Source organism: Mercenaria mercenaria, unplaced genomic scaffold (assembly GCF_021730395.1).
Source record: "Mercenaria mercenaria strain notata unplaced genomic scaffold, MADL_Memer_1 contig_3755, whole genome shotgun sequence".
Classification (NCBI taxonomy): domain Eukaryota; kingdom Metazoa; phylum Mollusca; class Bivalvia; order Venerida; family Veneridae; genus Mercenaria; species Mercenaria mercenaria.
The window spans coordinates 1-72,089 of NW_026461925.1; the positions used below are offsets into that span (position 1 = coordinate 1).

Genomic DNA, 72,089 nt, shown 5'->3' on the forward strand with positions numbered 1-72,089 from the left:
GATCTGTATGAAAGTTAGTCTGAATATTTATCTTGATGATATCTAAGTCAAGTTCGAAACTGGGTCAAATGCAGTCAAAAACTAGGTCAGTAGGTCTAAAAATAGAAAAACCTTGTGACCGCCCTAGAGGCCATATTTTCCAATAGATCTTCATGAAAATTGGTCATAATGTTATCTTGATAATGTCTAGGTCAGGTTGGTTCGAAATTGGATCACGTCCCTTTAAAAACTAGGTCAGTAGGTCTAAAAATAGAAAAACCTTTTGACCTCTCTAGAGTCCATACTTTTCAATGGATCTTCATGAAAATTGGTCAGAATGTTAACTTTAATAATATTTAGTTCAAGTTCGAAACTGGGTTACGTACTTTTAGAAACTAGATAAGTAGGTCAAATAATAGAAAAACCTTGTGACCTCTCTAGAGGCGACATTTTTCATGGGATCTGTATCAAAGTTGGTCTAAATATTTATCTTGATGATATTTAGGTCAAGTTCGAAACTGGGTCAAATGCGGTCAAAAACTAGGTCAGTAGGTCTACATCGTCCGTGTGTCTGTGCGTAAACGTTTGCTTGTGAACACTCTAGTTTAAGATCCAGCCTTGAAATTTGGATGACATGAATAGTTTTGCACACCAATCTTTAAACTGTCTTTCAGTGACCATAAATGTGACCTACAGATCTACTTTCTAATATTTTAGCATCAGTTTGCCATTTGAAACATGTGGTTCAATATACTCAGGTGAGCGATTCAGGGTCATCATGACCCTCTTGTTTATCGTACCTCTTTTCAATATAATTTATTCTGTATTCATAAATAAAAGCTGTCGTTGACGATTTTTATCGATTAGTATATATCCTGAGCATTTAAGGAATATCAGTTAAGGAATATAAAAGCCAATCCGTGTGAAAAACCGTTCTTACAGAATTCTAAACATTATACGCAAAATAATCATATCAATTAAATTAATCTATATCGGCTAGCAGGCTATAGAGCAAACGACAGTATTTCCCGTAACAGCTTTCGAGTCCTTACGAATAACGGGGGGAAAAGCCGAAATATTTGAAGAAATGTTCACTGTACTCTCTAAAATGCAAAAAGGACCAAGCAACCATTATAAACTTTAAAACAAATAACACATACATGTAACAAAAATTGAATAGATTACTATCTACATTTTTAAAAGTACCGTTTTTTTTTCCGATTATTTGCGGAAAATATCTCATTAATTTTTATCTGTTATATTTAAAAGTGTCAAATTATTTGTCCCGTTTTCTACAGAGTCTCTATGAACTGTGGTGGGTCCATCTAAAGTAAAAAAGGACTAACCAAGTATTAGAATATTTTTTAAAGTATTCATAATATCCGAAAAAAATTAAACTTTAATTTGTAGGGTGACGAATTTTTTTATTTCCAAATAGGTCTTTTACCATTTAAGTTTAAGTAATTTTATCCTTCTTTGTTTATATACTATAGGCAAATTTATCGATTTTCCGATAAATCCATGTTACTTAAAGTTCGTAATGATTAAGATTTTATTGTTTATTAATGTCTCATCAAAGTACACAAATCAATATTAAAGACATGATAAAATTCTATATATACATGTACTTTACTACTCTTTAGTAGAGTTATAAGAGACTACTAAAAACATAATACTATCACAGTTTTCAATAATTACTACACATTTAAAATAATAGTGATTCAAATTAAAATTCACTTAACATACGGTATATATGCATATATGTATACATCATTACATGCATGCATACAGACTTATGTATTTATACATTTCCTCGGAATTACAATAAAAAGAGGGATTTGATGTGTAATAACTATTACACCAAATGTACTACATGTTACTGAGTTACTGATAGTGTGGCCAAAGCTATATTATATAATAGGATTTAAAATTATACATTTACTACAGGCAGAAAAAAATAGTACCGAGTTTATCCATTCATTTGCCAAATGGCATTAATTTAGAAAGGATATCTAACTACTCAACCACTCCTATATACTGGTCATTCACATTTTAAAACAGGAGCATGCATCTTGCAGGTGCAGACGTCTCTGTTAGATATAGATATTATCCTATACCTGAATATTAAAAGTCCAAAAGGGGCCATAATTCAATCAGAGCAATGTAGAGTTACAGTATTTGCTGTGCAGAGTCAGTTTATAATAGTGAATAACCGTTCCAAGTTTAAAACAATAGCTTTGGCAAAATGGAGAAAAGTTTACCTAGAGGCAAAACTTGACCAAGAAATTTTAACAAGTGTTGCAAGTTTTCAACATACAATGTATTTAAAAAAAGTAGCATTGATAGATTAAGAGAAAACTTAAAACATAAAATTTAAGACCCATGAATAAAACTAAAAAAAGACGTTACATCTAAATCCTAGGTTTCCTAATTAACATACCAGTACCTATCATTATCAGGGACCTATTATAATATATGTATACATGTACATCAACTACAAGGATAAAACATTCCAGTTTTCTACAATATTATAAAGACTTGTTTCTACAGTACAAAACAGCTTATTAGTGGTGAGATAACATTATCTATACACAGTGAGTTTCTTAATTGCAAAATATCATAGCAGGCTTTGGCACAGCATCTAATTAACATATTGTTGGAGAACAAAGTAACCATTTTTTCAGCATCAGACTGCAAGTTAAAATTTGTTACCTTTTGGCACTTAGCAAACAGATTAAGAGAAAAATGTTTGTGAATAACGATTGAACGATTAATTTTTTAATCACATAAAACCTTGATATATTCAAGTATTATGTAGACACTGTTTATCCGTTGCAAATGGGTAGTCTCAAACGAAGAGGGAAAAGTAGACTCTTCTCAAAAGTTAAATGAAGAACAATATCTTGCCAAGCCTTTTTTCTCCAAAGGGATTTATTCAAATGAACACAATCAACCCACTGTTCTACAACAAGAACAAATACTTCTCCAAAATACAATCACTCTAAAACGGTTTAATTTGTTCACAGATAAAAATAGGTCATAAAACTTAAATCACATTCCAAATAAAACAAAACTTTTGACAAGTCAGTCACTTGCAATTCAAGAAAAACTTTAAGATATTTGACGATTCTAACAATGACTACATGTATATGAGAAGTACTTGAAAATGGAGGAATGCAGCACTTAATTGTATTAATTTGGTGTATGTGAGGACTGTCATTAATAAGGTAGTTAAGTCTACTAATTCTTTCCTTTTGAACAAAGAGAAAACCATTTCAGAAGACTTAGTATAAATGATGTGCTGGAAATATTTGTAAAAATTGAGTTTCTTTCATTTCTGAGTCGCGGTTAGGAAACTTCACATGCTGATGTTCTACTATGTAGTTTCTAGATGTAATAAAATAATTCAATGCAGATGGTGTTCAGCTGGCTAGATATGAATAACGATATATTTCCAGGGATAAAACGGCCATAGGAAATATTAGGTGATGGACACTTTTATTTCGGAAATGCTACGAACTATTGTCTTTTCTGTGTGTGTTTGCTTTACTTGATTTGAGATGTTTTGTTTATGTGAGAAACAAAAACTGTTCAATTTGTTCCAACGTGTACGTTGGTAGCCGAAATTGAACTGAAAACGCACACCATAGCCACAGCGCCACCACTAACTGTATAGCGCCACCACTGATGAGATAGCGTCACCACTTTTAAAAATACTGGCATACTTCTTTTAAGGGACATTTCATTACTGCTAATGTTTGCCTGTGTATATTCTGATCATTTGTATGCGTGTGTCTAAGCATCAAATTACAGCTCGAATACAGACATATATCAAAATTTACAGCTGTGAGAATCAGGAGAAATGCTCCTGAAACCAAAACTTGTATAACATTTTAATGAAATAACAGTCATCTTGCAGTGAAAATGTTCTGAAAGGGCACTACATTCTCCGATTTTTGAAATTTATTTCATCAGTTGGCATATAGGACAGAATGTAAACATTGAAACTAGTGATATCTGCACCACAGAAATGTCGATACCTCTTTTCCTTATCACAACTTTCTGGTAGTGGCGCTAGGGTTTAGTAGCCGTGAAGCAGCAAAAGCAATATTGAAAATAAAAGCGTACTTTCAAGTCTGTTACCATGTTGATTACAACTTACGTTACTCTACACAGTTTACACAGCCTCGGTAGCCTGGTGGTAGAACACCCGCTTCGATTGCGGGAGGTCGTGGGTTCGAACCCCGGCCACGCCATATCAAAGGCGTATAAATAGTATTATTAGCTTTCCCGCTTGGCGCTTAGAGGATAGAGCTAGGACTGGTCAGCCCGGTGCCAGTATGATGTTACTAGGTAGGGTATTATGTCATGTGTCTGATATTCCAGTGAGGCAGCACAATAGAGTTGGGCATTGTGCCCACTGCTTAAAGCAGACACCTTTTTTATGACTGAAAAATTGTTTAAAAGGACGCTCAACCAAAACCTAAACACACGCACGCACGCACATACGCACACACATATATACACACACTCACTCACACATACACATGCATACACTATTCAGTGGCAATTCTCCTCACATTAACACCCTGCATTTAAACCGAAAAGCGGTTCCTCCTCTTGTCCAAAATTCACATTAAAAGGATGAAACCTGTCAAAAATCGCATAGGTCTTATAATAAGTCAAAAATCACATGGGTCTTAAAGTAAAGAGACAGTTTTGTTACAAGTTATCACGATGACTTTAAAATTTCTAATAGATTTTTGTTTGTTTTGGGTTTAACGCCGTTTTTCAACAGTATTTCAGTCATGTAACGGCGGGCATTTAACCTGACCAGTGTTCCTGGATTCTGTACCAGTACAAACCTGTTCTTCGCAAGTAACTTCCCCACATAAATTATCAGAGGTGGAGGACGAATGATTTCAGACACAATGTCGTTTATCAAATTGTCACGGAGAACATACGTCCCGTCCGAGGATCGAACTCGCGACCCCGCGATCCGTATACCAACGCTCTCCCTACTGAGTTAAGCGGGCGGGCGAAATTTCTAGTAGATGTAAATTTTTGCCAAATATTTAGACAATTCTTTCGCATTTCAAATCGATCTGCATATATAACAAGTATAACCATTTCTGAGTGGTACTACATTTTTGAAAGAAGGTCTTAAATTTGTTACAGAAAGTCAAAAAACGCAACTCACATTTTTCATTGTTTACATTTTCTTGTATAGTTCTGGTAACTTGCATGAAAGTGAGGTAGCCGTGATATAGCAAAACTATGTTTAACATATCAAAACAATACGATGAGGATATACGCGTGTTGAATAATTTCACGAGGGCGTAGCCAAAGTGAATTATACACGATGTATACGCCAGTCTCATGTCTTTTATATAAAAACGTAGATTGAATAGTAAAGCACTACTTCAGGGTGCATATATGGCGCCAAATAAAGTATGTGATGTCACCGCGTAATTGTGTTTTAGATCAGCGACCACCAATTCAAAAATATGCATATATCTTTTAACTAGGAATAAGGTATTTGTATACCAGTGAATTAGGTAATGTCCATCTGTTCTGATTGGTCAGTGAAACAAACAAACACAAGAAATGATTCTTTGTTTACAAAATCAAAATTTAAACTGCATTTACAGCGTTTTATTGTACATTACGCTTTAAACAGGAGGTCATTTCAGTCATGCGAAAATACTAAAATTATCACTATTCATACGTATGTTTTTTGTTCGTTATTGTCGTGAATTTAAGATAGTTCTTGAAAAAAAAAACATATGATATAGAGTTACATGGTTCGTGTAATGAAAGACCGTGCACACGCCATAATTGTCATAATGGAAATCTTTTTGAAATCAATTGGCGGTCTCTTACAACAACAAAGTTCAAATACGGGGTGTAACAATTTAGGAGTGTGTAGACGACCAAGTTAGCCTCTTGAAATGGAGTAATAAAAATTAACTGTTTTGGTGTATTTAATTTTACATCCAACAGTGGTCTTGATTGCCAAAGAACGGTCCGATACTCCGTTCAATAAATATTATATAGAAAGGTGGAACAGTACAATATCCTTAAAACACATATAATACTAAACAGCAAATATTCACAGCCTTACTAAGACTCAAATGTAAGGACATCTAACACCAAAGGCGGACACTACAACATCGCTTATACTTGAAGAAATGCAGATAGACAGCTTATGTGTGCCCTTATAGTATACCCGAATACATTATGCAAAATTAAACATTATAGTGATAATGACAATGAGTATAAACGACCAGAACTTCCCCTTTTACATTACATAATTTGTAACTTCTATGCAAATAGACTTTACACAAAATCCAGTGTTACTACATCCGGAAGGCAATATGTAATTGTTAACTCTACATGGCTTAAAGTGTTCGTGCAAAAAAAAAAACATGTTCAGAGAGATGCGCTACTAGGCGTTTTTATAACTCATACTCGACCAATCTTATATTTTATCAATTTTTCGGGAAGCATATCAGGTTGTACATTCGAGTCTAACGTTTTTTCATAACACAAATGTACATCTTAATCTTTCTCTCGGTGTTTGCATTCTCTGTTGTATAATTCACGAAAATAGCATTAAATTCTTAACTAAATACAATAACATTTACTAATGAGAGAACAGATCGGCGTCAAAATGATCTTAACGAATTTACGAGGCGTTTCCTATTTCATGTAAAATTTTTGAGAATGCACAGACTGGAGAAACTTTCAGAGCTTGGTGTAATGCAACGAAAACAGTACTGATTTGAATAATTGTATAAAAGTGTTTATATGGCTGTTCTCTAGAAATTACAGTTACGCACATAAACACTTATTATTTCATGCGAACTTGTGAAATACAGGGAAATATTTTTCTATCTCACTTACTGTGCCGAACTTTTCTTTTCAGAAAAAAGATCGACTTTGAATATGTTTTTGTTGCCTTGATGTTGAATTTTCACTGCCTGTTTCAGTTGTTTACTATTGCTTAGTAGATCATACTGGCGACAGAACATTTAGTTGGTTGCTGTATTAGTTAATTATCAAAAGACACCAACTCAACTTTTCGTAATATTACAGCATTTTCATCGAAGAAGTTTCCAGGACCAGATTTGCTTCCGTCGTCAGTTATGTTCTTCTTTATTCTATGCAGTTCCTAGATCGGTATTTCCTACTATTTCTATTATATGAAATCTGTAAAAAAATCCTTTGGAAGCATAAAATACTGCCAGGCAAAATAATAGCAGACTCAGTTTGATGAAGACTGCTCATGAAAGGTAGTGGAAAGTGCAACACCCCTCACAACCCTTAGGCTAGCACTATCTTAAGCGGAATTCTGTTACCCGGACTCAAAGGGACCACAGGTCCAGAAAATATAACAACACTGAATTCAATTACGGAGAGACTTTTTACGGCCGTCACACGGCATTTAAAGATTGCTGTTGTGACAAGTAATAAAACCTGTCATAAGATCCTTTCAAATTAAAAGCATAGAATGCAACCAAGCAAAATAATAGCAGATTTGATTGATCAAATCTGTTCGTGAGAAGTAGTGGAAAGAGTAACACTCCTCAGACCCCTAACTTAAAATAATATTAAATTCTTCAGCTTGATATATCGAGGCCGTTTGGTTATTCATCAATTGCTTTCGTTTTCGTGTTGTTGTATTTTTCTGAATTTGTCAAAAAAGCAAGCTTCTGGTGTAATTCGACGAAATGACGGCATTGCCACCAAAAGTTATAAAAATGCATACGGTATATCACCAGTGGTCGATATCTACTGACCGCGAATTGAATTTTTCTATATCAGATATTTAAATGCAATTTTGATTTCACGGACGTAATTACCAACAGTCGATATCGCTGCATATGTGTCCGAGGTAATTTCAATGGATGTTTAAACTTAGCCTGTAGCTAAACTCTGTAGCCTAAATAAATACGACTTTTGTGTTGAGGTATCGGTCTTATTTGAATCTAAAAGAATAAAACAAAAAGAAAACAAAAACATTTGTGATCTTCACAAATTAGCAAAACATTTCAGAATGATATTGAAAAATAGAAAGATATTGTCACCTGTAAGACAGCCAATTCAATGTTTTCACGAAGGCGGAGAAAACAAATGTCCTCTAGTCTAGTCTCTCATTCACTTTACTCCTGTCGTAAATTACAGCAAGTAGCGTGACATGATACTTGTAAAAGTTAAAGGTTGCAGAAATGTTTACAACGCGGTTCGTATTAATATTATTAAAATCTATTAGTGTGTGTAAAAGATATTCATTTCACCGGAGTATTTATATTGGTATATAATACATGATTTTTTTTCTGGTGTAGGTATTGAAACGTGTACGTTTTGCCTGCTCCACCTTGGCACTATAATTGTCCTGCTGACAATTACCATGTTCGTCTATAGTAGTTGATACAAAAATTCTTTAGCTGTTACTAGGAAATGCCTATGGAGCATTCTCTCCAGATTTACCGGAATATAAATGGCCGAATACAAAATAAAAACGTTCATGTATATTTTGTCTAAACTTTGTCTATTTCTAATTAAAATCTGGATTATAAAAGTAGTTGTAAATGGTATTTTACTGACAACTAACTGTCGCCATACGCCACCAAAATCGTCATTAAAATTCGGACAGAGGCGTGAAGTTGTCAACCTGGATCTCTTCTAGAGATCTACAATCTCCTCAGGAGATCTAACTTGCATATATATTACTTGATCGAGTTCCAGTTGCGCTAAAAGGTTCCTCAAGCTGCAATAACTACCATGGTAACGCATTTATTAACAGAATGAACTACAAAACAATTCCTATTAAAATATAAATTTTGAAAAGGTGGAGGATGATATGCGATTTCATTCTTGTATTTTAATATAGGAAATATGTTTTGGTATGCAAAACCTGAGGCTGAACCAACTTTGTTAGAGAATCCATGGAGACAAACAAAGGGTGAATGGAATGACAAGGTATTGACAATTAAATGTAATTTGAATAATGCCAAATAAATAGAGTTATTATAAGAGTCCCTTGACTTGCAATACCGTGCTCGACTCGACCCTTGATCCTACGAAGAGCTTGCGCTGAGTGTGATTCAGCATAGCAAAATCCATGAGAACCGAATTTATCATTGCAGATGAAGGTACTGCTTTATCGCCCTTTTACCAAATTTGTCCTACCTTCGTGCGAAATAAAGGGCGAAATCTAGGGGTAGAGGTAGAATGAAGTTTGCTTTGTAAAGTCAGTGAAGAAATAGGATTTTAAAACTGCTGGACTTCTTTTTGAACTTTTTTCAAAACGACGCCATCTTTTGTTTTAGAACAAGTACTAAGGACATATTATATGCAAAGATTTATATCAATGAGTTTTCAATAGGCACGCGAGACCACACCTTATGTCTTTGCAGTTACCACAAAAAGTTGTTTATAACGGAATCGCTTAAGGAAGTGGAAAGGAATGTTACTGACCGAATTAGAGTTTTTCCTTTTTATCTTATGTATGATTTTTTGTAATAGTTTTCTATTATGAATCCAACTCTCGAGGGATACGTAAAAAAACAGTTTTCAGTCTTATTTACCTACATCGATTGTCATAGTCCATTTTGATAATAGAACAATAGAAATAGATACATGTATATGTATATAATAAAGCGGACATTAAAGCAGTACCTTGATCTGTAATGATGCATTCAGATATCGTGGATTTTGCCGGGCCGGATCACACTTAGCTCAAGCGCCTTATATATTTCAGTCTCAGCTGAGTTTGAGTTTGAAATTTTAGAATCAATTTTACCAACTTCTAAGTTAAACTCAACTGAGACTGTCCATCTGTACTGAGTAGTCACTTGAAAATATTTATTAACTTAAAATTTAGTTTTAAACATGCTATGTAGAAATAAATAACAAGTAAAGTTTCATTCTCAAACTCAGCTGAGACTGAAAATGTTTCGTGAACATGGGGCCTGGCCTGGCCTGGCCTGGCCTGGCAAAATCCATACGAGCCGGATACAACATTGCAGTTCAAGGTATATAATAGGGTTATTTTCTTGCATACCAGACGGGGATTTCTGGTATCTTTACCGGTGCTGGAAAAATCCATCTTACACCCCGGGGTGGGTGTAAGATGACTCTCGCGCTGTAAATGACGTATAACGAACTACATATATGTAGAAGATTTATGTAATAAATTATAAATTTATATTTTGTTTTAAAAACGGAATAAAAATTCAATACCTTGACAGTTCCTATTGGTCCCTGATAGTATATTTCTCGATTCAAATCACGTTATTTTATCAAAAATTCATAACGTTACGCTGTAACTGATAAAACCAAACCGGAACTGAACATTGTTGTTTGTTTTGAAGCGTCATGACGTCTTTCCTGTTTACGGACGTTGGTTTCCCGCGCTTTGTTTTTATACACTGCCATAAGAAATAGTTCTAAAAAGAAAGCCGTTCGATTGATTTTATTTTTATTATTATTTCTTGAAATCGGTATGCAAGAAAAAGATTCTGACACTGGTTATAGGTGCAGATGGAAATACCCGGCTCTCGGGTAACTGTTTAGGCGGTAACTCGGCTGGGAGCCTAGTTACCGCCTAAACAGTTACCCTCGAGGGCGGATATTCCCATCTACACCTACAACCAGTGAAAGAATCTTATAATAACAGTAGATCGATCTGGGATGCTGTATTCGGCTCGAGTGGATTTTTCCAGATCGGATCTTACGCGGCACACAAGCGCTGAGTGTGATCCGACCTTGCAATCAAAATCAAAGATCTAGCTACTGTTATAATGACCCTTTTATTACATACCTCTACCTTTTTCTTTGTTTTGTTTTAGTGAACGAAATCTTCGATGTTTATCAATATTTAAATGGAATAAAGTGACGTTTTTATGTGTGCTATTCATAGCTATTGAAAGAACTGTGTCAGGTTATGCATATTAATGAAAGTAGTCCGGCATGTACAATACGGAAGGTACCATACGGAATTTAAAAGGTACAATACGGAATTTTTGCATGCCTATTCATATTTAACTGTGAAATACAAGCCGATTTTTACAGAATTTATATAGGTATATAATAAAGCTTAATATTTCACCTAAAAATTGGTGTTTGTGTTGTATACGTCAATACTTCTATGATTTGACGTGGAATTGACTACATCTTGAAAAATATTAATTGCATACCTAAAAACTATTTATTCGATACAGTATCAAAAATATGTACGGTTTTGCAGCAAATTTTACTATATTTTATATGATAATGTTATATATATATTTGCTACAAATAGACATTTGCGAAGTAAGACGAAGTCGACTGCGGACACCCAGGACGATTCGATATAAGTGGGAGGCCAAAAGCGTCTAACATGTACCCCTATAAAGAGTAATAAAATACTATTTTAGAAATTACAGACTCTGAGACCAGATCAAAACTGTTTGGTACAATTAAACTGATTTAAAACTTAGAAAATGTTATTTTCTAACAAAATGTAATCATTTTGTAATGTAATTAATATTTATGATTATGAAAATTAGTTTATTAACATAAAAATGCTGTTATTAAAAGACCAATGCCTTATCTCCATTTTGATACTTTTATCGTTTTATCACCAAATCTGACCAAGATATGTCTGATTTTCATCTATATGGTTATCCTTTCCAAAAATGAGCGGTTGCCATGGAAACAATAGAATCATATAAAGTGCAAAAGAGTTTTTTGATGAAACTATTTTTTATTTTGAAAGAGTTGGTTCTGCAAAACAATTTGGTACCTATGAAAAATATAGGGGTTTTAGGTGCATGGTAGATTCTTCTGGCCCCCGTACTAATATATTTTAAGGTGACCATCTCAACGTAATTAATATAATGTGCAGTAAGAAGAAAACGCCTTTAATTGTGATAGGTCAGGATTACTATGCCACTACTTTGCTGTGGGATATACATTTGGTGTGTCTCTTCGTGCATCCGTCTGTCGGCCAGAGAAAATTTGTATTAAACATATCTCGAAAAGAATTTGACTTACCTTCATTACACTTTACTTAAATGTTGTTCAACATTATAAGCTATACATAGGAGACAATGTGAGCATGTTAGCTAGCGTGCTCGTCAAGCGTCCATCGTCGTTGGCGGACGTAAATAGTTGCTCTTTGAACTCCTCAGAGATCATATATCTGGTAATCGAATTGCAACTTGGTCAGGATGTCAGTCTTGACAATATGTCGGACGAGTTTCAAACTGGGTCAAAAGTTGCCAACTATGTCGCTAGATGTTTGACAAAGAAACCTAGTTTTTAATCCGAGACAATGCATTGCTTAAACTGATCCAGACCTCATGAAGACAAACATATACATGGAAACCGCATCTTAAACATATTCGCACGGCATGTGATGCCATGGAGTAATTGGTGTCATCATGTCTTGTCTTTTAAACTTGGTCCCGATTTTTTCTTATTCATTAATGGAATGAATGTCATACTAGTATTGTTTTGTTTTACACAATTGTAAAACCCGAAACCGAAGAACATAATTCCGATAACGGCCGTAGATATGTGTACGGGGTTTCGGGTTTTACAAGTGTGTAAAACAAAAAAAAAATGACATTTATTACTTTTTTTTTCTTTTTATAGTCATTGTTTCCAAATTAAGTCAAATTATTTCAAATCTCTGTACTGGCAGTATAAATAAAAAGTGAAAAAAGTAGTCCAAACTCGGCAGCACCATAAAAGTTATCCGAATAAATTTATTTTACACAGTTGGAAAAAAAAACAATCTCTTTTATAAAATACCCTAGTTATTCGAAACCTCTCTACTCCAAAAATTGAACAAACATTTGAGATATGTATTATCTAATTAAAATCTACCCTTCTAATCCGAACCTTAACGTTAATTTCGTTAACAAAAAATAATTTATCTGGATTTGTCATTTGTTTCTTTTCAGTACTGCGGAGAAATAATTCAAGAATTAAAGGAATTTGAGGTGGGAGATAAGATAACTAAAGCTCAGTGTTTGCTTCTCGGTCCAGTTATTTCGGGGAAATCGAGTTTTGTCAACTCGGTTATTAGTATTTGCAAAAAGAGGTACTCGAATTCAGCATACACCGCAGGAAGGCGATGGACATCTGTTACTAGAGAGGTACCTTTTTTTTATAAACAATATAATAGTAAATTTTTCATATTCTCGTGACAGTTCTTTTGTTGCAAAGTATGATGATATACAGACATTAAAAGCAAAGGATGATATCGCATCCTGGTAATATTACTAAGGTGATAATCGGGAAGATTATATTATGATTTCAACATAATTTTGCGAGTAGATTATAGCATTCTGGTCCTGATACTTAAAATAAGCTAATCGGACGGATTAAAACATCATTTGAGATTTTCGATATGGGGTGCCATATGGGGATACAGTCGAAACAGGATATCTTTACTAATGCTATGTCTAGTTTAAAGGTTTGACATACATAGCACACATAACAGCTGGAAGATAAGATTGTTCAATCATGCAATGAATTTTTGAAATGAAGTCAGAGTTTTATATTTTCTTAACATTTAGCCTGATAGCAGCAACTGATTCTGTCTTTGCGACCATTGCAGACAATGATGAGCTAGCACATCATTGCAAGCTCATCTTGGTCTTCACTGTTCGCTATTCAGACATTAAATTGTCTCTGAACATCACTTCGAATAATAGGTGGTACTGCCGAAATTGAAAGATTGACTAGTCCATTTTAGAAATATTATGGACTAAATGTTAAGCATTTAGACATTGAAAGCAATTCCCTTGGAGATTTTAACTTATGTAGTAAACAGCATTGTATCAAACAGGTTGTATTTTTGGAGACAGGCATTTATAGCAAATATTGACAACGCTAATCCTTTCGACTGGAAATGGACAAGAGAACTGGCACTTGACTTCAGTTATAAAGCTGCTATCAGTTGAAGAAAATTCATCAATGTTACTACTAAGAATACAGACACAGGCAGATATAAAATTATCTAGCAAATTTGATGTGTACTCAGACATAACATTTTGAAGATCTTGTGCTAGAGATTGAAATACTGGCAAACCTATTAAATAATAATATAATGATAATACAATTCTGATAGTTTCTATCTAGAAAATACAAAATAAAACAATAACAATTTAGTGCCTGACATATCATTTTTCTGATGTTCTATAAGAACAGCATCATTGCAAGCTCATCTTGGTCTTCACTGTTCGCTATTCAGACATTAAATTGTCTCTGAACATCCCTTCGAATAATAGGTGGTACTGCCAAAATTGTTTTAAGCTAATTGAAGTTAGTGAACCGCGTGTCTCCTCCATGATATGGATTCAGCATACCTCAAAATAGTTACATACAAAGTTTGGTGCTTTTTTCACAAAAGGAAACATCTTTTCCCTTTAACCTATACGGTAGTACAACTTAAATGGGTTAAGGCGAAAAAACAGAACCGCAGCGTCATCCCCCTTTCAATTTTAAAATGATGACAGCCCTTCAGACTACATTTATATCTTTATTTTATGATTTTAAAGTGAAATACTGGAATACATCAGTGAAATAGAATTGATATTTAAAGCAGTTAAAATGTCAATTTTATTTTTCACTAGTTCGGAACTGCACTCGAATGCGAAAGAATAGGAATTTTGAAATAATCGAAACTTCTGTCCAAATTTATCTATAGCTCGAACATTTTATCTTGTCCAAACAAACCAAACACATGCGAATGATTTTCAAAAAGAAATAAGCAACTTATTTTCGTATTAATTTATTACTAAAACAACTGATCAACTTAATCATGAAGAGGTACAAAATTAATGAGAATTCATAGTTCTGTCTACTGTGGATCACTCACATTCAAGGAGGTGGAGCAACTGCCAAAATACAGTGACTACTCACATCAAATTATGTTTCTCTGTAACTTACAGACCTGGTATAGCAAAAGAAGATGTAATTTTATGACATTGTGTTTTTTTTCTCTTCTTTAATGAAGAAATTAACTATTTTTTCGGATTCATGCAAAATGAACGACAGAATATGTTCGGCAAATCCATGAATCGCGCTCATTTGCCGATTCTATTCCGTCGTTCATTCCGCATGAACTCAGAAAAAAAATCATTTTTTGCATTGACATGATATTTCCTTTCCATTTGTAAACAAGGTTATATTATAAATTGTACATATTTTGTTGCATTTAACATTAAAGTCAGCCTGCCGGCCATTCTATTTACCAGACGGAACAACTACAATGTCATCTTAGGAACGGTCTCCCTGACGTACATGGACATCGTCATAACAGCGGCGCGTTATCGCCAATACCTGTCAATTAAACGGAAATATACAAATGGCGTGGTTTAGTCTACTTAAGACGCATATGTTGTCGATTTAACATCAGTAAAACAAATCAAACAGATATTCTTTAAATATTTCAGTCAATGTAATGAAAACCGTTTATAAGTGTCATATTATTTTGTATTTTAGTACTTTTCCTTTGACTGTGAGGATGAAATTGGGAAAAAATTCTGCCTCTGTGACACGGCTGGAATGATGGAAAAAGAAGAACATGGCTTTAACGTCGAAAATATTGTTTTTCTGATAGAAGGAAACGTAGAAGACGGCTACAAAGTAAGTTGTTGAGAATTATTGATATGTATTGCGTGGAGAATAAAGCATAACAAAACAAAATATTCAACGTAGATAAGTTTATGCTTTCCAGACTTTCCTTTATAAGAATGCTCATATAGCGTTTTGAACCCTGGTAGAGTTTCAAAATGTAAAAGTCTCTACAGACACAACAAAAATATCAACTTTTAATCAATGGGAATTATGCAAGCATGCTCTAGGATTCCTAAATGGACCCGAAATACACTAGGGGACTTAATGCATGTTTTTTCACTAACGTTGACAAAAAACGCGGAGTGTCTTTCCGATAAGAAACAATAATATAAAGTTTGCTTTTAAAAGGAAAATGTTTGGCTATTTGAAAGCTGACATCCTTCATTAAAAATACCTCTTTTAAACACTTTTGACTTTGGCCACAACGTAAGCGGAGATATTGGCGGCAATTTTTTCTCTGAGATACACAATTTGCAGATTACATCATTTCATGGTTGTGCTTACTATGACAGGTATAAATGTCTATAAATTCGTTACAATAGTAACTAAAATTATAACGGAATATGTGGAGTCAGAAATGAAACGTTAATTTTCAATAAAATCTTAATATATGTAATTCATTTATATTTTGTTATCATTAGAGAGGTCTATCAAGACCTCACCATAGTGTTGGTTTTCAAACTAGGAGGATTTAGACTAATCTATTATTTTACGCTGTTATATTTCACTTTCAAGCGCAAGTTATGTTGAGCCAGTCTAAAATGGCCCAATGCACTTGCGCACTTGTAAGTAATATTTGGAATCCTCAAAGACGACAATAAGAAATTTAAAAATTTTAAAGTTTGAAATAAAGAAATATAGTGTAAAACTATTGTTACAAATGTTAGAAACGGTTCAGTTATTGATAGCAAAATATATAGATAGATATTTACTATTCTTTGTTCGCGGTATTCAAAGACATGACTATGCATTGAATCACGTTAAGATATATTTCGTTCAATGAAATAAATATTTTGTTTAAGTGACGTTTCGTTTACCCTTAGACTTGTCCCCTTCGAACTTCGAAAAAGTAATATAATTATAGTGGGAAGCTATTTTGATTGGGAACCATTATAGGACAGAGAACACGATTAGTTTACCCTGTTCGTTTGGGCCACAGAAGATCTGCCAGAATAAGAAGAGCTCTTCCGAGATGTTCGATTGTGCACTAGAACAAATAAAATGTTTAGAATTTCTTTTTCAAATAGCACATTAACATTAAAAATCTCTGAAAGAAGTACATTTAAAAAAGGAATGATACATTTTTTCACTTCCGGAAGACGTCCGTTCGAATGAGACTTGTAACGTAACACAACACGAGTCTGAACGTTTTCGATGTTTATTTACACAGTAGAATAGTTCGTACATAACTTTCATAATTCTTTTTGTAACTTCTTAAGTCTTAACAAGTGTCATATTTAAAACCTAACTTAATATCTACGAGACCATTTCCTAGGTCTCGGTCCGGAAAACCGGCCTAAACCTGGTCTGCCTTAGACCCTTTCTGACTCAGATATCTAAAACAGCAATATATAGCAATTCTCTAACATCAGTTGACAATTTGACGTATAAAACGTGTGGGTTTGATATAATAAACAATTACATAAATGCATCAACAATATATCAACTTGACAGGTGTGTAGCTAGTGTACTGTCTATAACCTTATATAACAATTTAAACAAATAAAATAATCTTTGATTATTTTACAGACTTTTTTCCAAGCTTGTCTAAAGCTTCTCGGTAGCTATTCTCTTAGGCCAAAGGAGGTTGATCATATCCAATATCCTGAAGATGCCTTATTGATTTTGAAATCATTAGGTCGTGATTACAGTGACCTGGACCAGGAAAGAAGTTTCCAGACTATAACCAAAAAAAGCTTGGGCATAGGATCTTTAAACCTGATACGAAGGTTTGCTATCACCGACAGAATGATGACCCCTAATAGATCACAGTGATCTGCATTGGGGAAACTGCTTTTGTGATATAGCACAACCTATCGAATAACGAGAGACATCTGTGTCCCTGATATAACTTTAATAGGAGCAACACTGGACCTCTCCTATGTTGCTTTTTTAAAAGAAGCCTTCTTGTATTATTTGTTGTTAGTGAAACACCCTCGAATAATTAATAGACTGTCATAAAACGCAAATGCCCGTTGGTCCGAAGCATGTATGTGTGACCAATAAGTGGACTCCTTACATCCTGCCGCTTGGATACATTCTGCCTCTCGGCTTCTTGTAGTAGACACGACTACATTCGGGAAGGCAAAATAACAAGCTATAAGCAAAACTATGAACTAAATTCTCATTTGTTATATAAACATGGTATTCATTTTGTCGATTTAAGAGTTTTAGATGAGAAATACACTATTAAAATCTGATAGTGTATTATTTCCGTTCAAAACCATAATTATCATAGTATACATGATAAGGGTAAGGTGTAACATGTATACAGTAAAGGCACATTCTTTCTGGTCTGATGCCTGTGAATTTCACATCGATAAAAGTATCGAATCCATGATAGCTTTCTGCAGCAGAGGCACCACTTTTACCGTCATTTGGTTTTCTTCGTAATTCGGGTCAACCATTTTGTTTTGTTGACGTGCAAATATAATATCGGTGAAAGGACTTTGTCATAATAATTTTACGGAGTTGGAACTAGCGTACTTTTGTAGGTGTTCGCGCTATTATAACTTAAAACGCGTAAAAAGTGATAAATGAATTAGTGTTACTTAATGTCAATAAATTTCCATGAAATGCGCAGGAATGTCTGAATTGTATTATACGTGGATGTCATTTATTTTGAATTATCCGTTTGACGGGTCGTAATACGTTAACTTTAAGTTTTGCCGCGGAACGCGCATTTGTGAAAAGATGTTTTAACAGCACGTGAGCGCGAGAATTTCTCTGCAATCTTTATCTGCACTTTTTATCTCCTTCTGAAATATCTGTAAAAATCCTTTTGATGCAAAAGAATGCATCCAAAAAGAATAATAGCAGACTCGGTTTGGTTGAGTCTATTCATGACAGGTAATGAAATGTTCAACACCTCTCACGCCCCCTAGCACCGGCTTAAGCGGAACTCTATTACAAATATGTTAAATGAACTCTATGATCCCAAAGGACCAGAAAATATAACATCACTAAATCCAAGTACGAGGCCGTATGGCACTTAAAGATTGCTGTTGTGATAGTGAATAAAATCTGTAAGATGATCATTTGGAAGTAAAGATTGCAACAAAGAAGAGTAAGAACAGACTCGCTTTAATTGAGTCTGTTCGTAAGGGGTAATGAAATGTGCAATACTCTCACGCCCCGTAGCACGGGTTAAAGCGGAACTCTATTATACATATTGTTACGGTCCGGCTATGTTTCAATTCAATTTATGTACGTATCTGTGGTAACGTGTCAACGGCTGCTGGACTCGTTTAGTTGATCTTTTAATAAGGTAGTTCTGCACGTTTGATAGACCGGAAGTGATGACATAACGTTATTTATCCGGAAAACGTAGAATAAAGCCTGAATTCGGTGTACGGAAATGAAAATCAGTTTATGAATTAAAGGCAACCTGTGAATAAATTTATTAAATTGTATTAGTCTCTATATTTCTAAAGTTAAAATATGATATTAAAACATCTGACACGTTAAATAATTCAAAATAATGTCTAAAATTTAGCTTCAAATAGGCGGTTTACTTTAATCATGGCCAAATATCTCAGAATTAAGCACAGGAACCTATACATTTTATTTCATTATATTATAGGCCATATATTTATTAACCACTGTGAGAAGTTTCATTAAAATCTACATTGTGAAAAATTTTCTATTCTCGAAAATGTTATGAAAGTTGCTATTTTCCCATAGACTCCCATTATGAAAAAATTGCGTGAGGTCCAAAATTTTCAGATCAGTCTAGCAAAAAATCAAGCACACGACCCTATCCTTTTTATTTGCTGAATTTTCTAGGTATATTCTGAACTTTTGAAAAATCAGAGTTTAATCAAATTCTACATAGTAGAAAAAAATTCGATCCAAACGTGCAGAACTACCTTAAGACGGACTAATATTCGATAACAATAATTACAGATGTTCAATTATCTGTCATGCGAGCTCGTAGAGGTGATCTTTTACCTAGACGGACAAAGGCTTGATCACAAAATTATAGAACACTCAAAGTACAAGCATCTGTAGCTTCTGTAATATTGATGTAGGTATGCTGGGGAGTAGCAGATAAATGCTTAGGCTACTTAAGTGAGGCCGTACTCCGTTATTTATAGAAAGAAGAGCAATACCGTTAAAATTTTACTGATTTTAATAGATGCCTATACTCTTGCTTAACGGCTTGATAATTTCTAACATGTCGAAAATATGTTTATGTAGATCTATAATTTATGCTTCGAAACGGCACACACTTCTGACGTTAAAATTCCTCCGTAGAAATATACGGCTTTCTTTACAAAGATCTTGTTTGAGTCAGTGACCAGTATTAACTACGAAAATAATTAGAAAATAGATCATCTACGTTTCGAAAAATACGTATCAAATTCTAAATATTGAAGACTAGTTATGTAGTGTTCTTGCTTAATTCCAAAGATGTAACTGGAAAGTCAAACTGGTTTAAGTATCATTTAATTTCTCCGCCGTTACATGACTGAAATACTGTTGAAAACGGCGTTAAACCCAAAACAAACAAAATCATTTAATTTCGTTAATTACAGTTCTTTAGCCGTAACGTATGCTAGAAAGTTGATTGTAAAACTGACTGCAGTCCAGCATTTCCAGCCCTATTTATACTAAATCTAAGGAAACGAACAAGAACCTGTTCGGAAAATGTTCAACGGTTCGTTTTGGTTGACGTCTAGCGTTCGACGTTCGAAAATCACTCGATTTACGTTCGGAAACGATCAATGTTTGTACGGACGAACGCTGTCGACCAACCGAAACAACCAGAGAAAATACGATTTCAAGCTAAAACTGAATGGAACTTGGATAGAAAATTACAGTTACATACAGAAATAGCTTTCTTAAAATGATTAATACCATTGGGTTTCCGCCAAAATAAATCTTTTGCCGAAACAAAGTGATTTACAGTAATGTACCCGATATACTGGAAGCAGTTGCTAATGACAACGGAAGTTATAAAATTCCATCATGCATCAATGATCATGGCTGACGTAAACATGATAGATACATGTGAACTAGCAATAAATAAATTACAGTTACATACAGAAATAGCTTTCTTAAAATGATTAATACCATTGGGTTTCCGCCAAAATAAATCTTTTGCCGAAACAAAGTGATTTACAGTAATGTACCCGATATACTGGAAGCAGTTGCTAATGACAACGGAAGTTATAAAATTCCATCATGCATCAATGATCATGGCTGACGTAAACATGATAGATACATGTGAACTAGCAATAAATGCAGCTTTATTGCAAAGTGTGCGCCGTTTACGAGTTAAAACACTGGTAATTATCTAAATTAGTAGCATATTTCATAACCCTAGTTGCTTATAGCGTGGCATTAAAGTTTGTTGGCATAATAACCATCAGTTGCATCACAACAACAACAATAACATCATGTAACGATACGAATGGTAGGGTATATCATTACCTCCCCCCCCCCCCCCCCCCCCCCCCGCCCCTCTCTTATAAAGGCAAAGCTCCTGCTGCCTTACCTACATACTTTAAAGTTAAATTGGATATGTTATTCTGGACTAGAACGTTTAAAACAGAGTAAACAACAATTTACACCAAATCCTTAAGTACCCGTTAAAAGTTTTCTGTAACAACAATAGCCTCATAACACACATGTCATTTCCTCTAAAAATTCGAAATTCAATACGCAACACACAGTTCAATCAGTTCCACTTCCGACTTCCGAGTTCGCATACACACTGTATGAAGGTTATTAAATGACCGCGAAATCTCCTTAAAGTCAGCGTTTATTTATTCGCTGTTTAAATTGACTGATATATCACTGTTCAAATTCATTTAAGATTTCTGGTTAAACTAACACCTTTTGACAGTCTGAATTCAAATATTTTCAGAAGTTTCATACTGAATTCTATTCTAAGAAACCTGATAACAGTTTGTTGTAAGTGTTGCGCGACAGTCCAATTTAAAGTTTTTTTCACGACACTTTTTAAGGGCTTTACGTTTTCTTTGCCGTTTGTCATTTTACTGTCCGTGGCTCGATCTTGAGTCTGTTGTGCTCGCTTCAACATAGCAATTTTTCTCTCAATTCTGGAGCGCTCGCCAACAACTCTATCAAGGGTCTTGTCCTGACATCTTTGCGCGTGTGATCCTATATATAGCGTCCACTATACGCTTGGTGTCATCATTTATCGCTGCAACAATGGCATTCAGAACAGCGTTCATGACTTTCGTCTCCTACTCTTCTTAGGTGCAGGTCCATCTGCAGAGCTTCCCCCTCTGGCACCACTGGTGCAGAGGTTGTGGCCAGCGGTGTAACGTTGCTGGCATCTTGCATCAGATGGTCCTCCTGATTTATATATATCAGGTTATGTAGGATATGCTCTGTTCCTTTCTCGTCCAGACATGGGGTGTTCAAACTTGCGTTTGGCGTCTTGGTTGTCATGACTGGAGTGTACAGGGTAGGTGCGATGCTTGTAGTTGGAGGCTTGCTCTCCACCTTACGGCAGACTGAAGTACAGAATGTGGGTGCAGTGCAAGTGGTCGGAGGCTGGCTCTCCACCCAACCAACGGTTGGAAAGTGCAGGGGAAGTGCAATATTAGTGGCTGGAGGCTGGCTTTCTACCCCACTAAAGGCTGGAATGCGCATGGATGGTGCAGTGTTCGCGGTTAGAGGCTTGCTCTCCACCCAAAGGGCGGCCAATGTGCTCAAGGTAGGTGCGATACAGGTAGTTGGATGCTGGCTATCAAAGACTTGAACATGCAGGGAAGATGCAGTGTTAGTGGTTGGAGGCTCGCTCTCAACCGCACCAAAAGCTGGAATACGCATGGAAGGTACTATGTTACTGGTTGGAGGCTGGTTCTCCATCCTTTCAAAGACACTTGTAAGGTCCCATGCATTGATGGTGATCAGATTAAATTACTCTCTTTCTGGGATTGTGCTGTGCTCTGCGCACCAATCGGTTGTTATGTCGACACAGCCGGGTAATCACTCGAGCCAACCAAAGTATAGCCGGGATATAACTGTGGCAAATATTTGTTGCGCAATTTGATGTCCTCATTGACACTGTAACGTTAAGTGAGATTCTTCTACGAGAACCAACGGGACTAAACAACGGTCCCTGCTTTACACTAGCCATCCCACCGGGCAGCACTAAACCATCTGCCGTTGTTACGGTATCGTCCTCCTCATCTCCAAAGACTCCATCAGTTTCTTCTAGACGGTCTTCTTGGGAGATCATATGCTTTACGTGCCACCTGTATGAGTCCTCTCGGCTAAGGACCACCATGTCTTTGTCGCTCATGTATATGGGATGCGGTGCCTTTTTCAGAACTTGGTTGTAGTCTGGAGTGCCCCTCTTAGATTCTTCATCGCGGTGTCATGTATATTTCTTGATGTGAGCCAACAGGGTATCCTTATCTTCGCACCGGAAAGAACAATATGTTCAGTAGTACGGCACCCGATCCATCGGTATATGGGTTTTCAGAATATGCCCCACCATTCTACTCTTCCGTTTGATCTTACTGCAGTGGCGGCATCGGTATGCTCGTCCTCTGTTTTGGATTAGCGGTAACATCGTGTTCTGAAATTATATTGGAAGGGCCTTTTGAGTTATATGCATTCGTAATTTAAAGACACCTAGCCACTGACTCCTGTAAGTGTTTTAACCATCGCGCACGTTTAACTTGTTCTGCGACGTCTAGCTACGTAGTTAACGTCCGCGGAGTTGTTCATTGTCGTGAAAATTGTGTGATATTGTATACACTTTAAGGATTCTATACCTTATAATTTTCATTATAAACAAACATTGTATTTTACACTTTATCATTTTGTACTCCGATATCGTATGAAACCATTTACACCATTTATTTTAGTAACCTTATTTATTCCGTCAGTTTATGAGGCTTTTACATACTCCAGGTTTATATAAATACTCTTTTACATCCTTCACCTTTTATACTATTTGCATAACTTTTATCCAAGTTTTCTTTTTTATTGTTTGTAAAAATACAGTCCTTCTGAAGAACAAATTTAAGCTCAAACACAGTTAACATCATAAGTTTATTCGCAATGTCTTTTAATATACTAGTATAGTTTTCTAAAAACATTCAGAGGCATTAATTACTTTGTAGTATATACATATAAACCTATAACACAGTTTTACACTTTTACATGGACATTGAATTTCATTGAAAATATTAAGTTATGTTTCTGTTTAAGCAAAGAAGCAGTAACATGTCGTGATGAACGGTCCTTGTTGTTCCGTTATGGTAAGCTTTCTCTGGTTTAGGAGTGATCCCAGGCCTTCGTATCTCGTGCAGACACCAGACTACATCATCTACTTTGTAGAAGTAGAAAGACAGTTTTGCATCATGAATATCTTTTCTTCTTTTTCCACTGGTTGCAAAATGCTTCCTCGCGCTACATCATGGGCGTGCAACAGTTTGTTTCTCAAACGCCGAACATACTCGCTTTCATTTTGGAGTGATGCGGTCACTGCCTCAGGGTGGTTGAACATGAGGTCGGCTGGCAATCGCATTTCACGGCCAATACATAAAAGATTTGGCGAAAGGCCTGTCGCTTCATTTAGCGTACATCGGTATGCCCCAGCTAAGCAGCCTAGGTTAAAGTCCCACTCTTCTTGTTCACCCGCTAGACGCCCTAACCATCTTTAGAAGTGTCCGGTTGAACCTTTCGCACTGTCCGTTGGCCCTCGGATTTCTAGTTCTTGTCCTTGATTTTCTGATATCCAACATCTTGCAGAGGTCTTTAAACAGCTTACTTTCGAAAGCGGATTCCTGATCAGTATGGATGGAAAGTGGACATCCTCAGTGCGAGACAAAATCTTTCAATACTCTTGAGGCACATGTTTCTGCTGTTTGGTCTGGGACTGCTAATATTTTTACGTACTTAGTGAAGTGATCTGTCAATACAACACTATACCTATTCCCTCTTAGTGTAATTGGAAACGGGCCGGTGAAGTCAATTGCCAAGATATCCCAGGGAGCACCTGCCTTCAGGGAACCCAATGGAGCTCTTGGATTTCTTGGCGGTTTCTTATCTGCCGCGCATGTATCATAGCTTCGAACATATAACTTTATATCCTATATTATCTGATGCCAGTGATAGTGCTGTGACATTTTGGCTTTAGTCTTTCTTACCCCAAGATGGCCGGCAATAACCGGGTTGTGCATGTGAAACATGACCTCATCTTTCAGCTGCTTTGGTACTATAAGCTGTGAGGTCTCACTGCTAGTATCTGCTTTACTGAATAGCTTGTAAATGACATCATCTGTTACTACTAGTGAGTCCCACAGTGTTAGGTAGTACCTGGCAGCATGGCTTTTACCAACCATTGTCTCTCTCCCTGCATATATCGCACGCTATTTTGCACATATCGATTTCGAGATACATGTTGACGTATATATATCTATTTATATTATAAGTAACTCACGTCCATGTATGTTTTTACTACAATGATTAAAAGATTTAAATTACATTTATCCCCGTTAAATTTTTAGAGAATTTATAATCGTAAAATACATATAAAATCGAATTATCATCAACAAAAATGACGAAAAATGTAACGTTACGCGTAACAATGTGTTAGTACGGCAGTCGTTCTTTTTGACGATACATCTGTCAATTTTAAAAATATCTGGACAAAATAACCAGCAGACGACATTGAATTTTGCCGCGCATTATTCAATGCGTTTATTTTATGTCATATCCGTATTTACTCGCTTTAACAAAACCTTCACGGCTTTTCCTACAAGCGTTACGTTCGTCATCCTGGTACGTATTTATTTAATTATATTGTAATAATTTATCGGAAAAAATACCAAAACATATACTATCATAAAATGCATACATTAACAATTATGTACATGTTTAAAGCAATAGTCATTAACAAGTATTAAACGACTACGGTATATTTTAAAAAATTACATACTAAAAATGTTACGTCAAAAAGTCCATTTCAAAAGAGAGTTTCCCCATTTTATGCGAGTTACTATTGAAAGTTGGCATTCATCTTTATAGATGGCTAAATGTGAATTGTATGGACTTTCTAAAGATATCTGCTTATCTTGTTAGTATAAAACTTTCATGAACCATCATTCTGTGAAAAAATTACATCGTTTACAGAAAAGCTGCAATTATATATTAGATTGCATAACGTGACGTCGTATAATTTCAATTTGCTGTACATAAAAACGCAACGTTTTTGTTGATTTTATTAGGTCGATTTCTATTAAATAACTTTAAAGTATTTGGTTCATTTTACAAATTTGTGACGCATATTATAGATCTTTATTATCTTTCTTCTATATTTTCAGTATCTTCGAAATATTTTTTCTGAACATTGTGCCTAGCAGTAAACTTAAAGTATGAAAGTCTCATCTATGATAAATGGAACATACAACTTTTACATTTAAATCTAAGGTCCCGTTCAAAAAAATAATGTTCTGTAAGAAAATTTAAAGTTGTACTGGACCTATAAAGAAAGAGAAAATTGCATGGCAAGCGTCATTTTATTTGATGTGCCACGTAAATGGAATTATTTTTAAATTACTTTCTCAACGAATTTATATTACGTATAGAGTTGATTTTACGTGATTTCATCATAACATTTACGCATATACATATACATGTATGTATCATATATAGTTTTCAAAAGTAGAACAGTCATTCTTGGATAATTTTCTAATATATATAAATCAAAGAGGGGAAATATACTTTTATGTTCTAATGAGCACACAAAAAGAATAAAAATCATTAGGCAAATTGATGTTGTCTTATTTAATAAATTTCAAATGAAAAGAAGTCTGTTTCGTCCTTAGTCCCTCACTCACATGGTCACACAATAACTACTCCCTCGCCCCCTCACGTAGGTCATTTTACTGGTTTTTGATGTTATATAGCAGTAACTCGGTCAAAAATGTGCAGTGTATGCGGTATGCGCAGTTACAACGATGATACGTGAAGTTACGATTGAAAAATATCGCGTCCCCATCGTAACTTCCCGTATCGCCACTGTCGCAAAATACCTTGTAAGAGAAAATGCGAACGGGACACTGTACTCAAACAAATACATATACTTAGTATTTCTCATGTGTGATTCCGCCAGAGTTCTGTTAACTAGGAATTGTTTGTCATAAAAAAGACATAAGACATGACCATCTTCTTTGGACTTTCAGATACCCACCCCCTCCCTCCCACACACACACACACACACACACACACACACCCACCTCCTCCCCCCCCCCCTCCCCCCACACCATGTCTGAGTAGTGCGGAGAGGCGAGAGTGGTACCGCCAAAAAGAACAAAGCAGAAACAAACCACTTGAACAGAAACGTGAACGCAAGACGCAAGATGCAGAACTGTGACTAGTATCGGATATGAAGTTTCAAGGTTTTCCGCACAAATATAAAATATAAAAAGCTGATTTGACATTTTGATGCTTTACATGTTTTTTGAATAGATATAAAGAAATCCTCAAACTTAGATACCGAACTATGTTTTTTCCTGCTTATAATGCGCGGTCTTTAATAAAGACAATAAACAAATTTAATCGATAATGCCGTTAGTTATTACTATATTATGATGGTGCACACAATGTCTGTACGCATATAGATTATGTAAGTATGTCTTAAGCACTGAGATTATTAAACTTTTTTTACATTTAATTTCATTTTGAGCACGAAACATTTTTCATCTGTAGTGTCGCACATGATGTGAATAAAAAAATGTGTTATTTAAACAGTACTTAAGCTGGTTGTAGAGAACTGGGTATAAACAATCTATTTATGAAATAATAAGTTCCCAATCGTTGTTTAACGTAGGGTAACACGTGTTTTGATTTCTTATGCATAAGAATGTATGAGCCGCGCCACGTGAAAAACAAACATAGTGCGTTTGCGACCAGCATGGATCCAGACCAGCCTGCGCATCAGGATCCATTCTGTTCGCCAACAGTTTCTCTAATTCCAATTGGCTGAATTTAGCACGAAAAAAAGGTTTTAATCCACAGGACCTGTTATATTCTTAAATGCATAATGTAATTCTCTAAAATTAACTGCTTTACGGTTTAATGAAAATATTTTTTCAAATATTCTCTTGCGACAGCCCTGCCTGATCACTGTTGATGCTAGGTTTGTTAACGTCCGGAGGTTGATATAAATGTTTGCGATAAACAAGGTACAACATGGTAAAATTAATTGCAGTTTGAAATGCGTATATATTTAATTTCAAGAAACGGGCGGTAATAATTAATGATAAAAAACAACACTGATAATAACAATCACAATGTGTTCAAAACAATGATTGTAAATTAAGATACCATTAAAGAATATGCAGAGTTATCTCGACGCATTTTTTGCTACTTATTTTCTCAATTAGTAATTTGACGTCAAATTGACGTCAAAACGAGGTTACGCATTTGTGCAAAATAGCGTGCGACGTACGCCTGGCAATTGCTGTTCATTTCGACCCTTCATCAGGAAACCTATATCGAGGTCATTATGTTGATAATAGGCTACATTATTTGGCAGACTGGAGCCCAGCAATGTTTGGACTTTCGGTCGAGCCACAGTACCACTTCCGGCATTTGATTTGCTTGGCCGCAAATCACTGGTAATTGCCCTTACACTTAAAACATTACCCTCGTCCAGGGCAGTTTTGCCCTGTTCTGTAAGTTCGCCCTCAGCTTGACTTTTGAACTCGATATGTTGGATGCTCTCTGTACACATTTACGGCATGGTCCAAACTTGAGAGGTTCGGTCATGTCCACTTTGTGGCAGGTGCAATCTCGGGGCATCCGGCAACGTGACAAAGCGTCACAGTAACCTTGCTTGTTACCTTGCCGTTACTGGATCTCAAAGTCATATGGAACTAGTATTTCCATCCAACGAGCAATCTTACCGCTTGCCTCGCGAAGACTGAACAGCCAAACTACGGCTTAGTGATCGGTGCGGACTAAGAATTTCCTACCGAGAAGGTACTGTCTAAGTACTGTATGAAGTAGACTACAGATAGAAGCTCTTTCTCCGTAATGCAGGAATTTCTTTCTGCTTTATTGAGTGTACGGCTGGCTTAAGCTATTACTCTTTCGCGGTCCTGCTGTATCTGTGCCAACACACCTCTGATACCAACACCTGACGCGTCTACGTCTAGAATAAACTCGCCTCCGCCGTTCATTGGATATCTATTACGTCTGGACTAGTTAGCGCCATCTTTAGATCGTTGAATGCCTATTCAGGCTGATCACTACCAAATAGAATGTAAGCTTCCGCAGGTCTAGTCACAAGTAGTCCAAATATAAATAGTACTAATCTTTTTTCCTTTCCTAGTGCCTTTTCTCAACAGCAACGTGTTTACTTTTACCCTACCTCGTTTCAGTATGTATTTATTTGCATTTTGTCGAAATCGGCATGTTCCTATCGCATTCAATGTAAAACTGACGACGTAAGAATCTAATGTTTTGAAAAGAAAAATTGAAAGAAGCGAAAAGGAGTAAATTTAGCGGGTTGTATTTAGCGAACTGTGGTTCTATATAACTATATAAAAGTTAACATCCCCTTTTCATTTTGTTTTCCTAAAGTAGCGATATAGTTCTTTATGGGAATATAAGTCTCTGAAAATCTGATATGCTAGAAAATGTCGAAAACCCGTTTTAAAGTGAATGAATTTTATATAAAATAAAGAACAGCCGGATTTAGTGGTGTTCAGCCTATAATGGGCACTGCATGTTTTTTTGCCGAACTCCTCGAAAATGAATGGAAAGGCCATTAATCTAATCTTAATGACGTAAAATGGTGATAAATGGCTAAAAATTCTTTATTTTCTTGTATTTTTGGATTTTAGATCCAATTTTTAACCAGGTGGCTCTATTTTGGTCCGTTTTAGGACCTAGTAAATGCACTTTCTCGCATTTTAGCACTACAATTGTCTTAATATCATTAAAATTAGCATGTTTCTGAATAAAAATGACAAACATCGTAACGATTAAATGGATCTTGACTAAAAATTCTACGAATAATGTAAAACAAATTGAAATAATGGTTGCACAGGGCTAAATTTCTCATATTTTTGGGGATGGAGGTGACCTGTAATGAATTGTCATTTCTCTATATTTTCTCAATATTTTGCAACAAAAATAAGCAGAATCATTGTAAAATAGATGTACCTTGAGAATGAATGCAAATTCACGAAAAAAATCAAACAAAAACATTTTCTTATACGCTGATCACTGCCAAATAGAATGTAAGCTTCCGCAAGTCTGGTCACAAGTAGTCAAAATATAAATAGTACTAATCTTTTTGCATTCCCTAGTTCCTTTTCTCAAAGCAACGTGTTTACTTTTACCCTACCGCGTTTCAGTATGTATTTCTTTGCATTCTATTGAAATCGGCATGTTCCTATCGCATTCTATGTAAAAATGGCGGCGTAAGAATCTAATGTTTTGAAAAGAGAAATTGAAAGAAGCAAAAAGGAGTAAATTTAGCGGGTTGTATTTAGCGAACTGTGGTTTTCTTATATAAAAGTTAACACCCCATTTCTTTTTGTTTTCCTAAAGTAGCGATATAGTTCTTTATGGAAATATAAGTCTCTGAAAATCTGATATGCTAGAAAATGTCAAAAACCCGTTTTAAAATTAGTGAATTTTATATAAAATAAAAAACAGCCGGATTTAGTGGTGTTCAGCCTATAAGGGGCACTACATGTTTTTTGCCAAACTCCTCGAAAATGAATGGGAAGGCCATTAATCTATTCTAAATGATGTAAAATGTTGATAAATGGCTAAAAATTCTTTATTTTCTTGTATTTTTGGATTTTAGATCCAATTTTTAACCAGGTGGCTCTATTTTGGTCCGTTTTAGGACCTAGTAAATGCACTTTCTCGCATTTTAGCACTACAATTGTCTTAATATCATTAAAATTAGCATGTTTCTGAATAAAAATGACAAACATCGTAACGATTAAATGGATCTTGACTAAAAATTCTACGAATAAGGTAAAACAAATTGAAATAATGGTAGCACAGGGCTAAATTTCTCATATTTTTGGGGATGGAGGTGACCTGTAATGAATTGTCATTTCTCTATATTTTCTCAATATTTTGCAACAAAAATATACAGAATCATTGTAAAATAGATGTACCTTGAGAATGAATGCAAATTCACGAAAAAAATCAAACAAAAACATTTTCTTATACGCTAATCACTGCCAAATAGAATGTAAGCTTCCGCAAGTCTGGTCACAAGTAGTCAAAATATAAATAGTACTAATCTTTTTGCATTCCCTAGTGCCTTTTCTCAAAGCAACGTGTTTACTTTTACCCTACCGCGTTTCAGTATGTATTTCTTTGCATTCTATTGAAATCGGCATGTTCCTATCGCATTCTATTTAAAAATTGCGGCGTAAGAATCTAATGTTTTGAAAAGAGAAATTGAAAGAAGCAAAAAGGAGTAAATTTAGCGGGTTGTATTTAGCGAACTGTGGTTTTCTTATATAAAAGTTAACACCTCATTTCTTTTTGTTTTCCTAAAGTAGCGATATAGTTCTTTATGGAAATATAAGTCTCTGAAAATCTGATATGCTAGAAAATGTCAAAAACCCGTTTTAAAATTAGTGAATTTTAAATAAAATAAAAAACAGCCGGATTTAGTGGTGTTCAGCCTTCACAATCTAAGTCCCACTTGAATGTTGCATCTTTCCTGGCGAGCTCTATTAACGGTCGGGCACGGTTTGCGAAATTTTTCACAAATCGCTTATAATAGGATCCTGTCGCGACAAACTGTTTAACTTGCTTGCAAGTTATGGGTCTTGGCCACTGTACTATTTTTGCGACGTTTGTTGGGTCAGGACCACACTATTTGCTGACACCACATGTCCAAAGAAATACCACTTGACTTTGGAGCATGTTACATTTATTCGGCCTTAGTTTAAGTCCAGCTTCTTTGATCCTGTTCAACTCTTGTTCGAAGTCAACGCCATATGCAATGATGTCGTCTATATAGACCAAGCTGGTTACTCACTGTAGTCCTTGCAACGTAAGCTCCATAGTGCGCTCAAATGTGCTAGCACTATTGTTCAGGCCGAAAGGTAACTGTGTCATTTCGTAGTGTCTAAATTTGAAGCAAAATGCACTTTTTGCTATATCGGCCTTTCTAAGGAGGATCTGAAAGTACCCGCTTGTCAAATCAAAACAACTGAACAGGCTTGATCCAGCAACTGCGTCCAAGCAGTCTTGTACCCTGGGTAGTGGAAAACCATCAGGCGTAACAAGGCTGTTGACCTTCCTGTAATCCACGCAAGGTCTTATAGCTCCAGATTTCTTTTAGACCAACACAATCGGACTTGCCCATGTTGATGTCCTTTTCTGGATGACAGTTCTTCAATGACATTCTTCTCAGCTTTAGCATGGGCAAGCGGAACTCTTCTTGGCCTTTGTTTGATCGGTTGGGCAGCACCTCTATTAATAGCATGCTCTGTCAAATCAGTAAGACCTATGTCCCATTCATTTTCAGTGAAGGTGTCCTTTTATTTCACTAGAAGACCAGCCACTGCTCTTTTCTCAACTTCAGATTTATCTTTCGTTGACCTTTCAAAGAGCCCTCTAAGATAGTCAGGGACATCTTCACTAGAAGCTTCGACACACGATTCTTAGACAGATGAATTATTTCTTGCTACCGGTATTGATACGTCTTTTTCTGCACATATTGGCTTCTACATTTTCATTTTCTTCCTGTGCTAACACACTTGCTACTCTGTCAATCTTCTCTGCCCTGCCTATTTCTGCGTCTTGCTTTAAAATTGCATTAACTAAGAAAGGGTTCAGTACCCTTACCTTGCATGTTGCTCCACTTTTGATGTTCTGAAGAGAGGTTGCCATCATTAACGGTTACGCTCCTTAAACATAGCAGTTGATTCGATTATGAATTCTACAAGTTGGTCTTTGTCATCAAACTCTAAGCGTGAAACTAAAACGTCAATAAGAGCTTCTGTTTGACCTGAAATGGTTAGGTCTTCTGCCACTACCACGTGCTGCTTCAAGCCTCCCCACTTGAAAGCATGGAAGCTCTACCCCTTCTAAAATTATTTTATTTTGGCTCAGCAAGATATCCGCCGCCCCGTTTTCACCACATCCTAAGACATCATATCCTAGCAGGACGTCGTACTCAATTTAAGCTACTCTAGCCGTCTTGACGACCTCTAGGGTACCTATTGTCATGGTGAATAAGGCCTCTCCCCAATCTCTGATAGGCCTTCTTTAGGCTCCTCTCAAGCTGGTTTTTTCTTCAGTTTTTGCCTAACTTCTTCCTTGATTTTGTCATACACTTGCGATGAAATAAGAGTTCTAGAAACTCCTGTATCAGCCATGTAAACAAACGGAACATCTTCTACTTGTCCCTTCAGATATACCCCGTCATACAAGCGCTTCACCATGTGGGTACCAAGCCTTGAACTCTTTTCACCCGACTCTCCATTAATATGTCCATGGCCTACAACTTCTACTGGGACCTCCCTTAGGTCGCAAGAGTTGGTCCGTTGGCGTTTAAAGGACTTTTTTTGCTGCCCTTGATTTCTTTCATTTTGTCGCCCGCTACCCCCTTCGGATTCCATTCTATCTGGACACTCGCGCGCAAAGTGTCCCACTTGTGACATTGAAAGAACTCAACCTCCTTGCTTCTTCGATTTTGGTTACTTTGTCTATTGTAGGCCGGCTTGCTCTTCACTAATTAATCGAGTCTTTGCAAAATTTTTGTAAGGGTATCTTTACTTATACTCTCATCTTTGCCCACTGGACTTTGGCTTTGACGCTAGTTTCTGTCCCTTTCACATTTGTCTATTTCCTGAAAGTGTGGCTCATTTCTAGCATCCCTCCTTTCGTCGCTTTCATAATACTCAGACTTCTTACGCATGAATGCATCATCATGTGCCCTTCTGGTGCTGTTCCGGTTCATACTCATACTTATTGTCTGTTCCAGGTTCACTACGTGGAATACAGCCGCATCAATAGCTCTTGGCTCCTTATGATATTCTACCTCGAAGCACACCTCACCATCGCGTAAGCCGTCTAAAATCCTGCGTACTAGGTGCTCGTCTCTTGTCTTTCTATCGCGAAAACCATGTGCCTTGTCATATAAGACCTACAGTTCAGCCGCAAACTCCTCAGCCGTTTCCCCTATCCTCTGGTTCCTTTTGCTGAACTTTGCAGCAAAAGATCTAGGTGTTTCTATTACCCTATATCTATTGTGCATTTCACCTAACAATGTCCTATAGTCTGTGAAGATATTTAGATAAAGCTGAAAAAACACGAACTGAGCCGCTTGGCCGTAAATGCGAGGTAATATTTGATCCAGCCGTTCATTATCAGACCAACCATATCTCTGTGCAATGGCTTCAAATTTAGTTATCCATACTTTCCAGTGAATGGTGCAATATTAATGTGACTGCCGTCTCGTTTATTGTGGCCATAGTACCTAGTGTTTGCATCAAAATGACCTTCGTAGCTACCCTGTCTGTTGAGGTTCTGTGCTTGTACATTGATCCTTGGATGGAAATCACCAAACTCATTAAAGTTGCAATTTGTACTGGGTGGTGGATGATATCCCCCATACCCATTGTCGCAGGTATCAGTTATACCGGTTGGTGATCGATGATCACCATTCTGATCACTTCTGTAACCAGTTGCCCTGGGTATCAAACCCTCACTATGCATGCCCCTACCATTACCGGTTGCATAGGATGGAACTTCGCTAGCATACTGTGAAAATCTCACATAGTAAGGAATAGTTCTACAAACAGAGTGCTGCTGTTTGCGGCATCTATATGCATTAGTTCGCCTTCCTTCTGGAGGAGTATCAGTGGGCCTACAGGTATTTTGATCTAAATCTGTTTCCCTGTTTAATTCTCTATGTGGATCTGTACAGCTGGGCTGTAATTATTGTTGTTAGAACTATGTGGCACCCCCTGGGACTGCTTTATATTTTTACCTCATTTACTACATCTTTAAAGACACTGGTTATACTACTAAGGACCCCATTCATGTCATTGGTTTCATGACTGGGCAGGTCCGGGTAATCGCGCAAAGTGTTGACAACTACGTCTTCCCGTTCGGTCGTTATATATGAATCTACAGACTGGCTATCTTCAGTCTTGACTACGTGCATCTTTATCCTTATGATTAAAGAATACTACCTGTTCACTGTCACTCGCCTCTAGCGTGCTCATCCTCAGAGTCGTAAGGCTATCAAAACCTTGGATCCGTATCCCAGGATCCGATTTTAAAATATCAGATCCCACCGCTGTGGTTGCGGTCCGGCTATGTTTCAATTCAATTAATGCGTGTATCTGTGGTAACGTGGCTGCTGGACTCGTACAGTTGATCTTTTATCAAGACGGACTTATATTCGTTCACAATAATTACAGAATATTATGTTCAAGTATATGTAATGGACCGGCGAGCACGTAGAGGTGATCTTTTACCTAGACGGACTAAGACCTGATCACAAATTTACAGAATGCTCAAACTTCAAGCATTTGTAGCTTCTGTAATATTGGTGTAGGTATGATGGGGGTAATAGAAAAATGCTAAGGCTACTTAAGTGGGTCCGTACTCAGTTATCCATAGAAAGAAGAGCAATACTGTTCCAATTTTACTGATTTTAATAGATGCCTATACTCTGGGTTTACAGCTTGATAATTTCCAACATTTACGAAAATATGTTCATGTAAATCTATGATTAATGCTTCGAAACGGCGCACACTTCAGACGTTAAAAATCCTCCGTAGAAATAGACGAGGTTTGGCTAATAATTATTATAATACGGCTTTCTATATAAAGATTTAGTTTGAGTCCGTGACTAATATTAATTACGAAAATAATTATAAAATAGATCATCTACGTTTCGAAAAATGCGTATCAAATTCTAGATATTGCAGACTAGTTATATGTAATGTTTTAGCTCTATTCCAAGGAGATAAAGTCAGACTGGTTTATGTACCATTTAATTTCGTAAATTACTGTTCTTTAGCCGTAACGTATGCTAGAAAGCTGATTGTAAAACTGAATGCAGTCGAACATTTCCAGCCCTATTTATACTAAATCTAAGGAAACGAACAAGAACCTATTCGGAAAACGTTCGACGGTTCGTTTTGGTTGACGTCTAGCGTTCGACGTTCGAAAATCACTCGATTGACGTTCGGAAACGATCAATTTTTGTACGGACGAACGCTGACGACCAACCAAACCAACCAGAGAAAATACGATTTCAAGCTAAAATTGAATGCAACATTGACAGAAAATTACAGTTACATAGAGAAAAGGCTGTCTTAAAATAATTAATACCATGGGACTTCCGCCAAAATAAGTCGTTTGCCGAAACATAGTGATTTATAGTAATGTAAACAATACACTCGAAGCAGTTGCTAATGACAACGGAAGTTATACAATCACATCATGCATCAATGATCATGGCTGACGTAAACATGAAACATACATGTGAACTAACAATAAATGCAGCTTTCTTGCAAAGTGTGCGCCGTTTACGAGTTAAAACACTGGTAATTATCAGAATAAGTAACATATTTCATAACCCTAATTGCTTACAGCCAGGCATTAACGTTTGTTGGCATAATAACCATCAGTTGTATCGGTTATATGCGTAAATCAAATGGCTTACATTATCTATAGATGCAGAACAATACAATTGCATTGTATTGTCGATTAAAATACGTTTTCGCGAAAAGACCTACTTTTTGCTATTCCGATTTACTCCCTCGTATTTAAAACCCAATTTTACATTTTAGTTTTGCGTGCTTCTTTGGCAAATAAAACACGTTTTTTTCCGTTCATATGCGTATCTGAACTCATAACCATGTTTCCCCCCTATAGAGCACGCAAAACGAAATTTATTTCCCAATAAATCTATCCAATATATTTTGCTGCTGGAGTTCTGTAGCAAAATATTTATATTTGTTAGTTTTGTTGCAAGTTTAAAAAAAAATCAAATAAAGACCAAAACAATCCATTTGAACTGATTAAATGTGCATGTATAAGACATTACAGGGGGATCAAACTCACGACCCAGCGATCTGTGTAAAGAAATTGAAATAATATTTTCTGTGGAAAGGAAACACGTTCTCCTTATATTTTTCATAAGTAAATAAACACTTTTCTTACAAAAAAGCGAGACTAAACTAAGTTAATTAACAAGTGCGTTACTGTAGAAAACATGCTGTTTTCATCACGAAGTGCACATAAAATGCCTCTAAAACAATGAGCCAGGGCATATGTGTTATATTGCAGCAAAGTGATTGACATATGGTGTAACTTGAGTGACAATTTATCTACATTTTAAGAGAATATTTTTATTGTTTATTACTTTCAGTTTGTACCAGAATTCATTAATTTTGCTTATGTAAATGATGTATTTGACCAATCTGTATGAATATGGAGACAAATTGTATATTGTCGGATGAAGCTGAAGGGGACGCCCGCTCACACAGCAACCACGTGGTGGCTCGGCAGCCGGTCAGGGCTAAGGCCTTGCGCAGTGTACAGACTGAGAAGGAATGCAGACGGAGACAGAGAGATATGAAATGCTTAAAGGCTTATTTGTGCTAGATGGAATTTTGTTAGCTCTGTCAGTTAGAGGTTATACAGTTGGTGCGGAAAATAAACTAGATAGAAACAAAAACAGTGTATTGAAACTTGTTAACCTGAAACCAGGTCACAGCTTCAAATCATAGAAAAACCTTAATAGCTACAGGCAAAATTTTCCACTTGATCATCATACAAATTATCCTCAGAATGTTTGTGTAACGTAGGTCAATTTAAAATCTTGGTTACTTTATGTCTGAAACTGGGTCGATAGATCAGATCATAGGAAAACACTCTAGATTCCATATTTTCTGTTTGATATTCTGAAAACGATATTACGTTTGTCTCTCTAAAATCTAGATTAAGGTCTAAACTGGGTTACATGAAGTCAGAAATTAGGTTGCTTGGTCAAATCATGGAAAGACTTTGTTAACTTTCTATCAGCCACATTTTCTACTTGATCATTAAAAATCTTTGTAGTAATTGTCGCTAAAACATTTAGGTCTAGTTTAAAAGTTGGCTACTCAAAATATTAAACTAGGTCTCTAGGTAAAATAATAGAAAAACCTTGTTGATACCATAGAGGCCACATTTACTATTTGAACTTACTCATTAGTCTAGCCCGGAATGTCTGTTTGTTTAAGATGTAGGATAAATTTGTATCAGGGTCGTTTAGGGAAAAAATAGTTCGTTTAGTCAAATTATTTAAATACTTTGCTAATACTTTAAATGCCATTTTTGCAAGAAAATCTTGTATTGCTCTTGTTTGTACCCCTTAAAACTTACATATTGTAAGCAATGTCATTGTCATTAGTATAGTCTCCTAAACACGGTATATTGATATGAGATTTTACTTATCTATATGCAAATCCATGATATATTAAAGTCAATGAATCATCTTGGCTTTTTTGTGTTAACTTTGGAACCATGGTCGGGCCAATGATAAGATTACAAACGTAGCATAAACCGGTTTAAATTAACCTGGGACGTGTTCGCATTCATTCATTCTTTTCCATGAACATTTATTATGAACATGTGCAGTTGTGTACCCACACCTGGTCATCCCTTGCCTTGCCTTTGTCACATCCCCTCCAACCCCCACTCCCCACCCCCACCCCGCCAAAAAAAAAAATCCTTATTTTAGATTTTTTAAACCTTCCATGAATATTTATCAACATGCAAGTTGTACCATTATTCCGCCACCTCGCTCCTCCACCCAGTCATACCGTCATACCCACCAGCGATCATGTATCCCTTCTCCACCCCCCCCACCCCAACATAACTTTCAATATTTATAATCAATATTTGAAGTTTTGTACCCTCACCCGTTCATCCCCGCCCCTCTCCCCCCAACACCCCCCCTCAAAAAATATATATATCTTTTTTTTCCATTTCTTTTTTTTTAATGTTCAAACCCCCTTCCATGTTCAAGATATCTTACTTGATTGTGTTCTCTTAAGGATATCTGTTCTTTTAAGTTCAAATGTACATGTTAAACAGCAACACTTGGTGCCAAACTACTCAAAGACAATATATCGTTCCAGTTACACTTCAAGCTCACATTTCAAATAACTCCATTTAATTCTAAAAGCTAAACTTATTACAGTCAACATATTCCATTCAAAATAATTTCTTTAGTCAGGATCAACGTATCATACATTTAGTATGTACACTTAAAACATTTGTTTTCTGTTAAATTGATTTTGACTAATGAAATTATTTTCTTCTTAGTAACATCCCTAACTGTCGGATATTTTTTTTGCCATTCCTCACCACAAACCCTTTCGGCGGGGGATACCAATTCATCGCATTTGCTTGTTTGACATGAAAATAATTTCGGAAAAGTCTCACTTAATAAAAAATCCAAAATAATCCGACCTAGGCCTTACTATGTGTTTTTCTTTTTCACCATCTATAGTCTGTAATATCATTCCACTATCTTCAAGATGATTCATCACAACAATACTCTATGCTCGCCTTACTTTGATATGGAAAAACAATAATATCTAAGATTTGGCGAACATCTTTTCCACACAGTTTTCATCCAGTGTTTTGTGGTAGCCAGCCTTTCTGTACTTTCAGTACTTTGATTTTCCTAACTCAGTCTTTCACCAGGGAAAATATCTAGTGGCTAATTTCTACACTGGACAACAAAACAACGTGTTAATTCTTGCCTTGGGGAAAAATCAAGTAGTTGCTTTCTCCTCTTTTCCCCTATATAGTACCCCACCACCTGTAGTTTTTGTGAACAAACAGGGGAGAAATATCTGACAAGCGTTTTCTTTTCTCCCCCATAGGACAAAACTGTAGTCGAAACAAACCAAGGACAAGAGAGTCATGATGACCTTAAATTGCTTATCAGAGTATCACAAATTGCTTGAACAATTTTGGTAGGGGGTATCGCATGGAAAATTTCTCCATTAAAGTGTTTTCAAAAATAGTTTTCTATAATTTGACCTAGTGACCTAGTTAAATACCTGTGGTAACGCATGTTTGAACTAGACGTTTATTTCTCTTTGTCAAGTTTTATGCATATCAAATGGAAAACGTGGCCATTAGAGTGTTGACAAGGCATTTATATTTTTGACCGAGCGACCGGGAATTTTATTTTAGGTAAACCATCTTAAATCTTGACCTAAATATTACAGAAACAAATATTCTGACAAAAATTTATGAAGATCAAGTGCAAATGAAGCATCTAGAGTTTTAACCTGTTAACAAGGGTATTGTTTTTATGGTTTGACCCAGTGACCTAGTTTTTGACCTAAGGTAAATAAACCCATACTTTATTTCATGGAGAAACATACTGACAAAGTATTATGAAAATCAAGTTGAAAATGTTGCCCTTAGTGTGTTAATGTTTAATAAGGGTTTTCAACAATTGATCTAGTGACCTAGTTTAGTACCAGTTGATTCAACCTAGGTATCAAAGACCCATATATTCTAACAAAGTTTTACGTAGGTGAAGTAAACGGACACGGGATGACCGCAATAGGTCACAAGTTAGCGCTTTATGTTTAAAAAAATATGAAAACGTACTCGGAAAGCTTTATTTACATACTAACTTTAACATAGTGCCATTCTTGTAAATGTTGGTCAATATCTATCTTCTAGTCTATTATGTCGGGCCCTTGAGGGTGTTTTTCTTGATGCTATGTCTTCTGCAAAGGCATCATTGAGTACTTTGGTTTTCTTGTCCTATTCATTTACATGAGCATTTTGTGTCTTACTTAAACCATGCCTGTTGTTGCCACTGCACGTGTTAGAAATTCACCTGGTGGATACACTGTCACCAGAACGAAAAGCCACTGAAAATTCTATATACTACAAGGACGAAAGTTGCTGCAAGATGCAGCAAAAGGAAACTCCGCGCCAAACAATGCCGTGTCCGTAATACTGATATACCAGGAGATGGTATAACGACACTAGTGTCTTTGTTGTAGACCCATATAAATAGCATACAGATAATCTATTGGGGTTTCATGAAGAAAAACATTGCTTTTGTAGACGAGCAGGATTTTTATTGTGTATTTAGTGACCTTATTATTGACTCATGATGACCCATATGCAAAACTGACCTCTATGCTTCGATATATGGAAAGAAATGTATTGCATACACATGGCTGTGCTTAACTTCAGACTTACTTAGTATTTGAACCGAAAACGTAGCTGAGATGTTATCAAAACCATTATTCTAATCAGGAATATGGGTTCTATAATTACGATACTTTCAAGTTGATGATGAGGAAGGACTAAGATGTACAATAAATGAAACACAACAAACATCATCCCTTATAGGGACGTAAAACTCCTAGTTTAAAAGGAACAAGAAAATTGTAACCCAAGTGTTATATGTTGACTATTACGTTGATGAAATGTCGTCCGAATAAACAGTTCAGTACTATAAACACCTTTACCACAATATACAGTCATATACTGATCAACTGGTTTTTGGAAGGACGGTCAATGTTGAGCAGTCAGAAACTTCTCAAGAAGACCATTGTTCCGATATTGCTAAAGGTCATCCTTAAGAAACCTGCATTAAGATAATAGAGCAAGGATAGTTTAAAATGCAAGTCACCTTGGTTCAAAGGCCAGTTTTGCCTTATTGTTACGTGACATTTTTAAAATTACTAAAATTATTTATATATCACAGGGTGAAAAAATATGCAGTCAGTCCGGGGCTCGAACCCGGGACCTCTCGCTTCCAGGGCGAGTGCTCTACCGATTGAGCTAACCGCCTGCCTGACACATGTTTTCCCCTAACGTGACCAAGTCCGTACCGTGACATACACCCCCACAAATTGGAAATTCATCCTCGAATTCCGAAGGTACATAATATTGCCTGCGAGCACGAATTTACAATTCGGTACGGACTTGGTCACTATTTGGTCACCATATTTTTACTTAAACAGCGTCAACCCACAGCATCCCCACTGACTAACGCCATGAAACAGATCACATGACGTTTGTGATGATACCACGTGGTTAAATATTAATACCAGATTTATCAATAAATTGTGTAGCAATTGAGGATTAAATTTTCGCTATATTCACGAGGCCCTACATATCGCGAACATTTATCCTCGCGTAGATATTTACCATTAGTATAATTGAAATTCAAGTCTGATACAATACTCAAAATCTCAAATTCGCGAAATTTTGACCAAGAATTTGAAGGCAGAAGAGTAATTGGTTTATCGATCCTGTGTTAGCCGTCAAAACGGAACAAAAATGAAAATTCTGAATGGAAGTCGATTCAAAACTATGTTTTCTACATGGATATTTTAGGTCAAGAGAAAAATTAATGAAATATATGGAAAGTTAAATGTAAGTGATATAAATTGAAACGATAAAGTTTTGTGCATTAGTGAAACTTGACTTTTTATATATACATAATTTATTTTAGGTCGATTGTGAATGAAGTTCTACAACATATATTAATCAATCTCGACACCTCATTCCTGATGGAACCCACCGCCACGAGGGTATGAGAGAAGAGGCCAGCTTCTCCCCTTTAATGCTGAGCGCCAAGCAAGGGAGCTACTGGTACCATTTTTCACGTCTTTGGTATGACGCGGCAGGGCATTGAACCCACGACCTCCCACACTCGAAGCGGACACTTGATTATTTATACAAGGATACCCAGATAAATACATTTGAGCGTATGATATTATTAATATCTATTTTTTCCTGCATTTCTACAGTTCAATCCTACAAACACAATAGAGGAAAACGACTTCCATTTTAGAAAAAATCCGATGCTCGCAGATAAAATACATTGTGCAGTATTTGTTTTACCAGCAACTGCAATAGATCGTCTGTCCGAAATGTACATGGAAAAATTTCGTATTCTGCAGGAAAAGTTGGTGAAAAAAGGTATTTTGATTTTTAATTTCTTTATAGAAACGTAAAGAACAACAATATGTAGTATATACAAGAGACGTGTATGAGTCTCTTCTGAATAAAGCTCTTGGTGCACAGCGTATGTAAGAATTAACAAGTATTTGGCAATGCTCTGGTTGTACGTTACAAGTATTATGTGTTGGCATAAAGCGCTATAGCTGTGTACTGAAAATAGAAGTAAGTTTTGGGTAGATGTCCACAAGGATGTATTTAAGACAATGATGTTTCGTGAATAAAATCACTGTCGCTGAGATGCGTGTGTATTTTTTACGACGACGGCGCCCTTGTTATTTTTATGCCGCATTTGCATTTGAACTCAAAACAATGATTCAGTTCAAAGATAATATCACTGATTGGTATAAATTATTTCTTGTGTTTTATGTACCTTCTAGATGCTGAGGTAGTATTCAGATAGCATTGTTTATGAGAAGGTCCACTTTGTCAGTATAAGAAGACTTGTAGTTCAAAAGATACATATTACGCCTTCAGTAACAGTATATTTATTTAAGAGCATATTTTATATGTATTTCCTATTTCGGTAACAAAATAAAGATTTGTCATTATTTCAAAGGTCTTTCCCGTTCCATTAAAAACGAGAAGTTCCTTTCAGTTGGTTTGAGAAATTGTCCAGGAGTATGAAGAACGGACGAAGACAATCAAACATATAATATTTATCACCTAATTTAATTTTTCAGATATCCCGCGGGTTCTGCTGTTGACGAATTGTGATCTTTTTTGTGATGAGGTAAAACAAAATAAGAGAAATTTATACAGAAGCATAAAAGTCGAGAAGGTTGCTACGAAAGCTGCTGAAACGTTAAGCATACCATTGAGTAACATTCACCCGATTGTTAACCACGGAGGGGGTGAAGTATATTTGGATCCTGCGACATCCATCCCGATTTTGCTTGCTCTTAGGCAGATGATCCATTTTGCAAATGATTTCATAGAGAAATATACCAAAAAGGAAAAGGTGATATACCACAGAATTGTTTAGATTTAATATTCAAATGTTCTGCAAAACGAATGGTAATAAATATATTAGCCGAATATATATTTTCTTATAAAATCAAAGCGAAAGGTTTGAAAAAGAATGTATGTATATTGCCCTCACAACCAATGCCCATGTCCCTTAAAACATTTTAGAACAAAACAAAGTATCTATTTAAACGTAAATTAAAAAAAAAACAATAGTTGACTCTGAATAAGAATAATAAACGATGTAGAGACAAATTGATATCGGGAGTTGTAAATGAAAGCCCGATAGAAAATTAAAACGATCACTTTTGTGCCCCCCCCCCCCCCCACCATGAGTGTTGGGGGCATATAGATTTGGTCTTATCCGTGCGTGTGTGTGTCCATCCGTCCGTTCGTCTGAAGTTCATGACGCGCCTAGCTCAAAAAGTATTTGGTATATGTTGACGAAACATTGCTTGAGTCTTTATCATGATATGAACTTGTGCAACGCCTTCTTTTCTTCTGGCTCCACTCCCTATTGTCAGAGTTTTGGCCCCTGAAATAGTCAAAAATGCACATTTCCATCTTGTGACACGCCTAGCTCAAAAAGTATTTGATACAGATTCATGAAACCTTTAATCATGATATGAACTTGCGCACCTCCTATTTTTCATCTGGCTTCGTCCATATTTCCAGAGTTATGGCCCCTGAAATAGACAAAAATATATGTTTTGACCTTGTGACGCCCGTAGCTCAAAAAGTATTTAATATAAATTGATTAATCATTGCATGACTCTTTATCATGATATGAACATGCGCACCTCCTATTTTTTATCTGGGTCCACCCCTATTTTCAGAATTATGTCCCCTGAAATTGTCAAAAATGCAAATTTTCATCTTGTTGCGCGCCTAACTCAAAACATATTTCATATAAATTGATTAAACCTTGCATGAGTCTTTATCATGATATGAACTTGCGCACCTCCTACTTTTTGACTGCATCCACTCCCTATTTCTAGTTATATTGCCCCTGAAATAGTCAAAAGTGCTCATTTTCACCTTGTGACGCATCTAACTCAGAAAGTATATTATATAAATTGATGAAAACTTGCATGAGTCTTTATCATGATATAAACTTGCGCACTTCATATTTTTTTCTGTCACCACCCCGTATTTTTAAAGTTATGGCCCTGAAATAGTCAAAAATGCAGATTTTCACGTAATAATGTGCCTAGCTCAAAAAGTATTTGATGTAAATTCATGAAACCTTGCTTGAGTCTTTATCATGATGTTACCATGCACATTTGGTGTTTTTAATCTTAGCGCTTATAACAGAGTTATGGCCCTTGAAATAGCCACAACAGTGGATCTTTTGTTTGTGATGCTCAATGTTCATAAAGTACCTCCTTAATTCTGTTAATATTTGAATTATTGCCCCTTATTTGTGACAAATGTACCATTGGGGACACACCCTGTGTCCTACAGACACATTCTAGTTTAAATATTGTTTGGACAAATTTCAGATGGAAAACGCAAGAAGAAACAAGAGGGAAAACGTCACAAACATGATGATGGAAAACACAACAAATAAATGAATGGAATACATTTTTATTTGCTACATGTGATGTCAATTCGTCTGTGCATAATTATGTTTTATCATACGCGAGTTTAGACGAACATGTTGGACTGTATGATTTGAATATTTTTACCAGGAACGCATTCTGAATCAGAGATGCATCATAAAATTGCTTAACTATGAGATCAGAAGATATTGATAGATTTCAGAACTGAACAGCACAATATTGAATCTTTTTGAATTATCCATATGATTTATTTAGAATCTCATATTCCCCTACTTTGCACTTTATAGCATAGGTGTTAAACAAATGTCTTACTTTGGAACACAAATATGAGATTTTCAAAAGTAAATTAACTCTTTTGATGTAGATTCTTTCAAAGTGCATTGCACTTTTAAAGCAGAAAATATACATTCTTAACATATACAGTATTTGTACATTATCTATGTTTTAAGTGAAATGAAACTTAAAATGCAATTTATCATTTTTTTCCATGTTTTAAGCTATTTTTAAGCCCAAATGTTCATTGAATTACAGGCTACCAAGATTGTTTAAACAATGTCTATTCGTAACAAAAACATGGCTGTCAGAAGAAGTGGTCACTTTTCACTGTACAAATATACAAGGAACTTTCAGTTACAATTCCCCCGTGTTTGAAATAGGACAAAACAAAAATTTATTTCGTAACTCGTCAAAAATATGGCCGTTAAAAACGGACATATTTCAAGAATATGTTCTAAACCACTTTTCTAACCATTTTTAAATTGATTTCATACAAATATTTCTTAAGTGACTATTTACCAAGCTATTTGTCATAAAAACATGACCGCCTACTGGCATGGTATGTTTTACTAATAAAGTACGAACTTTGCTGCCAGGAACCGCTGGCCAGTTTCGAAACAACTTTACACAAATGTTCTTTCGTTGACCTTCTATATATTGTTTATATCATTTTAATTTGTCAAAAATATGTGCTATCAAGAGGCATAAGTAGAAAATTCAACAGTCGTGTCCTCCTTACAACTGATCTGATTTTAAAACTATGACACAGAAATGCTTTTTCACCCTCTACTAAACTATTGACTTTGACTTATAACTAGATGCCCACGGGCAACACGTCGAGCCCGCAAGATGTCAAATGAAATGACAGTTATGATACTATTAAAAGAATGCTTTTGAGTGGATTTGTCAGATATCATCACCGATGCCGACGAGAGTACAATAGCCCTCCTTATAATTCAAACAGTTAAGCTATAAATGGCATTTCTGAAATTGTCCAACTGTATTTAATTCTCAATTGCAACTAATACTAAGCCATGACGGTTCGATAAAATTATAGCCATATTGATCTTTAAACTCCAAGTGTGGCCTTAACCTTTAAGATATTGACACGGGTGTTGCGCGCGACACGTCGTCTCATGGTGGTGAACAATTGTGACAAATTATTTTAAAATCCTACAATCAATGACAAACGTATACCCTATCTTTGACATTTGACCTCTAAGTGTGACTTTGATCTTTAAGACATTAAAGCGGTTGTCGCACGCCACAAACAGTCCCATAGTTGTGAACAATTGTTCCAGATTATTTTAAAATCCCACAATCAATGACAAAGTTATTGTCCTGACAAGGTCAATTTTAGCCATATTTGACATTTAAACTCCAAGTGTGACCTTGACCTTTAAGATATCGACGCCGGTGTTGCATGCGACACACCATCTCATAGTTGTGAACAATTGTTCCAGGTTATTTTAAAATTCCACAATCAATGACAAAGTTATTGTCCTGACAAGGTCAATTATAGCCATATTTGACATTTAAACTCCAAATGTGACCTTGGCCTTTAAGATATTGAAACGGTGTTGCGCGTGACAAGCCGTCTCATGGTGGTGAACAATTGTGCCAAGTTATTTTAAAATCCCACAATCAAACTTATGGTCCGGACAAAGAAATTCGGACGGACGCACTGACGCATGCACGCACATACATAGAACAGCCATTTGGACAAGTATGTCTTCGCTCCCTTACGGGCTCGACAAAAATACTTGGCAACTGGACCGGCATTTTTGTGGCTTTATTCAAAACTTAATCAGAACCTTCTCTAAATCTTTAGACCAGGATATAAAATGACAGAAATATTTCTTTAATAACTATATCGTATAGCATGTAAGCTATAAGGAAAAGATATTTCTTCCTGTGACTGTGAAGAAACCATGAAAATTTGTATTGAAATATTTTGAAGTATTCTGAATCAAAAAACGGAGGAAAAAGGCACTTCATTGACATAACTTACCCTAAGCCGAGGCTCCAAAAAGGGACCAATATTTTATCAATTTTGATCATATAATTTGTATTTCAATTTCAGTCGTTGGTAAGTATGTTACTTTTTGTCAGTCTGTATTTAAAGCGAGCGTGTTGTATCTGTGATTCGTTCCATGATTTGGTTGGATTTTATTTTGCTGTAACTTTAGCGTGTGGTTGTGGGTTTCTTAGGATTTTTTTTTTTTTTTTTTTACAGTCAAATATATTTGATAAAGATAAGAAAAATGCAGTTCCCGTTAAGGCATCAGTTTAGGGTAATTCATGCCGATATATTGTACATTGTGTATATGATCATGTTTTCGTTCAGCATACATGAAGTTAAAGACAAATGTCCGTTTCTTCACAATAACACTTTTGCTCATTCAGTTTGACAAAGATATGAACAGACAGCCAATATCTTATTACGCCCCTTCTTTGTGTGTATTCTAAGACTTGAGTATCTTAGGTTAAAATTTGTATATTTGTTAATACCAAACAATTGTCAGTCCATGTCAGAAATATTCTATCAAAATTTAGATTATAAAACATAACTATTAAGTATATTTCCATGTGAATGAAAACAACTATATTTCCTTTAAAAATTCCAAGGTAGCTTGAGCATTCTCCTCCTCTTTTAGGGCTTGGAATACCTTAGATTGATTACATGACAAGTTTGAGTTTTCTTCACAAATAGGAATAACTTCCATACGCTATGCACTATGTACTAACATTGTTACCTCGTTGGTCTGTGAGTGACACAGGACCATCATGGCCGTTTTAAAAAGTTTGTAGCTGAGGTTAATTCCTCAAACTGAGGAGCACTTAAGTTTGAAACATGGTTTTGTTGTTAAAAATCGTTGGGAAAAACGAGAAAAAGAATATTCTTGTGTACAGTGTGTCAAGCAGCTCCGAATTATGAGCAGTTCCAGATCACTTCAATTTTATTCTTCACATGTTGTTGCCAATAAAACAAAATGTTTTGTCCCTTTAATGTCCCTTAGTTAAAGGACTAATTTGACAAACCTTTTTAGAAATTGGGTGTCTTGTTGTTTTTCCGGGGGAGATAAATGTTGAAAAAAGTGATTCTGAACTACTTGAATGACTGTGTTTGGAAATGACCTCATTAATAATTGAAGGCTTTCTTGTTTTCACAAAACGTTTTTTTGCAGATGGAAATTAACTGTCATGACTATGAAATGTTTATTTCATATTTTTCATAATTCTGCATTTATTCTTCTGACTGACCTTCAGTTGCAATTTTTCGATGAAAATCAGTATGTACCCCGTGGCTAAACTAGTTATCATAGAAATGAAATCATACCTTTTATTTTTACCTCTTGTCACTAAACACAAAATTCCAAAAGACACAATTCTGATTGATAGAATGAACGTTTTCTATTAGGTGATTCGGAACTGCTTCACACACTGTACTGTTAATTCATCATTTAGAATTATGTTTTCCTCTCTCCTGAATGAAAAAGAAATTTGTTTGCTTTCTATACTTAGTTTTGTTAACCTTTCATTTCCTTTTTATCACGTGTTGATTGCATGGAATTTTAGAAACAAATAAGAGAAAAGAATGTTGTTAATGTTATGTTTGGTTGGTTATCTTTTTTTTATTGTACTTTCTTTTAACTTCAATACTGAAATTGTGTGTACATATATATATTAAAGTACATCATATATTTACAACTTTTTCCTCCTTCATTGGTCTGTTGTAATTTTGCACTGTGTATACATTGCACATACACAGTACAATATATATAAATTACGGAAGGTACACCAGGTGTGACGAAAAAGTACAGAACCCTTTCTAATCCGGAAACATCTCAAACCAAACATTTTCTTTCGGCCCTGTAAAGTTTGGATTACACATGGTCCAATTTGCATTCAGGTTATACTTAGCATGCTTCGTCATCCTACCTTAAAATTCAAGGCCCGGAATGATAAAAAGACAGATTGAGTACAACTCGTCCTTGACGCAGATGCATAGCAAAGGATGTTGTGAGGCGATAAAACTTTACTTGGTTCCAAAACATTTTGAAGCACAGTGAAAGTTTTTAAATCTTATGTCTTAAATCAATTATGAATTATTACAAGTGACCGTCACATCTTATTCAAATTTAATACATGTTAGAAATTCACTAGAGATATAAAAAAAATGGTTTTCCTGTCCTGACTGCCCAACGAAGACACAGTTAGTTTAGTATATTTTGTAAAAATTCATCCAGCTTTTTTTGCCTTAGCCTGGCTTCCTGACTGCATGGTTACTTTTTGAAATACTGCAAACCATTTATAAGTAAATTTTAAGCCACTTAAGTAACACATTTCATCTGACCTATGTTCGGAGCCAGTGACAATAAAATGTCATTACAGAAACAACATGCTGGAATAGTAACTCCTGCTGTTAAATAGAAATAAAACAGAACAAACATAGGGACGGGAGCCAGTGCAATTTTGCCCAAGAAATCATATAAATAAAAAAAACTGTTGTAGATCTAGTATATTTGTCAAACATATGCATTGACAAATATTTATTTTATGCTAACTAATGAAATACTGTATTCTATCAGATAAACACTTTATATCTCATCACTGACACTGTGAAAATATGAAACTATATTTTCACACTTTGAGAGATATTACTCCTTCGCCTAATACATTGAGTATGAATTTTAAATTATTTGCTTATAACAAGATGAAAATTATAGTCACACTGTTCTTTATAGTATATTTGTCAACTCAAATTATTTTACTTAATGAGATTTTCATAGCATTATGCAGCAAAAAAAAGATGAAATGGAGACTTTATGTTGCGTACGTCTTTCTAACGTCACAACGCATTTGACGTCATGTCTTTTTCGCGCGTCTGTTTCCCACACTGAGATTAAAAATTATTGCAAAATGCACATCTCGACGTAATTGAGCATTAAATAGAAAGAAAATGTGTTTATTTTTCGTGAATTTTGAATATATCTCACCTCGAAGTGAGAAAATGTTCACATTTTCACTCGCGCTATGCGCTTGTGAAAATATTTTTAAAAAATTCACTTCTCAGAGAGAGAGCTATCTCATATTCACTCAAAACAAACAAATATCCTCTATGTATTCAGCTGAAAAAGAAATAATTAGAAATGGAAGTTTGTAAAAATATTTTTACCACCCATTACCCATCTTAGCTTAGTTGCGGAACCAGAATAGATTTGAAATATATTTATTCCGAAGCTAATTACTGTTTTAGCCTTTTGGCTCAGATTTTTTAAATATTCAAAAACCTATCAAATGCAAACGTTGAGTTAGTGCGTGTATTCAAAATAAAAGAATCTGTCCTTTTCCAAAACTTTCGTAATAAAACGTACAAAAATCTCAATATGCTTATGAAAAAGTGTACCGTATCATAACACATGACTATAGATCAGTTCGTGTAAGGATACGCTAAGGAGTGAACTGGCGTTTGATGTACATTTCTTTTTATCTTATATAATTTTATCATACCTATAATATGCCAGAATTAAAGATAAACCCTTTATTTGATGAATTTGCAAGATGAATAGTAAACAATGACATCTAAAGACAAAGCTTATATTACTCTTTTTCTTCTATTTCTCCGAACAGAAATTCACAACCCTGTGAATTGTTCGAGGCGATTCAATACCTTTAATTTTAAAGTAAATTGCTTGCGCATTGGTAGTCTGTGGTTACAAAGGGTATCACCAATTTGTAATAAATCAACAAATTCTTAAATTATATAACTTTTGGTTGTCGGATATCCAAAAATAGTTAATTTCAATGTAACGTCTTTATCTGACAATTTAGAGAAAAATTGTGATACATTTTAGAAGTTATAAAAACCTCACACTGCACACACATTTTGTCTCATTTGAAGTATTGTTGAAAAAGTTTAATCTCTTTGAAGAAGGTTTTACATATTTTATTATCTTAAAAGATATTGTTGCATAAAATCTTCCTAAAATAGTACCATGGTACAGTGGAACAGTCTTATTCGAACATGCTCGGACCAGAAAATAATTTCGGATTAGAGGGGTTTTCGGAGTAGAAATGTTTCTATTTTAGAACGTAAAATAGGCTATTTGTTATACTTGATGTGTAGATTCATCGTTTTGTGAAAAGACAAGTAAAAATAGTCAAATCGTAAGCATTATGTAGATTACTCTAGTGCTATGTAAAAATCATGTTAATTTAACTTCGCAATATCACTTGTAAACATTTTATTTTCACCACTCCTACATACTTAGAATGCAGCTAAAAGGAGAATATTTGTTTGGAATTCGTTCAGTTTAGAGAGGTTTTCGGATAGAGGGGTTCGGATAAGGAGGTTCCATTGTACAACTTAATCGTTCTCTTCATTTTGGTATGCTACGTGGCATGCTTTCTCATTAGAAATCATGTTAAAGCAGGACACACCCTCACCCCTTATTGGAATTCCTACTATCTGTTACTTATCCTTTAGCCTGCTGGCGGCAAGTGATTCTGCCTTTGCGACCAGCGCAGACCAAGATCAGCTTTCACATTCGTGCAGTTTGATCATGGTCTGCGCTGTTTGTAATTCAGTCAATAAATTATTAGTGAACACCCCTTTTAATAATAAACGTAATTGCCCATATTGAATGATGGACTTGTCCATTTTAGAAATTTTGCAAGGTAAGGGTTATCGTCCTCATCTGCAATAAGCATTTAAACAAGTTAAGAGTAATGATGTCAAACATTGTTGGCAATATATACAGTTTACATTACACAGTGCAGAAGATTAATGTATGGAATTGGATCAAAATCAAATATTTATTTTGATTTGGTGGGTTTCTCAGAATCTTGATGGTTTGGTTTCAGTTTCTATATGTATTATAGTCTGAGAATTTTAATGTTAAGTGAACAAAAGCAAAGAAAAAAAAAACATGTGTTGGATTCTATTTCGCACAAGCATCTTTTACTTTTATGCTATGTTGTTCTTGTTGTTTGTTGTTTGTATTTAGTGATTTGAGTGGTAAGTTTTATCTGTATTTTCTAGGGCCATTCCTGCGTTCAGTTTAAGGAAAAATTACGTGTCCTCCAATTGGGTAAAACCGTGGTCCCTTTTATACGCCCGTTTGAAAAACGGGACGTATTATGGGGACGCCCCTGGCGGGCGGATGGGCGAGCGGGCGGGCGGACGGCGTCATCAGACTTTGTCCAGAGCATTTTTTCTTCATGCATGGAGGAATTTTGATGAGACATGGCACAGTTGCTCACCATTATGAGACGGAGTGTCATGCGCAAGAACCAGGTCCCTAGGTCTAAGGTCAAGGTCTCACTTAGAGGTCAAAGGTCAAATTCAAGAATGACATTGTCCGGAGCATATCTTCTTCATGCATGGAGGGATATTCATGAAACTTGGCACAATTGTTCACCATCATAAATCAGAGTATCATGCGCAAGAACCAGGTCCCTACGTCTAAGGTCAAGGCCACACTTAGAGGTCAAAGGATACAAGAATGAAAACTTTGTCCGAAGCATTTCTTCTTCATGCATGAGGAATTTTGATATAACTTGGCACAAATGTTTACCACCACGAGATGGAGTGTCATGCGCAAGAACCAGGTCCTTAGGTCTAAGGTCAAGGTCACACTTAGAAGCGAAATGTCAGATACAAGAATGACTTTGTCTGAAGCATTTCTTCTTCATGCATGGAGGGATTTTGGTGTAACTAGGCACAATTGTACATCATCATGAAACGAAGTGTCATGCGCAGGTCCCTTCTTTAGAATTACTTTCCTTTGTTGTTACTATAAATAGCTTATATTACAACCTTTTCTTTACTAGTCGTAGGGAAATATCGAGACCACTTTTCTGTAGTACTACATGCATGTTACATCCAGTTTTGAGGTGTATTTTGACCAATCTCTACCTGGTAAGGATTTTTGTGTGGACTTTTATTTTTTTTATTAACTTCCCTCAGTTGTTGCTTTAAATAACTTATATAGTAACTTTTTTTATAATTGACCGTAGGTACAACATAGATGTTACTTTCAAATTTTAGGTGTATTTAAGGTATCTCTACCTGGTAAGGAGTTTTTATGTGGAATTAGGAAAACAAAAGAATTACAATAATTACTAAACAACCTCAAAATTAAAATTCCATTTTCAAATGCAGGTGCTAGAGTAAAGAAATTTACTGTGACGGGCGTATATTGTGACATTCTGGCACTCTTTTTACATTATGTAAATAATTATGTATAGGAAATATCCGTTTTCGCACAATGTTCAGCGTACTGCTGCTCCCCCACATTCAATATGTCATTTCAGAAGTCTGTATCTGTGTAAAGTGTGTACCCAGCTACAATATGATACCTTTCTAAATTTTATAAGATAGGAACATCCGAGGAGAAGCTTAATATTGTCATGTTGGAAAGGAGGTAAATACTTGGTCCTCTAGGACTATCCTTGTGTTCATCGCATTCAAATCTTGTGGACTCTGAACAACTGGGAAGTTAAATTCCAACCAGCCATTTCAGGACGGAAGCACGAAACGGCGAGTATATACTTTCACATTCAGGAAGCATAAAAGTCCAAACTATAAGTCTATGTCTTCATTACTTTTGTATGTGAATCAATAAACAGTTAAACAAAATAAAGGATGAAAACACTGTCTTTTTATAAAGAAATGTCGAGTAATAAAATACTTCTTCCACAACTTGGCATGAACAAATTCAGACCATTAATGGGAAAAATAACTTCTAACATATTTCTATGAAGTCCTGAAATGATCTTAAAGTAAACTTTATGCAAGGCATTATATCTTCTGACTAAGATATCCTTCTGGAAAACGCGTATTTTTTGTAGATGTTAAGTGAATGACCTAAAACAAAATTGTGGTACTAAAATTTTTATTGCATGCGATTCAACACTCAATAATTATTATTGCAAGATCTCTGCATGCAATGAAATTTCACACTGTAAAATCCAACTTATGTTCCTGTCAAATTTGGTTGCAGTTGTTTCTGAGAATATGCCAATGCACAAGACATATTATATTATTGACAGTACATACAGGCAAGAGCTTACAATGATTTTAGCGATCCTGAGAGTTAAAAAAAACAACAATCTTTCAAATCCATGTCTGTAATTAACGAATGCTTAAGATACTTGCTTGAACAGTTAACAAGTTTTTACCAAATAAAAGGGGGCAAGCTAATATGTTGAACATACTTGATTAAGATCCATGTCAGTATTCTTCTAACAAAATCTGGCGTAATTCTAACCAGAATATTCGAGATAAGTATTAAAATATGTATGAATAATTATACAGGTGGCTCAAGCTTCAAAACAAATAAGAAGATGAGAAGGTCATGGTTTATATTTTTTGAGATAACTACTGAAAAATGTATGCAAAAGAAATATACAGTGGGTCCAAATCACTTTCAAAACCAAAGAAGTAAATCAGTCGGTCACGATTCAGACTATTCAAGATGAGTATTGAAATATGTATCAAACATTATAAAGGGTATCAAAATTTCTTTGCTGAAACTTCAAAAACATGAAAGTAGGTCTGTAGGCCATGCTTAAGACGGGGAAACTTTTTACAGCCAAAATTGAATAAACCGTTGCAACGCCTTTAAAATAATGTAGAAAATCGGATTTGTTTTAATAATATCCAACACCTACTTTCATTCATATTAACGTTTTTGTTGTCACGGCCAAACATGTTTAAAAATATCAGTCAAACTGTGGACAAGTATCTTAAATACTGATTTATCTTCAACATATGATATGCTGCAAACGAATATAAAATGAATGTTCTGTTTTTAAGTATATAATTGTATATATGTATGCTCCTGATTACAATGAAAGATTAGTTCAAGCTTTCTAATGCAGAAATGAAATTTTCAAATTTTGACATGTTCATTAAACGTAGTGATGATGATCATTAATGATAAAGATGTCTGTTTAAAAGGAGATAATTTGGTTATTACCAAGAAGAGAACGTATCATTGCTACTTCCGTTTAAACACATTCATTCCTAAACAAGTCTGTCACAAAGTAATGATAAAACCATTTCAAACTTTTTGTGCCCCTTTTCGTTAATCATGATATGAACTTGCATACCTCTAATTTTTCGTATAGGTCCACCCCCTATCTCCAGAGTTATGGATCTTGAAATAGTCAAAATGCACATTTTCACCTAATGACGTGCCTAGCTCAAAAAGTATTTGATGTACGTTCATAAAACCCTATATAAGCCTTGATTATGATGTGACCTTGCACACTTGGCATTCTTCTTGAGAATCTTAGCATTTATTACAGAGTTATGGCCCTTCAAAAAGTCAAAATAGTGGATTTTTGTTTGTGATGCTCATAGCTCAAAAAGCATATGACCTAGATAAACGAATCCTTTGTATAAAATGTTTCTTGAGGCTATACCCCCTTAAGTCTGCAAACATTTGAATTATTACCCCTTCTTTGTGACAAATGTACCGGTTGGGGGACACCCTGTGACATTCTAGTCTTGTAAAAGCATGGAATACTAGAGGAAGATTTTTTCGGTATCTTAAAGGTGTTAAATCAAATTGAAGCATCATTTTAATATGACATTTTTTATTCTTGTGTATTCTGTTATGAACAAAACGATCAATTACATTGAGTTAGATCCCTAGATTTATCATTTTTATGGTAATTTCATCCCGTTATTATAAAAGTATTAAAACAGTGGACTATTTCTTGGATTTCAATATAATTTCTGGTTTTACATTTTGCATTTGACAGATATAATTATGTACTTAGATATCTCAATATTCGTAACTAAAATGTGTAAGTTTTAAAATAGTATGTAGCTTCCTAAATTTAACAACATAGATAAAGGGAGGTAATATCAAGTTTACGAACTTGCATTTAAAATGAATTTTTGGTAGATATATATTTGTTAATGTTAAAACTTGACAGATATAGTAAAAACGTTCTTATTTTCAAATCATTCCATAGGCTATGTATGTTTTTTAAATTTAAACATATGCTAAAAAAACTCTAACTGTGTTGGGCAACCAGGGTAGGGAAACCAAATGCATTGTATGAAAACACTCTCACCTAAAATCACACATGTATTGGACATTCAGTAAATACAAATAATCGTAAATGATAATTTCTCCAATCTATTACTTCATAAAAGTCCGATAATAACTATATTAAGTTTCTTTACTGATTTAAAAACATGTTCTTTTCTTAAACCTAAATATCTATATATACCGGGTTGATTTAGTGTATATTTTTCAATTATTTTTAGCATGAAGGTATATATGCATTATACATTTCAACATTGCAAAAAGTAAACAAAGGAAATGTTACAGATGAACCTGTATAAGCGGCCACCAGTCACTTGCCTTCAGACACTCAGCTAGAATCGCAAATCGACCCTTTGTTCTAATTTAATCATGCACTGTGTTTGAAGATAAGTTCGCTTCTGAAAAGATATCATTTAAAGCTACTACCCCACCACCCGAAAAACTTTCTCAACCCCAACCCAATTTTTGTGTATCTTACATAACATTAAAATGTACTTGTACACCAATGACTACATACAGCCTCTGCATGTGAAGGGGTTGATTTAAGATGAATGGCTTTGACTGTGTAATATAGTATGCTGGTCTCAGTGCTTTCATGAAATCTACCCTTAAAGCAGCCACTTGCCATAAGCAGTCACACTTTGTCGCTCCCTTGACTAGCTGATTAAATCAGGTTTGACTACATGTTATTTCAATAAACATGATCTAAACAATGCAAATAGAAATAGGAATATTATATATTCGTACGTCACACATATAAATATTAGCAAATCCCGTGGATTGACTACACGTGTGCATTTAATTGAAACTTACAAAGGTGTGCTCATTCTAAAAATGAAGCTGTATATATAGTACTTTATGGTATTGTCAAAATAAACATTTTATGTAAATTGGGGGTACGAGGGGGAACTCCAGTTACAGTCGCATATTTTGAATCACTTTCTGCTTACCGAGGTGAGTTGGAAACCTCGTGTTGGTTGTATAATTCTTCATAAATGAGGATGCCATCAAGTTGGCTTACGGAAGATCGGTAGTTCTTCCCAGGTGCCTGTTCATGCCTGGAATATATATGAGACACATAATTTCGAAAAGGCTGTAGATATTGTGTAGTCTTTCCGCTGTTTATTTAAACATAATCAGTATAAACTAAAGAAAGGACATTATTTTATGTCATGTATGGGTAATATTAAAACAAAATTAAAATAAATTGCCAGCTTATTTTTTTATTGCACATAGATTTAGAAAGAACATGTTTCAAAAAAGACAAAAACAAACACAAAAAACTAATAACATATTGCCGTAAAATTATGTGAAAATTGTACTCGAATATTCAACATTGACAATGGCTGAAACTTTACATATCTACTGGTTCATATCTGGTTGCATCCGCATGATGCGTGATTTCTACAATGTATAACAAATTATATTGCAGTTAAACTTCCTTTCTGTCTAGCAGAAATACAGTGAATGCGGTTATCATGTTTTCCCAACAAAAATATTTAGTCAAGTTTAAAAATTCATTTCTAAAAATAATCATCATCGGACACTCCTTAAATACATTGTTTTGTTGAAAACGGTCATTTGGGCCATTTTTCCTCATTGTATTTATAGACAAACTGATGACAACAAATTATGTCTGTTTTAAAGTAAATCCTTTGTGAGGTTCTATGTAATGTAATGTGTTGAATGTCATTGATGTCATCAAATTTATTAATTATTATTATTCATTAAACAGTTTTGATGCTTAGTTCAATGAGTTGTAGGAAAAGCATGTCAGGTCATTGTTTCATAATACAGCAGACATTGGTTGATGACGGACGGAACAGGTGTGGGACTCTGGTAGCTAGCTCTTCAATCAACCTCTCGAGACGGACTGGTTTGATATTTGTCCTCTGCCCTGCTTCGTCGTGCCCTCTTGGTGCTCTGGCGCCTGCTAAGTCATTGAGTACATATATTTTTGGGTTCCATTGGGTTCCATGGGATTTGGTTTATCTATCTTTAAATGAGAATATTTTATGTTTTACGATGTGTTCTTTTGGTTACTGTTTCATGTGTTAGGGATTCACCTTGCAAGAAACAATTTTAATTGCACTTGTGTCTTGTATTATAGGAACATGGCAGGGCTTAGAGAGTGAGGTTTCCTACTAGTAAACTAGTTTTAACACCCAAATGGTGTTTCTGCCCATGACTGTTCCAAGGCCGTGTTCATGTATGTATCTTGTAAACATTTTGTTAATTAACTTTGTTAGGGAAGGGTCGTCATTAATTTTCGAAAACAATTGTGATCCTACCCATTTGTTTTCAACAAATTACATGTGCCTTCTTTCATATTTATTCAATTATGTACTTATTATGTTACATGTTTTAAAAAGCAATAAATGATTTCTTGTGTCTATTTGTCAGTTCTTAGTTATTAATGCGCCAGTTTGTAATGATAGCAATTATTGTACTTAAGTTATTTCATATACCCATTACCGTATAGTAGAGGTCGGAGCCCAATAATTAATATTGTAATCAACGCTGAATATTTTCTCATCTTCATGTCCTGTTTTATACGGAAGTGAACAGAGCTGGATAATATCTAATGTGCTAGATAATATCTATAATGTCTCTCATTATGTCGTAGTGAACGGAGATTTCCATCCTCTTTTTGTAGTTAACGGGTTTAGATTAATATCTAATGCCCAGTGCCCTAATGTATTTAACGGAGCTAGATAATGTGTCTAGAGTCTAGTATCATATTGTGGTGACGGTTCAGTAGAAAGAAAGTTATTCAGTTGTGAATGAATTATTACACAGAGTCCTTTATCATCTCAACAAAACATTGTTACAAGTTACTTGTAGTACGTATTTTCTTCTTCTTTGCATATTATTAGGATATAATATGAATAGTTTAATGGAAAAGCAAACCAAATAAATTCCCCTAAAGATATTTCTATCTTTTATCATCCTCTTTTCATAAAGTATTTTTGCTTCTGCTATTAAACGGTTCAAAATTTGTTATAAAGATTCTATAGAATAAGCTTAACTTCTCGTACGCTCTGACATTTTGCTAATTTACAAATACTATCCTTCTAAAATTGCCGTTTTTAGGCTAACAATTTTAAAATGGGAGTTTTGACGTCTGCATGAACATTACAGGGTGAAAAACATCTATTTTTCAAACAAGAGCTGTCTCCATAGGATGACACATGCCCCCGATGGCACTTTAAATGAATAGTTATGGCCGATGTTAGAGTTAGGACATTTGACCTACGGAGCTGGGTCTTGCGAGCGACACGTCGTCTTACTGTGTCACACATTCATGCGTAGTTATTTTAAAATCCATGCATGAATGACAAAGATATGGACCGGACACGCCCATCAATGCACTATCATGAAAAATGACCTTTAAAATCTAAGTGTGACCTTGACCTTTGAGCTACGGACCTGGGTCTTGCGCGCGACACGTCGTCTTACTGTGGTACACATTCATGCCAAGTTATTTGAAAATCCATCCATCGATGACAAAGATATGGACCGGACACGCCCATCAATGCACTATCCCATAATGTCTAAGTGTGACCTTGATCTTTGGGTAGAGACCACCAATTGTTTTCCCATAGACTTACATTAGAACATTATGGCGTGTACGGCCTTCCATACATCGAAACATGTATATCTAACTACATATTTTTCAAGAACTATCTTAGTTCTACCAAAATATCGGACGAAAAACATATGAATAGTGATACTTTATTTAAGTAATTTTCGTGTGAATGAGATGACCCCCTGTTTACATCGTTGGCATGGCGGGAGAAATTCGTTTGATAAAACTTTTTTTCAATACACATAAAATGTAGCAAATGTTGTCAAAATGTATAATTAAATACTGTAAATGCAGTGAAAAAATCTCAATTTTGAAAAAATAATCACTTCCTGGGTTTGTTTACATGACTGACCAATCAGAGCGCACAGACGTTACCTTATTCCCAGGTATACACTTACCTCATTCCCAGTAAGTTCCCTGTACTTTTTTGAATTGGTAGTCTCTGACCTACAGATAAATGTTTTGTATCGCATTTTCCAATTTTACAGTGATATTGTCAAACATGATCCAATACCAAATGTCTTACAAAGTTTCATCAAGAAATGTTCAGTTTTAAGAAAAATATGGACAGTTTACTGAGGTCACCCCCTGTCGATTTTTATGCCCAGATTCAGTCCCTGTCGTCGTCTAATTGCAATTTTTCGTGAAGATTTAAGTTATCTGCATTGGATTTGACTTGGAAGCTGAAATATGATTCATTATGTAAAAAAATAGAAATAAAGTCTATTAATTTTGATCATTCTCTGACATTACAGAGATAAAAATGATCCTTTTTGGCCCAAAAGCTCAGATAAAAATGGGCACATTTGTCCAAAAAAGAGGCCAAAATTTAAAAAATATTCAAATTTCACGCTTATTTTTGCACGAAAACGTCTTTCTACATCATGTACAACAGATTTGTGGCCATTAACATTACCTGTGATGGCTTCCGACGAAAGTCATGTTTTAGCTCTAATATAGGGTAGAGACCACCAATTGTTTTCCCATAGACTTACATTATAACATTATGGCGTGTACGACCTTCCATACATCGAAACATGTATATCTAACTACATATTTTTCAAGAACTATCTTAGTTCTACCAAAATATCGGACGAAAAACATAGAATAGTGATACTTTATCTAAGTAATTTTCGTGTGAATGAGATGACCCCCTGTTTACATCGTTGGCATGGCGGGAGAAATTCGTTTGATAAAACTTTGTTTCAATACACATAAAATGTAGCAAATGTTGTCAAAATGTATAATAAAATACTGTAAATGCAGTGAAAAAATATCAATTTTGAAAAAATAATCACTTCCTGGGTTTGTTTACATGACTGACCAATCAGAACGCACAGACGTTACCTTATTCCTAGGTATACACTTACCTCATTCCCAGTAAGTTCCCTGTACTTTTTTGAATTGGTGGTCTCTGACCCTTTGAGCTACGATCCTGGGTCTTGCGCGCGACACGTCGTCTTACTGTGGTACACATTCATGCCAAGTTATTTGAAAATCCATCCATCGATGACAAAGATATGGACCGGATACGCCCATCAATGCACTATCCCTTAATGTCTAAGTGTGACCTTGACCTTTGAGCTACGGACCTGGGTCTTGCGCGCGACACGTCGTCTTACTGTGGTACACATTCATGCCAAGTTATTTGAAAATCCAACTATCGATGACAAAGATATGGACCGGACACGCCCATCAATGCACTATCCTTTAATGTCTAAGTGTGACCTTGACCTTTGAGCTACGGACCTGGGTCTTGCGCGCGACACGTCGTCTTACTGTGGTACACATTCATGCCAAGTTATTTGAGAATCCATCCATCGATGACAAAGATATGGACCGGACACGAAAAATGCGGACAGACCGACAGACAGACAGACAGACGGTTCAAAAACTATATGCCTCCCTTCGGGGGCATAAAAATAGTACATGTACAGTCAAACTTCATCTGCTTGGACTCAGATAATTAGCTTACTACCGTTGGCTCGTTCTACTGATATCCCGAACAAAATCTGCTTGTCCCGTCGAATTCAAGCAAACAAAGTTCGAGAGACGGACTGGTTTGATATTTGTCCTCTGCCCTGCTTCGTCGTGCCCTCTTGGTGCTCTGGCGCCTGCTAAGTCATTGAGTACATATATTTTTGGGTTCCATTGGGTTCCATGGGATTTGGTTTATCTATCTTTAAATGAGAATATTTTATGTTTTACGATGTGTTCTTTTGGTTACTGTTTCATGTGTTAGGGATTCACCTTGCAAGAAACAATTTTAATTGCACTTGTGTCTTGTATTATAGGAACATGGCAGGGCTTAGAGAGTGAGGTTTCCTACTAGTAAACTAGTTTTAACACCCAAATGGTGTTTCTGCCCATGACTGTTCCAAGGCCGTGTTCATGTATGTATCTTGTAAACATTTTGTTAATTAACTTTGTTAGGGAAGGGTCGTCATTAATTTTCGAAAACAATTGTGATCCTACCCATTTGTTTTCAACAAATTACATGTGCCTTCTTTCATATTTATTCAATTATGTACTTATTATGTTACATGTTTTAAAAAGCAATAAATGATTTCTTGTGTCTATTTGTCAGTTCTTAGTTATTAATGCGCCAGTTTGTAATGATAGCAATTATTGTACTTAAGTTATTTCATATACCCATTACCGTATAGTAGAGGTCGGAGCCCAATAATTAATATTGTAATCAACGCTGAATATTTTCTCATCTTCATGTCCTGTTTTATACGGAAGTGAACAGAGCTGGATAATATCTAATGTGCTAGATAATATCTATAATGTCTCTCATTATGTCGTAGTGAACGGAGATTTCCATCCTCTTTTTGTAGTTAACGGGTTTAGATTAATATCTAATGCCCAGTGCCCTAATGTATTTAACGGAGCTAGATAATGTGTCTAGAGTCTAGTATCATATTGTGGTGACGGTTCAGTAGAAAGAAAGTTATTCAGTTGTGAATGAATTATTACACAGAGTCCTTTATCATCTCAACAAAACATTGTTACAAGTTACTTGTAGTACGTATTTTCTTCTTCTTTGCATATTATTAGGATATAATATGAATAGTTTAATGGAAAAGCAAACCAAATAAATTCCCCTAAAGATATTTCTATCTTTTATCATCCTCTTTTCATAAAGTATTTTTGCTTCTGCTATTAAACGGTTCAAAATTTGTTATAAAGATTCTATAGAATAAGCTTAACTTCTCGTACGCTCTGACATTTTGCTAATTTACAAATACTATCCTTCTAAAATTGCCGTTTTTAGGCTAACAATTTTAAAATGGGAGTTTTGACGTCTGCATGAACATTACAGGGTGAAAAACATCTATTTTTCAAACAAGAGCTGTCTCCATAGGATGACACATGCCCCGATGGCACTTTAAATGAATAGTTATGGCCGATGTTAGAGTTAGGACATTTGACCTACGGAGCTGGGTCTTGCGAGCGACACGTCGTCTTACTGTGTCACACATTCATGCGTAGTTATTTTAAAATCCATGCATGAATGACAAAGATATGGACCGGACACGCCCATCAATGCACTATCATGAAAAATGACCTTTAAAATCTAAGTGTGACCTTGACCTTTGAGCTACGGACCTGGGTCTTGCGCGCGACACGTCGTCTTACTGTGGTACACATTCATGCCAAGTTATTTGAAAATCCATCCATCGATGACAAAGATATGGACCGGACACGCCCCATCAATGCACTATCCCATAATGTCTAAGTGTGACCTTGATCTTTGGGTAGAGACCACCAATTGTTTTCCCATAGACTTACATTAGAACATTATGGCGTGTACGGCCTTCCATACATCGAAACATGTATATCTAACTACATATTTTTCAAGAACTATCTTAGTTCTACCAAAATATCGGACGAAAAACATATGAATAGTGATACTTTATTTAAGTAATTTTCGTGTGAATGAGATGACCCCCTGTTTACATCGTTGGCATGGCGGGAGAAATTCGTTTGATAAAACTTTTTTTCAATACACATAAAATGTAGCAAATGTTGTCAAAATGTATAATTAAATACTGTAAATGCAGTGAAAAAATCTCAATTTTGAAAAAATAATCACTTCCTGGGTTTGTTTACATGACTGACCAATCAGAGCGCACAGACGTTACCTTATTCCCAGGTATACACTTACCTCATTCCCAGTAAGTTCCCTGTACTTTTTTGAATTGGTAGTCTCTGACCTACAGATAAATGTTTTGTATCGCATTTTCCAATTTTACAGTGATATTGTCAAACATGATCCAATACCAAATGTCTTACAAAGTTTCATCAAGAAATGTTCAGTTTTAAGAAAAATATGGACAGTTTACTGAGGTCACCCCCTGTCGATTTTTATGCCCAGATTCAGTCCCTGTCGTCGTCTAATTGCAATTTTTCGTGAAGATTTAAGTTATCTGCATTGGATTTGACTTGGAAGCTGAAATATGATTCATTATGTAAAAAAATAGAAATAAAGTCTATTAATTTTGATCATTCTCTGACATTACAGAGATAAAAATGATCCTTTTTGGCCCAAAAGCTCAGATAAAAATGGGCACATTTGTCCAAAAAAGAGGCCAAAATTTAAAAAATATTCAAATTTCACGCTTATTTTTGCACGAAAACGTCTTTCTACATCATGTACAACAGATTTGTGGCCATTAACATTACCTGTGATGGCTTCCGACGAAAGTCATGTTTTAGCTCTAATATAGGGTAGAGACCACCAATTGTTTTCCCATAGACTTACATTATAACATTATGGCGTGTACGACCTTCCATACATCGAAACATGTATATCTAACTACATATTTTTCAAGAACTATCTTAGTTCTACCAAAATATCGGACGTAAAACATAGAATAGTGATACTTTATCTAAGTAATTTTCGTGTGAATGAGATGACCCCCTGTTTACATCGTTGGCATGGCGGGAGAAATTCGTTTGATAAAACTTTGTTTCAATACACATAAAATGTAGCAAATGTTGTCAAAATGTATAATAAAATACTGTAAATGCAGTGAAAAAATATCAATTTTGAAAAAATAATCACTTCCTGGGTTTGTTTACATGACTGACCAATCAGAACGCACAGACGTTACCTTATTCCTAGGTATACACTTACCTCATTCCCAGTAAGTTCCCTGTACTTTTTTGAATTGGTGGTCTCTGACCCTTTGAGCTACGATCCTGGGTCTTGCGCGCGACACGTCGTCTTACTGTGGTACACATTCATGCCAAGTTATTTGAAAATCCATCCATCGATGACAAAGATATGGACCGGATACGCCCATCAATGCACTATCCCTTAATGTCTAAGTGTGACCTTGACCTTTGAGCTACGGACCTGGGTCTTGCGCGCGACACGTCGTCTTACTGTGGTACACATTCATGCCAAGTTATTTGAAAATCCAACTATCGATGACAAAGATATGGACCGGACACGCCCATCAATGCACTATCCTTTAATGTCTAAGTGTGACCTTGACCTTTGAGCTACGGACCTGGGTCTTGCGCGCGACACGTCGTCTTACTGTGGTACACATTCATGCCAAGTTATTTGAGAATCCATCCATCGATGACAAAGATATGGACCGGACACGAAAAATGCGGACAGACCGACAGACAGACAGACAGACGGTTCAAAAACTATATGCCTCCCTTCGGGGGCATAAAAATAGTACATGTACAGTCAAACTTCATCTGCTTGGACTCAGATAATTAGCTTACTACCGTTGGCTCGTTCTACTGATATCCCGAACAAAATCTGCTTGTCCCGTCGAATTCAAGCAAACAAAGTTCGACTGTACTAACTGTTGGCAGATCTAAAGTTATCATTAGGAAGCATAGGGCGCAAAGTATTTAACTCAGTTTTGATTAAGTCTGTTCGTGAGATAGTATGGAAAGTGCAAATTCTCTCAAGCATTATTTAAAATCGCGTATTCTGTTAATAAAAGCTCTGTTTCAGTGATTTGCACATCTGCTGTAGTAATTTCATGAATTCATGGGCGTTAAGATATACTATGTACGAAAAATTATGTGACATCAAAGTTAAAAAAAAAGATATTAGATGATTACAAATGATATGTATTTTTTCATTCCATTAGCATAAAAAAGATACTCTTCATATGTTGGAATCAGCTAAAATTATTTCTTTTCACATTAACTTTAGGCTTTTATGAGATCTGGTTGTTATTAACATCTTCAGTTCTGTAACTTATGCTGGTTCTGTGGATGTCATAAGTTGAGAAATGCTTAATTAAAACTATGAACTGTAGCATGATCTTTATGACTGTGAATGTATGAGCAACGTTTGTTTGTTTTCCTTTTGTAACACCTTCAGAATTTCGAGGGACTGGTTGCAGTCAGAACTCGGTAGAGAGAACGTATCATTGTATCTTGAGGGAATCTACTGATGTTTTAAAATGAAAGAAATGTGCGCTAACGCTATTCTAGCCCGAAACGTTTAAAAATAAATATACCAGAATTGCCCATTAAATTCAGTGTAGAATGCTAGAATATACTAAAATGACTTCTCGGCGACATTTTTTGTGTCGGTTCGCCGTTAAAACCCAACTCATTAACTCTTAGCTATACTGTATATTAGTATAATATGAGTAAAATTCGTAATAGTCCATATTTACAAGATATGGGCCTCTTAGCTTTACATATTCAATTGCCAGTATTTGTTTAGCATAAAACCATTGTTTTGAATTTCAAATTTCTTTTTCGTCCTCTTCTCATCCTGCATGAAGTTGTTTTACGCATTGTATATCATTTAGTTACTACCTTAAATTACCACAATATTTCATCATTTTGATTAGCTGAACTATCATTTGTCAGTAATCATGAAAATAAAGGAATGTATGACTTCAATATTTGATTGAAAAAAAATGTTACTCTTATAAAATTCTGAAGCAAACTTTCTGATGTTTATATGCACAAAAATGTATTTTCATTTTACATTTTAATTTGTAAATATGGCTAACGTTTCAATATCAAGATACTAGCTTTGTATTCACAATACATCCTGTCTGAAACCAAGTGTCAGATGCGTAAATTGCATCGATCAGATTCGATTTTAACTTTTGTTTTGAAAAGGAAAAATTTACAAAACAAAGCCAAAAATATTAAGAGATGAAGAAAATAGCGTGCTGAATTTTAAGAAGAAAATAATTCAAATACTGCATTAATTGCGTCGATGACAGTGCATGAAATGTGTTACTTAATTAAAAGTACAAACACATATATGATGGTTAATGCCTGACCAATACTGCAATATTAAAAAAAAGAAATTAAAGCAAATCAAAGAAATAGTGGCTGTACAGGAATCCTACATATCTGTTTTGTTTCGTTCAGTACAAGCACTTTGTACACTTATAATGTAATCAATCAACGTTTCTAATGTCATTGTTCAAATGTCTTCTTCATCCTCTTCTCATCCTTCATGAAGTTATTCTTACGCATTGTATATCTTTCAGTTACTATCTTACCACCATATTTTTAAGTAACCAAAACCGCGTGGAAGCTTTCCATACATATAAATGTTACTTACAAAATGTGATGTATTTACGTACAAAGTGTTTATTTCTTTCATTATATCATTTATGTAAAGATATGGGACCTGTGCCAAAAATTGGGGGCCATTTTCATAAATAACAACAGCTGTCACTATTGGTAACACATGCCCCCGAAGTAGGCCCAAGAATGCCACAGCTGTATGCGCAAAAAAATCACATATCATTTTGTGACATTGACCTTAGAGGCCTCAGTCAAAAGCGTGATACATCTTCTCAATATGGTTAACATTTGTGTCAAATTATTTTCAAATCCCTTGATAAATGGCACAGTTATGGACCAGACAAGAAACACATTTGACTTCTAAGTGTGACCTTGATCTTAGAGCTAGGGGTCTGGATCTTGCGCATGACATGTCGTCTCATTATGAGGAAGATTTTTGCCAAGTGATTTCAAAATCCTTTGACGAGTGGCAGAGTTATGGACCGGACATGAAACAGATCATGATAACATTTGACCTCTAAGTGTGACCTTAACCTTGGAACTAGAGGTCTGGGTCTTGCGCATGTCACGTCGTCTCGTTATGGTGAACATTTATGCCAACTTATTTCAAAATCCCTTGATGAATGGGCCGGACACAAAACAGACCGTGATAACCTTTGACCTCTAAGTGTGACCTTGACCTTGGAGCTAGGGATCTGGGTCTTGCGCCTGGCATGTCGTCTCCTTATGGTGAACATTAATGCCAAGTGATTTCAAAATCCCTTAATGGATGGAAGAGTTACAGTCCGGAGAAGAATTAACCGGACGCACGCACTCACGCACGCACTCACACACGGACAGAGCTATTTTAATATGCCCACCTTCGGGGGCATAAAAACAAAAATATTATGTTCTTTCACATGACATATGAAGGCGTACCGTTGATGTTTACGTGAGAAATAATAGAAACAGTATCGTTATTTCTATAACCAGGAACATGAAAAAACTTTATTATGCTGTAATTACGAATAAATATCATTGGAAAACTATTTTTAACTTTCTTTAATTGAAATATTTGGTTGATTGATCTGTTTGTTTGTCTGTTTGTTTGTTTGTTTTTGGATTTAGCGCCGTTTTAAACAGTATAAGCGGAGACAAAATTACACCTGACGATGTATATTATCAAATCGTCGTATAGAACGTACGCCTCGCCCGGGGATAGAACTCATGACCCCGTGATCCTCAGAACTGTGTTCTTACTGAGCTAAAAGTACTTGGTTGTATACATGATAGTAAAGTAATTTCAACAGTTGATATTAAACTTCTTATATATCTATGTATAATTCATTTTCAGCCGTAGACGTCTTTCTCACAATACACTATACAATTTATTTTCCCTTTCTCATAAAGTGTTAAATAAGTCAACATATTTTTATAGTCAGTGCAAACCTAACATTAAAATTCAATTGCTGCCTGAATTACAAGAAATGCATTTGTAGTGTCATTTTATAATCATATTACTATTACATGCACCATTTTGCTATCTTTAATATGTTTGAAGTTAAGTTCTGACCTTTGACCTGTCTGTGACCTTGAAATGACATTTAAATAACCCTGAGATACGACTGTGCTAAAAGCATTTATGCAGTTGATCCATATTATGAAGACTGGCATACATGTCAGGCAAGCATAACACATTTTGCTATCGCGTGCCACTTTTCACAGATGGATGCATATAATTATAATTTTTTTTTTTTTTTTTTTTTTCTTGATATTACTATCAATTTTATTAACAAAATAAGAAGAGCGTTGATTCACAATGTTTTAACCAATTCAGGAAGTTATATGAGAAAAACGAGTGCACAGCGGCACAGTTTATTCGTAAATTCACGTGTTTAACCTTTGACCACATTATACTGTAATGAGGAACCCTATAGAAGGTGACAGCCCCTTTTATTTTTCCTGTTCGATCCTAAGGACCATTTTAATACCAATAACCGAACATTAACAAAAAATGCCATCAGCGGTCACAATATTCTCAGATATTAAATTAGTGTTCTTGGCATACTTATTCTGCAAATTAGATTTTGCTATGAACTAAAATTGACACAGTTAAAAAAAATCAGTGCATCTGTTTCACTTATAACTATGATACCATTCCATTTCGCTGGCATAAAATTTCGTGGTTTCGGGAAAAATGTTATTTCATGGGACATGTCGATGTTTAACACGCAACTTCCCTTCAACATTCGAACCGTCTTATTGTCTGGTAATATACCCGCATCCTTCCTCCACCATTAAACTGCCTTATGGTCTGGTGCTATCCACGCGGACTTCCAACACCACATTCAAACTGTTATTATCTGGTGATATACCCGGCAGCCTTCCTCAACCATTCAAAGCTTCAAACTGTCTCACTGGTACTATACCTGCACCATTCAAATTGTCCTATTGTCTGGAACTATACCCACGGCCTTCCTCCGCCATTATAATTTTTTTATATTCTGGCTGTATACCCGCGCCTTTCCGACACCATTCAAACTGTTGTGTCTTACTGACTGGTGATATACCGGCAGCCTTCCTCCACCATTCAAGCTGTCTCACTGTCTGGTATTATACCCGCAACATTCAAACCGTCTTACTGTCTGACACTATCCCCACAGCCTTCTTCCACTATTCAAACTGTCTTATTGTCTGGCTCTATAACCGCAGCTTTCCTCCACCATTCAAACTGCCTTAGTGTCTGGAACTGTACCCGCAGCCTTCCTTCCTCCAGCATTCATACTGCCTTACTACCTGGAACTATACCCGCGGCGTTCCTGCATATTCAAACTCTCTTACTGTCTGGAACTATACCGGCTACATTCTCCAACATTCAAACTGTCTTACGGTCTGGTTACATACCCGCGCCCTTCCAAAACCAGTTAAACTGCCTTAGTGTCTGGTACTATACCCGCGCCCTTCCAACACCATTCAAACTTTCTTACTTTTTAACTATACCCGCAGCCTTCCTCCACCATACAACCTGTCTTATTGTCTGTTAATGTACCCGTGGCCTCTCAACACCATTGAAACTGGCATACTGGCTGGTACTATACCCGCGACCTTCCCGCACCATTCAAAATTTTTTACTGTCTGGTACTATTCCCGCAGCCTTCCTGCACGATTCAAACTGTCTTACTGTTGGGAACTATATCCAAAGCCTTTTTACACCATTCAAACTGTCTTACAATCTGGTCCTATATTCGCAGCATTCCTGCACGATTCAAACTGTCTTACTGTCTGGAACTATATCCAAAGCCTTTTTACACCATCCAAACTGTCTTACTATCTGGTACCATACCCACAGTCTTCCTACATGATTCAAACTGTCTTAAAGTCTGGTATTATACTCGCGACATTTCACCACTGTTATAAGTGCTTTAATGTCTGGTAATATAAATGCAGCCCTCCAACACCATTCAAACTGTTTTACTGTCTGGTTATCTACCCACGATCATCCTCCATAATTCAACTTGCCTTACTGTCTGGTTCTATACCCGCACCATTCAAACTGTCTTATTGTCTAATACTATCACCGCGGCCTTCTAACATCATTCTAATTGCCAAACTCTCTAGTACTATAACCGCTGCCTACCTCCACCATTCAAACTGTCTAACTATCTAGTACCATACCCTCAGCCTTCCTTTACCATTCAAACTGTCCTATTGTCTGGTACTATACCCGCAGTTTTCCAACACCATTCAAACTGTCTTATCGTCTGGTATTATACCCGCAGTTTTCCAACACCATTCAAACTGTCTTATTGTCTGGTACTATAACCCCAGCCTTCCAACACCATTCAAACTGTCTTATTGTTTAGTACTACATCTGCTCTTAACACATGACCAACGGATATATAGAATTCAAACCCATTAATGTACTTACAAAAATGATTAATTATTCTAATATGCTTGTCTCTGTTAAAACACTCTTACGCTAGAATGACGTCACGTTAACGTGCGATGACGTCAAAGTTTTTGTTGCGATCAAAAAGGAGCGCTTCTATATTTTATCTACTGTTTTTGGATTAAGGGCATATTAGAACCGAGATAATTTATAGCACAACCGTATCGGGTGGTAATACGTCGTACAAATTATTTCACTCGGGCTGCGCCCTCGTGAAATTATTACGCCCGACGTATAACCGCCCATCGTGCATAAATAGTGTTAAAGCACTCTTTTGCTATAAACTATTTCTTAATTAAAGACGTGATTAGTGAACA

The 72,089-nt window shown here is 35.6% G+C and overlaps 1 protein-coding gene and 1 non-coding gene across 2 annotated transcripts; one reads left to right on the forward strand and one right to left on the reverse strand.

The window, feature by feature from the left end:
• Positions 1–8,877: 8,877 nt before the first annotated feature.
• On the forward strand, positions 8,878–49,344 carry LOC128553374 (interferon-induced protein 44-like). The gene is made up of 6 exons (XM_053534514.1): positions 8,878–8,964; positions 12,936–13,130; positions 15,484–15,627; positions 42,633–42,804; positions 43,527–43,804; positions 45,312–49,344. Exons 1-6 carry the CDS (start codon positions 8,881–8,883, stop codon positions 45,381–45,383), a joined length of 945 nt encoding a protein of 314 aa, XP_053390489.1. The 5' UTR covers positions 8,878–8,880; the 3' UTR covers positions 45,384–49,344.
• Trnap-ugg (transfer RNA proline (anticodon UGG)) lies at positions 41,596–41,668 on the reverse strand. The gene has a single exon. It is a non-coding gene; the product is annotated as a tRNA-Pro (tRNA).
• Positions 49,345–72,089: the final 22,745 nt, after the last annotated feature.

Coding starts and splice junctions, on each gene's coding strand:
- LOC128553374 (XM_053534514.1), top strand. CDS start 8,881: ATGTTTTGGTATGCAAAACCTGAGGCTGAACCAACTTTGTTAGAGAAT. Junction 13,131..15,483: donor GGACATCTGTTACTAGAGAG/GTACCTTTTTTT, acceptor TTTGTATTTTAG/TACTTTTCCTTTGACTGTGA. Junction 15,628..42,632: donor ACGTAGAAGACGGCTACAAA/GTAAGTTGTTGA, acceptor GCATTTCTACAG/TTCAATCCTACAAACACAAT.